Source organism: Rutidosis leptorrhynchoides, chromosome 5 (genome assembly GCF_046630445.1).
Source record: "Rutidosis leptorrhynchoides isolate AG116_Rl617_1_P2 chromosome 5, CSIRO_AGI_Rlap_v1, whole genome shotgun sequence".
In the NCBI taxonomy this organism is placed as follows: domain Eukaryota; kingdom Viridiplantae; phylum Streptophyta; class Magnoliopsida; order Asterales; family Asteraceae; genus Rutidosis; species Rutidosis leptorrhynchoides.
The window spans coordinates 217,299,679-217,371,767 of record NC_092337.1 but is presented as its reverse complement, the minus strand read 5'-3'; the positions used below and the strand labels follow the sequence as shown (position 1 = coordinate 217,371,767).

Below are 72,089 nucleotides of genomic sequence, written 5' to 3'. Positions count from 1 at the left end.
AACCTTATGTTAAACTATACCAATCACCACTTCCTTACCCGAGTAAAATGAGAAAAGAGAGACTTGAAGCCGAGCAATCCAAATTCTTGGATATGTTTAAACAAATAAATGTCAATCTTCCTTTCATTGATGTGATTTCAGGAATGCCTAGATATGCTAAATTTTTGAAAGATCTAATCACAAATAGAAAGAAAATGGAAGAACTCTCGGCTGTTACTATGAATGCAAACTGTTCAGCAGTGCTGTTGAATAAGATACCAGAAAAACTATCAGATCCAGGAAGTTTCACAATTCCATGTTTTCTGGGAAGTCTTAGTTCAATAGAAGCATTGGCAGATTTAGGTGCTAGTATAAATTTAATGCCGTATTCACTATACGCTAAACTAGACCTTGGAGAATTGAAACCAACACGAATAAGAATACAACTAGCTGATCGATCAGTAAAATATCCTAGAGGGATAATGGAGAACATGCTAGTTAAAGTTGGTACTTTAGTATTTCCAGTAGATTTTTTTATTCTGGACATGGAAGAAGATTCTCGAGTTCCTCTCATATTAGGAAGACCATTCTTAAACACGGCTAAAGCAATAATAGACGTGTTTGGTAAGAAACTGACCCTAAGTATAGAGGACGAGAGTGTTACCTTTTCAGTTAATAGAGATATGCAACAACCGCAATCTGCAGATGATACATGTTATTATATTCAAACTATAGATTCACATGCAGAATTGTTAGAAGAATTTCCAGAATTACAAGGAACAGGAGAATGTTCTTTAGGAGAAGGAACTGAACCAACTGATGAAACTGAAATGTTAGCTACACTTATGGCTAATGGATATGAACCAACAACAGAAGAAATTCAAATGCTAAAAGAGGAAGACAGATATCGATATAAATCATCGATAGAAGAACCACCGACATTAGAATTAAAGCCACTTCCAAACCATTTGGAATACGCTTATTTACATGGTGAATCTGAATTACCTGTAATAATATCGTCTTCTCTTACTGAAAATGAAAAATCTCAACTCATTTCTGTGTTGAAAGCTCATAAACCAGCTATTGCATGGAAGATTCATGATATTAAAGGAATAAGTCCTTCGTATTGCACACATAAAATCCTTATAGAAGAAGGTCATAAAACGTATGTGCAACGCCAACGAAGACTAAATCCTAATATGCAAGATGTTATTAAGAAAGAAATTATTAAACTGCTTGATGCAGGTTTAATTTATCCAATTTCTGATAGTCCATGGGTAAGCCCAGTTCAATGCGTACCTAAGAAAGGTGGCATGACTGTCATCACAAATGAGAAAAATGAGCTTATTCCAACTAGGCCTGTAACAGGATGGCGTGTTTGTATTGATTATACAAAATTAAATGACGCCACCAGAAAAGATCACTTTCCCTTACCTTTCATTGATCAAATGTTGGAAAGATTAGCCAGAAATAGTTACTATTGTTTTCTTGATGGTTTTTCCGGATATTTTCAAATTCCAATAGCACCCGAGGACCAAGAGAAAAACACGTTCACGTACCCTTACGGTACTTTTGCTTACAAACGCATGCCATTTGGACTTTGCAACGCCCCTGCAACCTTTCAAAGGTGCATGATGGCGATTTTTCACGACATGATAGAAGAATGCATGGAAGTTTTCATGGATGACTTTTCAGTCTTCGGTGATACTTTTGAAATCATGTCTAGTTAATCTTGAATGAATGCTTATTAGATGCGAACAATCAAATCTAGTTCTTAATTGGGAGAAATGCCATTTCATGGTTAAAGAAGGCATCGTTCTTGGACATAAAATCTCAAAGGAAGGAATTGAAGTGGATAGAGCTAAAGTAGATGTAATTGCTAAACTTCCACATCCCACCAATGTTAGAGGAGTTAGGAGTTTTCTAGGGCATGCCGGTTTTTACCGACATTTCATAAAAGATTTTTCTAAAATTGGCACTCCTATGAATAAACTCCTAGAAAAGGATGCTCCATTCATCTTTTCAGATGAATGCATCAAATCTTTTAATATTCTTAAAGAAAAACTCACTAATGCACCGATTATGATAACTCCAAATTGGAATCTACCATTTGAACTAATGTGCGATGCAAGTAATTTTACAATGTGAGCCGTTTTAGGACAAAGGATTGAAAAACGATTTCAACCTATTTATTATGCTAGTAAGACGTTACAAGGAGCACAAACGAATTATACAACTACTGAAAAATAACTCCTTGCTATTGTCTTTGCTTTTGACAAATTTCGTTCATATCTCGTTCTAGCAAAAACGGTGGTCTATACCGACCATTCTGCTCTTAGATACCTATTTTCGAAACAAGATGCTAAACCACAATTAATCCGTTGGATCCTACTCTTACAAGAGTTTGATATTGAAATTCGAGATAAAAAGGGAGCAGAAAATCTCGCAGCTGATCATCTTTCTCGTCTTGAAAATCCTGAATTAGAAGTTCTAAATGAATCGGCCATACAAGACAACTTTCCTGATGAATATCTATTGAAAATAGATTATAATGAAATTCCATGGTTTGCAGACTATGCAAACTACTTAGTATGTGGATTCCTTGAAAAAGGATTGTCGTACCAAAAACAAAAGAAATTCTTTAGTGATATAAAACACTATTTCTGGGAAGATCCACATTTGTTTAAAAGTTGTCCCGATGGAATAATACACCGATGTGTATTCGGAGATGAAGCTAGTCAAATCTTAAACCATTGTCACACAGGACCAACAGGAGGGCATTATGGGCCTCAAATTACAGCAAGAAAAGTTTATGATGCTGGATTCTATTGGCCTACAATTTTCAAAGACGCACACCTTCTTTGCAAATCCTGTGATGCTTGTCAAAGGGCCGGAAAAATAAGTCAACGTGATGAAATGCCACAAAATGTCATTCAAGTATGTGAAGTATTTGACATTTGGGGTATTGACTTTATGGGTCCATTTCCAAAATCTCATAATAATCTCTACATTTTCGTAGCCATTGATTATGTATCTAAATGGGCGGAAGCACAAGCTCTCCCAACTAACGATGCACGAGTTGTAGTCAACTTCTTAAAATGTCTTTTTGCAAGGTTCGGAACACCGAAAGCTTAAATAAGTGATCGGGGTACTCATTTTTGTAATAATCAACTTGAGAAAGTTCTCAAAAGATATGGAGTAACTCATAAAATCTCCACTGCTTATCATCCACAGACAAGTGGACAAGTTGAAAATACCAACCGAGCTTTAAAACGTATTCTAGAGAAAACCGTAGGATCAAATTCGAAGGAATGGTCCATTAAATTGGAGGATACACTCTGGGCTTTTAGAACAGCCTACAAAACTCCAATTGGAACCACACCTTTTAAACTCGTTTACGGAAAAGCATGTCATCTTCCAGTAGAAATTGAATACAAAGCATTTTGGGCTTTGAAGACATGTAATCTTGATTTACATGAAGCCGGACGTCTACGGTTAAGTCAATTAAATGAATTAGAAGAATTAAGACATGAAGCATACGAAAATTCGTTAATCTATAAGAAAAGAACGAAGAAATGGCATGATAAAAGAATCAAAAGTTCAAAAGAATTTAAGGAAGGAGACCGAGTTCTTCTTTTCAATTCACGATTCAAGCTATTTCCTGGAAAATTGAAATCAAGATGGTCTGGACCATTTATAGTCAAAAGAGTTTTCCCGTACGGAACAGTAGAATTAATAAATTCAAATGGGATTGAATTTAAGGTTAATGGTCACAGAGTTAAACATTACATACATGGTCCAATGGAAGTTGACAATGAAGTCAATCATAATTTCACCACCCAAGAAAACCCTCAAAATGAAAACATAAATATGTTATCAACAACATATGAAAAATCAAAATTGGAAAATAGGGAGGATTCAAATTGGAGTGATGAAGAAGAATTCTTATACAAACCTCCCATTCCAAGAAACGAAGAAAAATGTGAACAAGAAGTTCAAATAGAAGTGAAAGAACCAAGAAAAGAACACCCGAAAAAGGTTTACAAACCAACTCGACTTACTAAAGAAGGAGACCCGGGTGAATTTATCATTTCTTGCTTGCTTAATGATGGTGCTGTATATAATGGACTCGCAGATTTAGGAGCAAGGGCAAATATTATGCCTCTTTCGTTATACAAAAGATTAGGTATGGGTAAATTAAAACCAACCAAAATAGGTGTTCAATCATTTGACCTAACCATTAAACACCTGGTTAGAATAGCAAATAATTTACTTGTTAACGTGGGAAGTTTGACCTTTATTACAAACTTCATAGTGATTAATATGGAGGAAAACCTTGATATTCCTCTAATTTTAGGTCGCCCATTTTTAGTAACCATCGAGGCATTCATTGATGTAAGAGAAGGTAGAATGACACTTAGGGATGGTGATACATCGATCACCTTTGTGAACCGAAAGTTTATATCTCCACCAACCAAAACTATTAAACCAATAAAAATGCATAAGTGTGGGGAAGATGAAGAAACACTTAATGATGATCCGATCACAAAGAACCCCGTTGATGATAAGAAATTAGACGAACCCGTTTTTAACAGTTCAACGAAGAAACTTTATAAACGGATTCACGATGCTAAGATTAAGGGAAACTTTAAGTTATGTAACCGATTAATATCCAATTTATCGCCAAAAGAAAAGGTGATGTTAGTTGAATTTGTGAAAGTTACGGAGGAAATCAACAAATGGATTGAAGTAAAAGTCAAAGATATACAAGTTGTTGATGATCCAATTGAAAATAACATTAATCACAATTTCAACTAAGTGTGGGGAGGTTCGAATCTTTTTAGGGTAATATGTATTTCTGTTAGAGTTAGATATTCCGTTTTCGTGTAGTTCTCGAGAATGGAATCCGAATGGTATTTCCCTAGCAGACCCTAAAGAACTAGTCTTCTCCCCCCATTCTGAATTTTTATTTTTATTTAGGTTTTACGAGATGAAGACTTCCTGTGAACTAAACAATGGTCTAATGCTACACGCTTTGATCACTAAACTTAATAATGACACCCTTCCAAGTGAAATAGTATCATTAATCAGAGGTAAATTGGACGGAGTAAGAAAAGAATCCAGGAACGAAAATTATAAGTTACATTTTGGTAAAGGAAAATCAAAATCTGCAGCGAAAAGGAGAGCTCGACACCTTGAAAGATGTCACAAATGCGGAAAATGGTCACACGAAGGAAAATGTTCGACGAATCAGACATATTCCAATACCGAATTCGTTACTTTATGCAGAGATGGACCGTTCATATGTTTCGAAGAAAAAACATTGAATGCTCGAGGTTACGCCTATGTAGCTATGGAAAACCAATTAATCCGACTATCTTATGAGTGGGCTAAAGCAGGTCACTAAGAATTCTATTTCACTGGTAAGTTTGTACAGTTTTCAGTTTTTATTTTTATTTTTATTTTTAACCTTTTGATAATAAACGCTAAATTGTTCGCTATAAAGTATTAAATTGGTATTCAATAAAATTAGGTTTTGCGACCGAAATTATTGATATCATACAAAAATTTATTACATCACTGCGAAATTTACCGTTTATTCTTAAGGTATAAATATTTTTAATCAATCAACTCAAAATATTTCAAAAATTCGTCATGAGTTAAACTAGGTTATGAAACTGAAATTACTGTACCGAAAAGAGGGGCGTATGTTTTTGATAATATTTGTTTGATTAAAGTGAGATAAAAGACCAAAAAGATTTTTAATTTTATTTTTACTTTGTTTTTAAAATTAATATTAAATTATTCATATAAACTTTTTAAAATCAATATATAATTAAGTTTGTAAATATTTGTTATTTAAAAAAATTAATACTTTTAATATAAGTTTGTATGTATAAAAACAAAAATATAATAAAAGTTTGGTATGAATTTTTAAATTTTTAATATGAATTTTTTTAATTTTATGCATTTTAAATTTAAGTTTGGTGTGAATTTAAAAACAAAAATTTACTTTATTTCGTTAAGTTAGAAATATGATTTTTAAAATTTGTCGTAAGTTGAAGACTAGGTCATTGAACCGAAATTGTTTTACCTAAGGGAGGGACGAGAACTTTTATGATCATTATTTTTAATCTTATTGAATTAAAGTATGCCAAAAACATTTAAAAAAACCCAAAAATCTTTGCTTTTAAAACCGCGCTTAAAAATGACAAATTTTAAAGTTTTGTCGAGGGACGGACTAGGACAATGATCTGAAACGCCCTCATCCTAAAAAGAAACAAATTTTTAAAATTTTATGTTTTATTAAGTATAAGGTTTTTATATAAAAAAAAAAAAAGAGGAAAAAGTCACTGTACCCCGGACTCCATGCGATCGCATGGAGTTTGGCCTTTGCAGCCATGCGATCGCATGGCCCTGGAATTTTGGCCAGGATCAAAAGGCATCGAGCAGTCTGTCTTTCTCACTTCAAACACACACATACACGAAGCTCACTCAAAACCCTCTCAAAAATTCGCCAAATTTTATCGTAATTTGTCAAATTTCTTGCTCTAATCATGCCTAGGTTCGGATTCTTCAACAAATAGGTAAAAATTACACCCCTAAACTCATAAATTTTCTAGTTTTTGTGATATTTACCAATATTTTACCTAATGCAATTTTGTTAATTTCTAGTGTAATTAGAGTTAAATTGTTAGTATTTTATGCATGTATAACCTAGATTGATGCTATTTAACATGATTTGAAGCCAAAAACTTCAAAAATTTTTGGAATCTAGGGTTTGTGTTCTTGAGCAATTTGGGACTTTTTGATATAAACAGGTTATGGCCGATTTTTGTCATGAATTATTGCTAAATTAAGTAGTGTAACATGTTTAGGTAGCTAAATGATCCAAACATTGATCCTAAACATGATTTTTGGAGATTAAAGTAGACTTTTTAGGTACAAAATTCATGAACTTGATTAATTTGATATAATTGCCATGTGAGACTTGTTTAATTGCTAGTTATGACTATTTTGACATGTTATTTGAGTTAAATGCTTAAGAACTTTGTATACATTTTCATATAGGCTTATTTGAAAAAGTGTAAAATTAATAAAATTGTGAAAATGTGTATAAGTTTAATTTTGATTTAACATGTTATTGTGGTTAATTTAAGTTGTTATTTTGCTAACACTAATGAATATTTGGATGCACAAATTTTGTGTTTAATGTGTTTTGCAGAAAACCGATACTGCTGGTGCTTCATCATCATCTAGACAACCACAACAAGAACCTGAACCAGAATATGAGCCGCAATACGAGCCAGAACCCGAACAAGAACCACAACAGGAACAACAACATGAGCCTGATCAACATGTACCTTATTATGATCCGCTACAGTTTGATAATGAATTCATAGTAGTACCGATGCATCCGCCACTAGAATACCCAACGATTCCTGAACATACATTGCATCCTAATCTGAGATTTGACAGAAGCTGGAGAGATTACCTGGCATATCAAAGTAATAAATTCAAATTAGTAACGAAAGATGTAGAGGTGCCTAGGGTAATTGATTGGAATCCTTTGGAAAGGGTCCAACTTGCTGACCGTGTTAGGGAGCATTTGATACAAAGGTATGGCAGTTCTTCTTTTACCGATTGGGAACGTTTATTCACCATTCGTAGGCCTGTATATAAGGAATGGTGTGTTGAGCTGATGAGTACTATAGCATTAAATGTAGATGTAGATAGGTTAGATGATAGAAGTTTTCTTAGGTTTATACTTGGCCGTAGGATGTACAGGATGTCCATGCTGGACATGGCCAGGGCTTTGCAGATAAATACGCCCGCTGAATTACTATTACTCGATTGTATGAATTTGATTTATCGTGGTGAAAGGGTAGATAGGAATTTTGACGCGAACGCCGTCTGGAAACGTATGTCAGATTATAATGTTTTTGGGCGGGCAGGAACACATACCTACTTACATATTAACAGAGCCGAGCTTCGTATAATTCAAAGATTTTTGGCTAACTCGATTACAGAGAGGTCACAACAAGGAAAAATTGACCTTACATGATTTATTTTACCTAAAGTGTATTCGAGACCCAAGAGGCTTTGTTAATATCCCTTACTGTATTGGTTTTTATTTGTCTAAGATGGTGGAAGGAATACAGGAAGGGGGGATTATAGGAGGAGGTATTTTTGTTACTCTCATTGGAGAGTATTTAGGTGTAGATAAGGAATAAGGGGGTCCACTTTTGGAATGTAGGGAACAGGTTGAGCTATTAGGATTGAGGGTTTATGCGGGTGCTAAGGTATTAAAGAGTAGACGCAACCAGGCAATACCCTATGAAGGTAGTCATCCTCAGGTAGAGAGAGGCTCAGATGAGGAGATGGAGGAAGCGAATGACATTAGGGATGTCATTCGGGAGGCTATGACTGATGTCTACCAGCATGTAGATGAGGTAGATATGACAAACGCGGAGAGATTTCATCGGATGGAGCAGTGGCAAGCCCAGAATGATTACGAGCATTCCAGGCAACGACAGCTTGATAGATGGGACTATCATCAGCGTCAGATTATGAGCCGACTGTCACCTCAGGATCACTACATTCCGACCCGACCCGCTTACTATCCTCAACACCAGCCCGAGATGAGACCACCTTATACTCTCTACGACCCTAACCAGGCATACCAGTACACCTATCACCAACCATGGAACCCAGATGACGACATGAACTAGAACCCCTATCCAGATTGATTTAGTTCCTGTTGGTAATTTTTATGATTTTTATTTTTATTATTTCTGTTTGTTTATGTTTAAACACATTATATTATGATACTTTTAATGTTTAATATTTTTATTTTGTACTAATATTTCATATTTGATTTGAAAGTGGGATTTTAAGTCCCATTTCAAATTACCATGCATGTTTATATTTGTATTGTATGTATTTTATTTCATGTACACAACAGGGTAAAACAGTGAAATTTTCAAAGACTGGCATTAAGTTCAGCAAAAGCTAGTACTTTTGACGATAAAATGAAAAACAAATATGATGTAACAATAAGACGGAATGAACAAATGATGTGCACCATTTATCATTCAGCAAACAAACGCCAATATGTTTGGAAACTTTGGTAAAATTTAATCATTTTTCTACGCAAATCACCCTCAATAATTTAAATTGTTACTGATTTCTTGCAAATGAGGGCATTGCAAGATCTTAAGTGTGGGAAGGGGTTAAATTCTTTCGAATTTTTAAAATTTTTAACTTAAAACACTTGGTTACCATTAAAAATACTAGTAAAGCAGTAGTTGTATTAGAATCTAGTGCTCTCTGATAATAAAGAACAGCCCTAGTCTTATATACTGACTACCCAATTCTAGTAAAATTTTTCAAAATTTTCAATTAAATGAATTCAAAATCATGTTTACACATATTTATGAACGATAAAACTAGGTGTTAACCCCGAAATTATTGTTACCTCGGAAAGTACATAAATTGAGAAACAGCTTAAAATGTTAGAATTCATTTAAAATGGAATAGAGGACAATAAAAAGGAAAATAAAAGCTAAGTGTGAGAAAAATTTACCAAGTTATTTTGAACATATATCACATATTTTTGTACAAATAACTGAAGATACTTTTGCTTTGGACTAATCTAAATAGTTCTACCCAATTTACTGTAATATATTTGAAAGAAAGATGGATCTACATGATGAATCAATTCCATCATTAAAAGGAAGTAAAGTCTTCCGCAAAAGAAACGCGCTTCTTGATTTAGGTCATGAAGTTGTCGTCCAGACCAGCTGTAGGTTGACGAAAAATCTAGAAAAGTCATCTCTAAAATCAGCAAGAAATCCACGGACCTCAGCATCAAACAGGGTTGCCAAGTGGTCAGACTTATCCTAACCATGAGAGGATCTGTCTTGTAAAATGGGGAGGACGCCGTGCAAATTAGCTTGATAAACCTAATGAATCAGACCTCCAGAAAAGGATAATCTCCTTAAAAGATCAAAAATCAGCTTTTAAGACTGATATTACTCAATCCTTGAGATTGACTTTTAAAGATTGAGAATTACAAACTCATGGAATTCGATGATATCTAAACTCGAGCTTGAACGAGAAAATATTTTGATCAAAATTACAAACCGATTTGTTTTCTAAAAACCTATTTTTAATGCGTTCATTACCATTGAACGTAAAATCCTAGGAATTCACCTGGAATTCATTAGGTCACCTGAACCAAATCGGGTGTCAATCGTAAAAACGGTGGTTGCATAGCATGGTCGAAGAAAGGACCTTGTGCCAGACCGGAAAATTATAAGGGTGAGCTTTACTATTGCTCCTACCAAGGATAGTAATTGCATCCGACACGTTATAGACCATAATTAAAAGCATGTCAGGGGACATTGCCTTAACAGTTGCTTGTTCAACGCTTTCCTTTACAACCGGACGGTAGTTTACCGAAAGGTAATATACGGAACAAGTATACTGGACGTGTTGCTTTTCCAATACAAGGTTAGCAAGTGGGTGACACAAAATCGCAAGTTTTGAGCTAAAATTTTCAAATCTGAAACCCACCAAACCCACAAAAACAATTTCGTAAACACCGGTGAAGGGTTATTCCGGAAAACTTATCTAGGGTAAAAACTAGATTTAATTTTCAAAAGATCAAATGTTTTCATAAAGATCCAATTTCCTTAAAAGATCTAAATTTTTATAGTCATGTGGGACTGTAAACCACATAGTTACTACCATTGTTTATACCGCCGTATAGAAATCACTGATGTACAAAGTGTGAAGAATAAAGAAGTGATTCTAGTATTTTTATTTCACGACTATATTGCTTGAGGACAAGCAACGCTCAAGTGTGGGAATATTTGATAATGCTAAAAACGAACATATATTTCATAGCATTATCCCTCAAGAAAGACAAGCTTTTAGTTGCAATTGTTCTATTTACAAGTGATATTCATTTAAATAATAAAAGGTGAAGACAAAAGACAGATTCGACGAATTGAAGACGCAAACGACCAAAAAGCTCAAAAGTACAAAGTACAATCAAAGAGGTTCCAATTATTGATAAGAAACGTCTCAAAATTACAAGAGTACAAGACGCGAAACGCAAAGTACAAGATATTAAATTATACGCAAGGACGTTCAAAAAACCGAAACCGGGACCAAAGTCAACTCTCAACGCTCGACGCAACGGACTAAAAATTATGAGTCAACTATGCACAAGAATAAAATATAATATTTAAATAATTATATAAATTATTTATATATTATATATTATAATATAAACCGTCGGCAAGCTAGGAACCAAAGTCTTGTGAGCTGGAAAAAGGGGCCATGCGATCGCATGGCCTGGAAGGCAAAAATCCATGCGATCGCATGGCAGTAGGTGACAGCCCACACTGCTATAAATTCGCGTGTTTTGGTTCAATATCCATCATCTTTTTCTCTTCTCATTCATCAACGTATATATATATTTATATTTATATTATAATTTTAATTTTAATTTTAATTTCTAATAATAAGGGTATGTTAGCAAATGTTGTAAGGGTGTAAGTCAAAATTCTGTCCGTGTAACGCTACTCTATTTTTAATCACTGTAAGTTATGGTTAATGTTATTTTTAAATTAATGTCTCATAGCTAAGTTATTATTATGCTTATTTAAGACGAAGTAATCATGATGTTGGGCTAAAATATTAAAATTGGGTAATTGGGCTTTCTACCATAATTGGGGTTTGGATAAAAGAACGACACTTGTGGTTAGACAATGGGCTATTAATGGGTTTTATATTAACTAAATGATACCTAGTTAAATTAATATATAGACTTATAATTTAACGTATTTATATATAACCACATACGCTTGACTGGGTACGGTGGGCGGGATATCTATAAATACCAATAATTGTTCATTTTACCGGACACGGAACTGGATTAATAGTTAATAGACTTGTTGAAACAGGGGTGGATTACATTCAAGGGTAATTGTTGTAATTGTTAACAAAGTAGTAAAACCTTAGTTTACACACAGTCGATAACCTGGTGTATTCATTAAACAAAGTATTAAAACCTTGTTACAATTCGAATCCCCAATTAGTTGGAATATTTGACTTCGGGAGTAAGAATAATTTGACGAAGACTTTCGCACTTTATATTTATGACTGATGGACTATTATGGACAAATCCGTATGGACATATCGAATAATCTAGGACAAAGGACAATTAACCCATGGGAATAAACTAAAAATAACACGTCAAACATCATGATTATGGAAGTTTAAATAAGCATAATTCCTTTATTTCATATTTAATTTCTTTATTTTATATTTAATTGCACTTTTAATTATCGCACTTTTATTTATTATCATTGTATTTAATTGCACTTTTAATTATCGTACTCTTTAATTGTCATACTTTTTATTTATCGCATTTTTATTTACGCAATTTCATTATCGTTATTTACTTTACGCTTTAAATTAAGTTGTATTTATTTTTAGTATTTTACATTAGGTTTTAATTGCAACTAAAGTTTTAAAATCGACAAACCAGTCATTAAACGGTAAAAACCCCCTTTTATAATAATAATACTACTTATATATATTTTTGTATTTTTACAATTATAAGTTAAAAATATAGCGTTAAGCTTGTTTAATTTTTCCTGTGGAACGAACCGGACTTACTAAAAACTACACTACTGTACGATTAGGTACACTGCCTATAAGTGTTGTAGCAAGGTTTAGGTATATCCATTCTATATATAAATAAATCACTTGTGTAAAATTGTATCGTATTTAATAGTATTTCCTTGTAAAAATAATACTATTTCCTAGTACACCTCGCACACATCATTATTATTAAATTAATTATGTAAAATAAAATAAAATATGATATTATAATAACTACTATTTAAAATAGATCAATATATAAAATTAAAGTAGATTAAATATATATATATATATATATATATATATATATATATATATATATATATATATATATATATATATATATATATATGGAATGTATATGGCTTCGAAGTTAGTAAACCTTAAATTGTCAGTCATTCAATATTAAACAAAGTTAAACACAAATACTTATAAATATACAATAGTAAGTTATTAAATAATATATTTACATAAATTTTATCCATAACTATTATAGGTATACTATAGATATGTATGTATATATATAAAATTTATAAAGAAATTAGGATATTTCAGTCTATGTAAATATTAGAATGATAATATCAAGCTTATAAGTATTATTTTTTAATATCATTATTATCATCATTATTAATAACAATATTATCAATAATGATTATCATTAATAATTAGCATTATCAGTGTTATTAGTATTATTATTATTATCATTAAAATATTAATATCATTAATATAATTATTAATATAATTATTTATATTATTAGTATTATAGTTATTACTAAAATTACAAAAATTGTGTAATTATGGATATTATCAAAGCAACTGGTTATTACTAACATTAATTTTGTTATTATCAATATCATTATTAACATTATCATTAATAACTATTATTACTACTAGATATTAATATTATTATTTTTTGTAATATTAATAATGTTAAATGTATAATTATTATTAATGTATTTTTATTTAATAATTATTAATATTTAGTATATATAAGTAAAATCAGATTCAGGAACCGAATTTTGCTAACATCCCTATCCCAGCTTTTTCGGTTTTTGTATTTGTCTCCAAATTATTCGATAGCAATTCCAATAAATCGTAAAATCTGTTACTAGTAGCTATCAAGCTGTAGATTAATTTGTTTATGACTCTAATCTGAATTAAGAATCTAATATCAAGTTATAATACAACCGAAGTCTATTAGATGTTGATTTCTCCTTTTTATATTTTCTAATATTTCTGTACTGGAAGAAGGATTCTTGTCGACCATTCAGTTTTTATAAATCAATTTATTCTTCTCACATTATGAAAGAATTCAACCAACTTTTCCTCAATCAAAATCATCTATCAATTTTATCTGCAAAATAACCAGAAATAATTTTTTTTTTATTTCGTATAACTCTGTTCTTAACCCATTCAACCAAAAACTTGATTTCAAACTCCATTTGAAAATCCATAAATGCAGAGATGTTAGGAATCCTTCATTTAATCTTTCTGCAAAGTTTGAATCTTCAATTTTACATATCGAATTCGAATTTCTAAGTCAAAGTTATTAAATTAAAAAGTCAAATATTTGTTCATGATTAAATTCGAGTTTTATGTAAGGATTTAAGTTCAATTGATGGAATGGAAAGTTTCTATGAATCATTTAAAACCTTTTTCAATTTGAAAGTATCATCTTAACAAGTCCGGATTTCAAAATCAAGATTGAGTCTGTGGTGTTCATCGTATGACTACAGCAGGCATTTTCTATATATATTTTTTTATTTATTTCGTTTGCTATTGATTCAACACTCACCTGGAACGTTTCTATCTTAAAAACAAATTTAAATCGAACATATAATATAGTTGCTAGGTTGAATTGGGTCACGGTTTGTTTAATTCAAAGAAGAAGAAGAAGAAGATATAGAAAACGGGTATAAATTAATTCAGAATAGAAAGATTTCAGATAAACAAGCACAGTCGAGTGGTGATGGGTGTTTACGGGTAAGCGGGAGGTCGCGGGTTCGAGTCTTACTGGTGACAACTATTTTTTTTAGGCATTTTGAAGTAGTTTTACAAAAACCAAATATATTTATTTTTGTTATTATTGTTATTATTATTGTTGTTATAATTATTATCATTAGTATCATCATTAACTTGATTATTGTTATTATTATTAGTATTATAATTATTTGTATTATTATTATTAAGATCACCATTATTATAATTATCAATATTGTTATTATTAGTATTATATCTATTATTATCATTATTATTATAAGTATTAATTATGATATTACAATTAAATTCAAACTTTAATATTATTATCATGAACATGTTTAGTATTATTATTATGAAAGTAATATAAATTATTATCATTTTCGTAAATATTAGTATTAATATCTTTTTATAAATAATAGAAGTGTTAATATGGACATAAGTAATATTATTATCACGAGTATTATTATTATGTAGGTACTAAAATCAGTATCATGACTATCATTAACTGTAAAATCAATATTGTTACAAGTATTATTATTAATATCATTATTATTAGGATCATAGTTACAAACATGATTATTATTATTATTATTATCATTATGAAAATAATAAAATTATTATTTTCATTAATATTAGTATTAGTATTGCTTTTGTAACTACTAGTATTATTAGTATTATTATTAAACAAAAGTATCATTATTAACAATATCATTATTATTATTAACATTATCATTTTTAATAAAGTTATTATTATTATTATTAGTAAATCATTAATATCAAAACTATCATCTTTAAACAAATAAATATTTTTGTACATAAAACATACTTAATACATATACTACAACTATATTAATATTCCATATAACTATATATAAATCATATTAACATTACTTACATACAACAAATTAGGTATATTTTTTTTATATAATCCTAAATATATATAGATATTAATATGACTATATTAATCACTTTAAATACATATATAAGTTAAATACATAAAACATATAATTTAAGATATAACATAAAGTATATATTTTTAAATGAAATCTAGTATAAATCTTATATAACTATAATATATATATATATATATATATATATATATATATATATATATATATATATATATATATATATATATATATATATATATATATATATATATAATATACATTAATAAATGAAATTATGATATTTCTATCATATGTTTTAATAGAAATGCAATTAATATAGGTTCGTGAATCCGAGGCCAACCCTGCATTGTTCAATATCGTCATGTGTATTTTTACTACAAAATACAGTATTGTGAGTTTCATTTGCTCCCTTTTTAAATGCTTTTGCAATATATATTTTTGGGACTGAGAATACATGCGCTGCTTTTATAAATGTTTGTAGAAATAGACACAAGTACTCGAAAATTACATTCTATGGTTGGATTATCGAAATCGAATATCACCCCTTTTAGCTTGGTAGCCTAAGAATTAGGGAACAGACACCATAATTGACGCGAATCCTAAAGGTAGATCTACGGGCCCTAACTCCCCCCATACTGGAAAATGATATGCTTTAGTACTTTGAGTTATTAATACAGATGGATTTCTGTTTTGGGGATATTCTATATGCATTATGTTAACGTCGGTTACCAGGTGTTCAATCCATATGAATGATTTTTTAAACACTTGCGAGTGTATGATTATTGAATAAAGGAAATCTTGTGGTCTATTAAAATTATGGAAATGATTGATTACGATAAACTAATGAACTCACCAACCTTTTGGTTGACACTTTAAAGCATGTTTATTCTCAGGTATGAAAGAAATCTTCCGCTGTGCATTTGCTCATTTTAGAGATACTACTTGGAGTCATTTATGACAAATTTCAAAAGACGTTGCATTCGAGTCGTTGAGTTCATCAAGATTATTATTAAGTCAATTATAATTGGATATATTATGAAATGGTATGCATGCTGTCAACTTTCGATGTAATGAATGTTTGTCTTTCGAAAACGAATGCAATGTTTGTAAAATGTATCATATAGAGGTCAAGTACCTCGCAATGTAACCAAATGTAATGTATTCGTCTAGATGGATTAGGACGGGTCGTTAGAGAAACGCTTTTGGTAATGGTCCTGAAGGTCATGATCTATCTTTTGGGTCGTTTTGGTATAACGAGATGTGTTAAACTTTTGTCAAACCATGGGACTTGAGTTCCTGATGTTATAAACTCTTACTTACTGTATTTTACATTCGAACTTCACTTTTGGGCTCTAAACAACTCATGGAAAACATTTACATTTGGTATTTCCTCTACGGCATTACAGTACATTTCCTGGAGGATGAACTTGAATAAGACCTATTCTAGTAATGGGTAAGAATTTTTTGAAGAAAGGAAGAAAGAGGAATACGGAGATTTCCTACAGTTAATTGAAGCTTATAGAGGGTAATCATCTTCTCAGGAGGATTATTGGTCCTATCACTAGAGGAAGGAACCATCGGATTTAGTAATCTAAGATTTCTACGCTCTCTGCATAACTGGTATATTTCGGCTTCAATGATGGTAGAAGGAATAGTACTCACATCGCGATTATCTTTCTGGGAAGAAGTGCTGCTGGATTCGGCCATGGTAGTGCACAAAATAAAATAATACAAACAGAGAAGAAGAATAAGTGAGAACTGACCTTGCACAAATTAATCGCTATACGAGTAATTGCATATATCTTCAAAGGCAAATGATCAGCTTTCTGAAAAGGAAAAATGAAAGGGGAACGGATTCTTTATAATCAAATTGATAGACGATGAAAGGGTGTGATCGTGCCACGTGTATGAACCAGATTAATAGGGTAACAATTTAAATTTCGAAAATAAATCAAAAAGTTTTGGGGGCAAAGAAACATGACATCAGCACAGAGAAACAAACAGTCACAGCAGTTTTGTGTCTTCGAGGAAAAAGGCATCTTTTATTTTTAGTTTAATGACTTTATTTTTTGCAAAAATAAAGACATTAAACTGGGGGGACTTAATGGTGTATCCTAGGGAATACACGCATAAAAACACCATTTTTATACAGAAAAATGGATCAACGAGCATAAAAAATAACAATATTTGGCGGTTTTTAACATTTGCCGCCAAGCGTACAGCAGGCCGCCCAGTATCATGCGTATGCCCTGCAGGCAGCTTCAATGCTTAGGCCCTTTTTCTAGGCACGTGAACGGCACGCAGCCACGTCAGCACACGCCACCGACCTCCCGGATACTTCGCGTAACAGAATTAATCAGCGATTGACACGTGCATTCCGAGAATTTCCGACATTCTACGCCTATAAATAGACCCCGTGGGTCACCACATTTCACATATGAACTTCAGTCAGAGAGAAGTACACTTTCTCTCTCACACAGTTCTTTCTCTCTCTAAACGCACATTAGTCGCTTAGCAACAATACGCTAGACGGATCAATTACAGATTGATCCCCAGACTGATTGAGGCCACCCTACGGATCTCTCATCCGTGTTCCGGGTCTGCAGAGATTATTTCTCGAGGGCAAACATCAGTCGGCATCATACCCTCCACGCTAAGTAGCTATTGTCTTGTACTGGTACCTTACAACCGCTACACGGAAAATCGTATCAACAGTACACATAAGCAGAATTCAAGACTCGATATCTCTGAAAGATTGGAATTCCAGGAAGACCAACCTAATGTATATTCTAAAACATCGACTACAACTGTTCAAACCAATATTACTATCAAAAGCCTGCAACCATCTATAACTATAATTAGAAGACCGAATCTGAAAGGAATGAAGACCTGAAGTTGATATGCCTGTGAATTGGAAAATCATGGACGCTTCACCAAACTTTCAGAATTTTAGACCGGTTTGGGATGATACAATTGGCTTGATCATAATACTAGTCGATCATGTTTTCGACTCGCTTTTTCGACTCGCGTTTTCGACTCGCTTTTTCGACTCGCGCTTTCGACGTGCGTTTTCGACTCGCTTTTTCGACTCGCATTTTCGACTCGTGTTTTCGACGCTCTTTTCCGACTCTCTTATTCGACTCGCTTTTTCGACGCGTGTTTTCGACTCGCGAATTTGAAAACTGAAACTGAAAGTGTGAAAATGAAAATGAAAATTGGTAACGTAAAATTTTTTGTATAACTTTTTAGTTATTTTATAAAATGAAATTCTATTTCATTTTATTTCAACAAAAAAAAAAACCCATTTTTCAAATTCCGTGGAATTTATGAATTCCAATTCATTCAGATTTCAATTCCCTTAACACATTTCATTCCTTGAAAAAATATTCTTCCAACTGAACGGGACCTTAGGTTTTCCATAAACAAAGTTTTAAATCCATTAGCATGAGTTACTGGTGTTAAAGGCTACATGATTACTTTATGTTAGTAAATCCAATCTGGCAATCTACTACCGTTACTACAAATCCCATAAGAGAAATGATTTTCCCTGACTTTTTTGTGATATGAACCTAGTCCCAAAACACGGATATACAATTGATTCCAATGCGAACGAGCAACAATGCATTAAACTGAAGGAACTCTAACTTTATTTTGTTATACATCAAAACTCATAAGAACTATGCATAATCGACAGTTAAATTGACCAGTGGCGAATCTAGGATCGTAATTCAGTGGGGTCCTAATTTTTTTCAATAACTTATATAAATATAAAATTGAACGTGTCGGGTCGGGTCGAAGCGAATCGGGTCATTACATCTTAAGTGCCACAATCAAAGTATAAGCAATAACTATGTTATATAAATCAACAATTTTGTCAAGTTTGTAAGTAAATAAAAAAAAAAAAAAGTAACTAGTAACTATTCATACAACACATTTCAAAAGAATACGTTATAGATTGGGTATTTTTTAACCGGCGGTATTAACGTCACTGACGGGGGCCATTAGCCACCCACCCTATCATATTCAGGAAGTCACAGATCATGTTTACTTCATACACCCGTTAACAAAGACTCAAGATATTGCACCCAAACAAAACCCCCGAAGGAACTTTGCTATATATGGGCATATCCCATCATTTGCAAAAAAAAAAAAAAAAAAAAAAAAAAAAACCAAAAACCCTGAGAACTCTATAATCAATTGCAAGGTAAATTGCATTATGAAATCCCTACTCGAAGCTCGAACTCGAGACATCTCAAACACTAAAGATAGGGCGGTAACCACTTACCTAAATGGAGATGGTTAGTTATAGATTGGAATTGGGAGTTGAAATTTGAATAAAAGTAAGGAGAATAAAAACGGTTCACTTTTCTTTATATATTTATATTTATTAATGGCTCATACTATAAAATCATAAGTGTACTAATTTCTAAATATTTTTTTAGTGGCTCATACGATAAAATTTAAACTTGAAAATAATATGAGGTCCTACAATTATATTTAGTGGTGTCATGTAAATTTTTTAATAATTGTTTGTAAAAAAAAATTTCGTAACTAGTAGTGTCACGAGACCCCACAGGTAAAGAGCTAGGTTCGCCCTGAAATTGACCTATTAGTAAAATTAATGTAGCCATGTTCCTTAATGGTGTAATTAAAAAAATTCCTAAACTTAATTTAATATTCAAAAAAGACATAACTGTGTAATTCGTCCCTGCATTTTTTTTTCATCCTCGTCCCTAATGTAATTTTATCTCATCCTCACCCTTAAAGTTACAACTCAGTTTCAAATTGGTCCCCGCTGTTACCAGCCGTTAACTGCAAACTAGAAAGGTATACTCACGTGACAAACACGTGAGGGTAATAATGTCATTTGCGTGTATTTATATTATGCATTCGTACAATAAATACTTTGGGGAAGAGAATGAAACCACCACATACTCTAAGGACCAAATGCGTAATTAAATTATATATTTATGTTGCCATCGTATGAATCTGCTTCCATTAGTTTCAGTTCATTAAACCCTAATTCCCAAATTACCCTACTAGCTATTAGACAAAACTTATGCATAGTACACGGGTATAATCGTCATTTCACAAAAAGGGTACAATGGTCTTTTCACTCCTCCTTCTACACTCTTCCTCCTACATGAAACAGACCAGTCTCTTTCACTCTCACTACCCTTCCACTCCCTTCCATTCATACTCAGGGTTTCTTTCCCCCCAATTTCTCAACTGCCACTCTCTCCATTCTTCCTTTCACCCCAATTGCTTTTAAAAAAATCACACACACACATCGACGTACCTTAGCCGCCCAAGCTTGGTTCCGTGATCGACGACTACGAAATTTTATGCTTTCATCTCATTTTCCCATCCAAATGGAACGATTCAGGGCCGATGGGTTTCGTTTCTTCTTTTGGTCGGAATGGAACAACATCGAATCGACACTCTTCATGATATCATCCGAATGACTGCCAGCATCTTACTTTGCTTTGATTTTTAGGTAAATGATGTTTTTTCGCTGCTATTCTGTTTTCCTTTTTTGGTTTTCGTATTCGTATTGTTTTGGATTGAAATTGATTTGTTTGTGTGAAGCCAATTTCAATTTAGTTGGTGTGATCAATTTATTCATGTATATACTAATTTCTTATTGAAATTAGTTCGATTGACTATTTTTATCAAAGTAAATTTGATTTAATTATGTTTAATAGGATATCAAATTGATTTGCTGTTATTTAGGGTACTTTGACCAAACCTCTATGAAGAAATGACTTTCATGCAGGAGAACGACATGACCAAAGCGTTTTAGTTGCAGAAAAGAAAGAAATCACTTCAAGTGGTTGTGTGGAAGTCTCAAAAAACACTTACCATGTGATGTAATTAAATCAGTCTCAAAAGACATTATTCTGAACATTCCTATCGATAAAACCCGACGCATCGCAAGTGCCATTCACTAGTTGGATCTATTGTCACGAACCCTAATTCTAAAATTAGCAATATGGTTAATTGTTGGTGTGGTAGAAAAGCCATTCTTCGCATATCAAAGACTGTGAAAAACCCAGGAAGGAGATTCTACAGCTGCCCAATTCCGGTATTTACCATATTTTTTCTTTTTGAAATTCGTTAGTCGATTCATAGTTTATTATGAACTGTGATATGAAATAATTGTTGTATTTTTTGTATAGTGGTCCGAATGTGAGTTTGTACAGTGGTATGACCCACCCGTGAAGTCACGAGAAGAGTTATTGGAGATGAATAAAATGCTTGCATTGAAACTCAAGAACGAGGAACGAAAAAGTAGGCGTCTCCAGTTTCTATTGATTTTGTTATGATTAGCTATTTTTTATTGCAAATTTTTATAGACACTTGAACCAATTGTAGGTTTTTTGAGAATGTAAATGTACTTTTTTCGAATGTAATGCAGTTTGTGTACTTAATGGAAGTTCTCTTATTTGTGTTTAGTTTTTGTGCAACATTCATATTGTGCAGTTTTTTTTTACCAATGTAAATACCATATTGTGCAGTTTGTACAGCATATTGTGCAGTTTGTGCAGCATATTGTGCAGTTTGTGCAGTTTGTACAGCATATTGTGCAGTTTGTTTGACTAATCAAAGTAACAAAATTCAAGTAAATAGCATATTGTGCAGTTTGTACAGCATATTGTGTTGTTTGTTTGACCAATCTAAATAGCCTATTTGTTCACTCATTTTGTTCAGTTCAAAGTAACAAAATTCAAGTAAATAACATATAGTGCAGTTTAAATAGCATACTATGCATCAGATTGTGCACTGTATAGCCTGTTCAGTTTAAATGAATTCGAATTATTTAAGTAAGACAAAATTGCTGAAATGATCCCTGTGGTTTGTATCAAAATGCTGATTTAGTCCCCATGGTTTTTTTTTGACTGATTTCATCCTCATGGTATGTTAAAAGGATCTAATTTGATTGAAAGAGATGAATGGGTTTTTATTTAATTGGATTTTTATTTTAATTTTATATATTTGAGTAGTGTACAGTGGTTGAAACTTGAAAGCACCTCACGTGCTCGACTGAAAGCATGATAGGGTTTAAAAAGACAGATTTACCCATCACGTGATTCACACATGGTAGGGGTTAACGGTGATTCTTAACGTCTGTCAGAAATAGGGATTAAGTTAGCAACATTGACAAATCATGAGGATCAAATCCATCAAAAAAAAAAGCATAGGGACTAAATCAGCATTTTGATACAAATCACAGGGACCATTTCAGCAATTTTGTCTTTAAGTAATGTGTACTGTACAGCCTGTTTAGTTTAGTTTAGTGCAGTTCATCCAAGTACTACCAAAAAACATCAAAATAATAAAATTCCATGGCATGTTGCAGTCTTGCAGAGTATTATCAAAGTACAACCAAAAGAACAAAATACCAACAAAATAACATCTTGACCCAAAGTGGCAATGCCTACCCAAAGTACATATAATAAATCATGGAAAAACATTAAAATAAAAGTTCTTGATCCAAAGTTGCATAAAACACCAAAAGTAGCAATCTTGACCCATAATTGACCCATTGTTGATGCAAAGTAGCAATCTTGACCCTCATTGACCTTGACCGGTGTTGACACTGTCATTAGTACAACGCCTCTTGTTATGCCCAGGTTCCTTGCAATTACCACAACGATTAACTGTACCCTTCTTTGACAATTTGGTCTTTCCTTTCAAGTCAACTTTTTCATCCACCCCTTTCTTTCTATTCTTCTTAGGTCGTCCAGTTGTAGCTTCCTTTATTGGAGGTAACAATTTGGTTGGTACATCACTCTTACGCCACAAATCTATTCCGTTGACTGGATTAATTTTGTATTTGTAAGTATTCTTCCAAGTATCCAACCAGTGTACTCGACGCACCCAAGACTCAAGTGGACCAACAGTCTCATCATTAACCCTAGACATATTCCAAAGTACAACCACTACATGTTTACAAGGTATACCCGTGAGCTCCCATCTTCGACAATCACACACTTTATTCACAATATCAACCACAACTTGTTCACCATGGGGTCCATTAACTTGGTACTTTCCATCACCATTCCATAAAACAGTCAACTTATGTGCATCTTTCTGATTTCCTTCAAATATTTTGGTTGCAGCTGGTGTTAATGGACCTTGACAGTTGGACATCCGATTAATAACATTTACAATTCTCTTCATTAGATACTCTCTGACAAATTCCAGACAAGTAATGATCGGTTTATCTCTAGCATCAACTAACCATCTATTTAACACCTCACACATATTACTAAGCAAGACATCAGAATGTGCTCTACCTGCAATTATAATGCAATTATAATAAGCAGTATTTATTAATAATAAAAAATTTTATTTACTTAATTACTTAAACACTAAACATACCAGTAAAGTGGCTTTTTGACCAATGTTTAGGCGCAATCTTATTCAACCAAATCCAGCATGGTTCACTAAAACCCTTCAATGCTAACATGTTCTTTTCAAATTCAGGCACAGTTGTGGATGTAGCACACTTCCACAGGTGATTCTTGTATGCATCTCCACTCCATTTAGCTTTCATATTACCATGAAGATGCTTTACACAATATCTGTGTTCTGCACATGGGTATAGTCTATCCACTGCTTGCAAAAGTCCCTGGAAAACAACAAGTAGTTATAAAAAAAAAATATAAAATGTCAAGAAAGTATAAAAAAACTAGTACCTTTTGTCTATCACTTATGAAAGTAAAGTTGGAACGTGTATGTAGACCCAAATCTTTCCCTAAACAATCTAAAAACCACAACCAAGAATCATACTTCTCCTTTTCCACCAATGCATAAGCTACTGGGTATATACCATTATTTGAATCTACTCCAACAGCCGTTAATAATTCTCCCGATGCTGGTTCTTTCATGAAAGCTCCATCTAATCCAAGCAAATCCCTACCCAAAGCCTTGAAACCCTCCTTTAAAGGTCCTAAACATACATAGACCCTCCTAAAAATCCGAATATCAGAGCTAGAATCAGCTTGTTGAACATCCACTATTGTAGTTGTACCAGGGTTAGCTCTTCTTAATTCTTCCAAATAATCCCTTAAATGTGCATACTGTAACTCATAATCTCCTTGAACAATTTTAATTGCACACTTCAAAGCTCTATATGTCTTGCTTTTAGTAACCTCAACCTCATGCTCAGATTCAAGTTGATACTTCACTGCCTTTATAGGCATGTTAGGATTTGAAGGTATTTTGTCCGTCAACTTTGATGCAAGAAAGTCATAAGTGCACATTTTAATCTTTCTAGAAGTTAGACATCCGTGCTCATTTTTAAATGTTTTCACAACCCAAGTTTCTTTGTTTGGTTGTTTTGAGAGATACACAACCCATTTACATTTCCAGTTTTTATCTTCACCTTCGTTACTACCAGCCTTCGAGAAGCATCCTTGTTTTAACCCATTACAAACATCTCTTATTCTTATGTTGTCATTCTTCTTTAACCAAAGTTGTCTTCTTGTCTCGATAGCATGCAACCTTATATAACTTATTGCTTCTTCCTTAGTACCAAATTGTTGACCAAGATAGAAATAGGTGCTAACCACACTTGAACTTTCCTCCTGTTGCTGTAACAGGATGTTGTAAATTACTGAAACAAGAAAATTATTCTGAACGAATGAAACGATATAAATGTGATGAATACTTACAATATAATTGTTCTAAATGTAAAACATCCAAGTTTGCATACTCCGTTCGTATTGTGTACGTAGGAACATCCATTGGTAGATCGATAATGGAAAGAATTTTTTAGGGTTTGCTTGATGAATGAAGGTTTACGTGATGATGAATATGAAACGTCGACTGGTACATCAGATAAACCAGAAGTCGTCTGTCATATACACTTATACATAGCCGGCTTATTTTAATAGGGTTTATATAAGTTAAATAGCTAAAATACTAATATGCCCTTGGTGTTTATACACGTGACTAGTCATAAACTGCTAAGATTTAACGGCAGTTACCATTAAGGACCAATTTGAAACTGAGTTGTAACTTTAAGGGTGAGGATGAGATAAAATTACATTAGGGACGAGGATGAAAAAAAATGCAAATTTTAGGGACGAATTACACAGTTATGTCTTCAAAAAAAGTTAGTTGTCATTATTTGAAGAAATGTGTGATGATCATTCTATTGATGCGTATAATAGGCGTACATATTTATGGGATTTGTTTTATTATAATATTAAGTCAACTACAATTCTTAACGAATAACGATACATTATTAGAAAGGTATCTCCGTATAATTGGCCGTAAATTATTCAATATAATCAAATAGCATACCCATTTGTAATTAATAACAAAATTCCTTATCTAATGTGACCTGCACACCCTTTTATTTTATTATATAAACAGATAACGTGGTACTTATTGTGGTATTGGGTTTTGTTGTTGTTGTATAACGTGCTACTTATATATTTATAAAATACTTCAATAAAAGGGTTATAAATCTGCTCGCCCTTTAATCACTCATCATCCAATTTTTTGCATTGTATCTCTTCATTCTGATATGATCGCCATCTGATACAGTCAAATAATGGACAAACTTGCCAAGTGTGCGGTAAACTATGTTCCGCTTACTCCTCTCACATTTATCAAAAGAGCATCCAAGATTTATTCGAACCGCACTTCGTTAATATACAATGAAGTTCGGTTCACTTGGGGCCAAACTTACGAACGATCATGTCGCCTTGCCCACTCACTGCATTCTCTTAACGTTGCCAAGAATGATGTTGTAAGATTCTTGTTACAATTCAACTATATAAGTTTTGTGTGCTGTGTGAATATATATGATAAAAGCAGTTTTTAACTAATTATTTGTTGATTATCTTGATTTTGATAGGTGTCCGTATTAGCACCAAATATACCTGCATTATATGAGATGCATTTTGCAGTCCCTATGGCTGGAGCAGTGCTTAATGCAATCAACACAAGGCTGAATGCTAAAAACATAGCCACCATTCTACGTCATTCGGAAGCCAAAGTCTTCTTCGTAGATTATGAGTACGTACCCATTGCATCTGATGCGATACGGTTGTTGGTGGCCCGTTTGGAAGATAGCACTGTAGGACAATACACTATACCTTTAGTCGTTGTTATCGATGACATTGAAAAGCCAACCGGGGTCCGTCTTGGCAAGTTGGAGTATGAGCAACTTATCTATCGTGGTAACCCTGAGTATCTAGGTGAAGATTTGGACGATGAGTGGGATGCTATCGCTTTGAACTACACGTCTGGAACCACTTCTGAGCCTAAGGGAGTGGTCTATAGTCATCGTGGTGCGTTTCTGAGCACCATGAGCTTGATTCAAAGTTGGGAAATGGGTACCGAGACGGTATATTTGTGGTCACTTCCAATGTTTCATTGCAACGGTTGGACATTCACTTGGGGTGTAGCGGCTAGAGGTGGCACAAATGTGTGCATACGCAACACCACAGCAAAGGAAATTTTTAAAAATATTTCTCAACATAAGGTGACTCACATGTGTTGTGCACCCGTCATCTTCAACATGCTTTTAGAGGCTAAATCAGACGAGCGGTGTGATATAACCTCTAAAGTTAACATACTAACAGGAGGGGCACCTCCACCAGCTCCCCTTCTTATAAAAATGGAAGACACTGGATTCCACATAACGCATGCCTATGGCCTTACTGAGGCCACGGGGCCGGCGCTAATATGTGAGTGGCAAAGCAAGTGGAATCAGTTACCTAGAGAAGATCAAGCTAGATTGAAGGCTCGTCAAGGTGTAAGTATTCTTACACTCGCCGATGTTGATGTTAAGGATAAGAAAACAATGGAGAGCGTTCCACATGACGGTAAGACAATGGGAGAGATCGTACTACGAGGAAGTAGTGTAATGAAAGGATACTTAAAAGACGAGAAGGAGACTGCTAAGGCCTTTCATAAGGGATGGTTCTTAACCGGCGATGTTGGAGTCATACACCCCGATGGGTACATGGAAATTAAAGATAGGTCAAAAGACGTTATCATCTCCGGTGGAGAAAATATTAGTAGCGTGGAGCTCGAGTCTGTTCTATTTAACCACCCGGCCATACTTGAAGCCGCGGTGGTTGCAATGCCTCATCCACGGTGGGGAGAGAGCCCTTGTGCTTTTGTTGTCTTGAAAAATGCAGGAGAAACATCAGAAACTGAAATCTTAGCATATTGCAAGAAAAATATGTCAAAATTTATGGTTCCAAAGAAGGTGGAGTTTGTAAAAGAACTGCCAAAAACTAGTACTGGTAAAATACAAAAAGTGGAGCTAAGAAAAATGGCAAAAACTCTTCAAATTTCTATCGACACAGCCACAAACAACAATGGATCTGAAATGGAAGTTCAATTAGATCAAACGACTCAGTTACAACAAGGTCAACCTCTTAATCGGGAAAAAGTTGTTACAATGTCTCGACTTTAAGTTTCTTGTCACTTTCAAACGGTGTGTCAATTGGATAATATTCAATGTATTTTTTTACTAATAATCTAATTTTTACGGTATTTATCCATCATGCTTATCACATTCATGTATATTTTATGTTCGTAGTTTGTTAAGATATTGTTTATGAGATTAGATCTTGATTTTGAGTTTGACCATAATGGAAAAATATTGTTTTAGTCATAGGCATATAAGATATATATTACTAGGTTTTAGAGCCCGTGCAACTTGCACGGGTGAGTAAAAAACCGTGCAAAAACTGTTACGTATATTATTCAAGTGTGTAAATAGCAATACTAAAAAAATTAGAAAAATGTAAGAATTAGAGGTGCACAAACTGGATAAAAGACGGGATCCGGACAAAAATAACTGAATTTTTCTGTCCGGTTTTTCCGAATTCGGATCCGGTTCACAGCGTCGATTTTCCTGATGCATAAATTACAATCACACACGCTAATGTGTTACAAATATTCACAAAACAAATATTCACAAAATTAAGCATCGTAAAATAAATGGGAAATTGTCAATCAAGAACTGAGTTTTTTACAATGGGAAATTATGCATTAGGAATTGATTTTTTTTATCACAATCAGTTCAAACGTCTAAAACTAAAAGAATTCATACAGGTAAACACACAAATTCGCTTAACATGAAAATACCCAATTTGACCAGGCATGCCCATTTGCCACATTCAAAATAAGATTCTAATCTTAGAAAGCTCGTTGTTTTTTGCCTTCATGTAGAGTCGACATCATGATCAGGCTTAATGTTTGCATCTTTCTCCCTTCTTGATAACTCTCCTAACATCTCTGTAATTCATAACACAAACATTACTAACACTATCATCAAAATGCTTGCTTTTTACATGTGCCATTTTCGACTAACCAACTTTTTTATGAAGACCCGTTATGACATGTTCAGGATTAGATACTCAACTTTTTACTAACCTGTTTTCGACTATTCATTTTTTTATGAAGACCCGTATTGACATGTTCAGAATTAGATACTCAACTTTTTACTAACCCGTTTTCGACTAATCAACTTTTTATGGAGACCTGTTTTGACATGTTCATGATTGCATACTCAACTTTTTACTAACCCGATTTTACCAGTCTTCGACTAATCAACTTTTTACCCGTTTTCGACTAATCAACTTTTTACCCGTTTTTGACAAATTCAGGTTTAGATACTCAACTTAATAAGTTTACGGGTCAAGTCGGCCCAGACCATGTTAACCCATATTAAAATGTAACATGTGTAAATCAAGACCCATTTTGACATGTTAACCAACCTGCATGACCCGTGTAATTTGCCACATTTAACTTTTTTTTTAAAAGAAGAATAACAAACTTTTCAATGCTAGATCAAGAATCTAAACATATACTTAAAAGTCTTGGTTTCAACCAAAACTGAACTTTGATAATAATTAGTAGTTACAAACCAACAAAGTAGTAATCAACCTGAAAAAAAAAAAACTGATAATCCATTCAAACGCTCTACTTCACGGACCCAGAGTGAACTTGTAGCGATCAGAAAGTCATAACTTGTTCGTTCTAAAATGTGAACGGGATGGTGTTGTCTCTGTCATGTGAAAGAAGTTATTCGGTTATGATATTATTGTGTTCTGATAAATAATCATATGGTATATTGTGTTGTATCAATTTTATGGAAATTAAATTTTTTACCTCAGGTTGACAACAATGTCCTTCGATACAGCTGATTTTGGTGTATGGTTCCAGAGACTTCATCTTCTCCGATTATCCCACAATAGCTGCAAATGCAACTGCATTCACCGACATCCTTATGGGAATAAGAAACACCTACATAGTGAGCATCACAACATAACATGAGTACATGTCAACTACAAAGAGGGACAAGATTACAGCAAAGTGTATAATTAGAAAGGCACAACAAATTAGACATAAGGAGATGCTGACTTAACTCTTTGCAACAAAAGATGACAGAGGAAACACGAAAGTTTCACCATCAAAATCAAATCATCCTCCTATGTTTGTACACCATGACCTCTTCAATTTAGCCTGAATACAACTCTAACCCCTTGATAAAAATCGATACATCTAACATCTCGATTCGATTAGGGTTTGATGATGATATATTAAATTAAATAAAAACTTTTACATCATAAACAGAAAGAAAAAATTACGCGGTTGATCACTATGTTTGTCAAATATTTCACATTAGCCACTAACGTTTATTTTGGACATGGTTGGTCACCCAACTATGCATATGGTTTCATGGTTGGTCACTTGGCCTAATGGCTGTTAAATTTTATCGTTGGTTCAGTCATATGTGTAGCATGCGAGTGAAATGGAGGGTAAAATTGTCTTTTAGTCCTCTTTTTACTTTCTCTTATCCTGACTTCATCTCCATCAGCTATCCATGTCATTGTTCCCAGTTAAAAAATAAAAAATAAAATAAAATAAAATAAAATAAAAAACTGAACCTAAAACTAAAATCAAACTAAACACAAATTTAAATCAACATCACTGAAACAATCAAACCCTCTTTCTCAAACCCATTATAAAAATTAAAAGCTAATGATTTATAGATAAACGTTAAACAAGTATGAAACAATTATGGTGGCAAAAAATCAACTCACGTGACTCCCTCTTACCTGCGCAATATATCACTTTTCCCTAAATTTTGTAACGTTGATTCTCGCTCAGACGAAGCCATCGTTCAGATCTGGGTTTTGAGGTTTAAAGCCACCATCGTTCAGATCTGGGTTTTGAGGTATGAAGACACCATTGTTTAGATTTCACCAGTGTTCATTATCGATTGAGTTTGGTGATGATCTGATTTTATCGATGGCAGTAGCTAACCCATTTATCAGTTCATGGACCTTTAAGGTTAATAGTAAATAGTAAATAGTAGCCATATAGATTAATTTGCTTGTTTAGTATTTCATTTAATTTATATAGATTGGTTGATTTTATGTACCGAACAATAATATAGAATGTAAATATTGGTTTTTTGTTGATTTATTAGTTATGGAAGTGTTTTTATGTTTCGGTAGTGATTTGATTATTAGATTATTAAGATTTATGAATGTTGTTGAGATGGAGAAGAGATGAAGACGAAGGTGTTAGAGGAAAGAAGTGAAAATGGTAAATTTATGAAATTACCCTCACATGTTACTCATGTGAACCAATTAACGGACTGACACAAACATCCGTCAGACCGAGTGACCAATCACAAAACATGTGCATAGTTGAGTGACTAATCACGTTCAAAATAAACTTTAGTGGTTAATGTGAAATATTTGACAAACATGAGTGACCAACGACGTAATTTTTTCTAAACAGAAATTTAAATACTTGTGTAGATCAAAATGTCGATTGTATTCTTGTAGGAAGGAAGATTTAAGAATATCAATTGACATTAGGTTTAAGAATTTGGGAGAAAAGTTGCTGCAGTGCGTTTGTGGGTTATTGAATTTTTTACGTAAGTTTCGTATTGCGAGTCTTTTTCGTTTATATACCTAAAAAAATCTATACATACATCTATACGTATATAATTACTATTACTATTACTATTAAATTATAATTAAAAATGAGATTAAATATAATAATGACACCTAAGTAAATACTTTTTTGTTTTATATATATGTATAGATGCATAGATATAAAAATATAGCGTTTCATGTAAGAACGCTCTAAATTAATTAATATTAATATTAAAGAAATAATTTTGATAACATACACAATAGTAAAAACTGTACTTCGTACGTTTTACACACCTAGCTTGATTCACGTAAAGAAGTCGATAATCAGAGATAATCTTTTCATTATGCAAGGATGATTACATATACAGGGGGAAATCAACCGAAAATGAATCAAATAAAAATGACAGATCGGTGATTAACTATGTGAATGATCTGTTTCCTATATTGACTAATATTCCTAAATAGAAAAATCTAAAATAGGAAGTGAATATGGCTCGAACGTAAATTATGCACTTTTCTATACTCCCCCTCAAGTTGGCGCAGGTAAGTTTTGAATGCTTAACTTTTCAAGTAATGTTCGCAAGCGATTGGATCCAAGAGGTTTGGTAAGAAGTGAAATGTCCCGTTCTTATTGATTAAAAACGTTCCATATTAATTGATTTCGTTGCGAGGTTTTGACCTCTATATGAGACGTTTTTAAAAGACTGCATTCATTTTAAAACAAACCATAACCTTTATTTCATCAATAAAGGTTTAAAAAGCTTTACGTAGATTATCAAATAATGATAATCTAAAATATCCTGTTTACACACGACCATTACATAATGGTTTACAATACAAATATGTTACATCGAAATCAGTTTCTTGAATGCAGTTTTTACACAATATCATACAAACATGGACTCCAAATCTTGTCCTTATTTTAGTATGCAACAGCGGAAGCTCTTAATATTCACCTGAGAATAAACATGCTTTAAACGTCAACAAAAATGTTGGTGAGTTATAGGTTTAACCTATATATATCAAATCGTAACAATAGACCACAAGATTTCATATTTCATTACACATCCCATACATAGAGATAAAAATCATTCATATGGTGAACACCTGGTAACCGACATTAACAAGATGCATATATAAGAATATCCCCATCATTCCGGGACACCCTTCGGATATGATATAAATTTCGAAGTACTAAAGCATCTGGTACTTTGGATGGGGTTTGTTAGGCCCAATAGATCTATCTTTAGGATTCACGTCAATTAGGGTGTCTGTTCCCTAATTCTTAGATTACCAGACTTAATAAAAAGGGGCATATTCGATTTCGATAATTCAACCATAGAATGTAGTTTCACGTACTTGTGTCTATTTTGTAAATCATTTATAAAACCTGCATGTATTATCATCCCAAAAATATTAGATTTTAAAAGTGGGACTATAACTCACTTTCACAGATTTTTACTTCGTCGAGAAGTAAGACTTGGCCACTGTTGATTCACAAACCTATAACAATATATACATATATATTAAAGTATGTTCAAAATATATTTACAACACTTTTAATATATTTTGATGTTTTAAGTTTATTAAGTTAGCTGTTCTCGTTAGTAACCTACAACTAGTTGTCCACAGTTAGATGTACAGAAATAAATCGATAAATATTATCTTGAATCAATCCACGACCCAGTGTATACGTATCTCAGTATTGATCACAACTCAAACTATATATATTTTGGAATCAACCTCAACCCTGTATAGCTAACTCCAACATTCACATATAGAGTGTCTATGGTTGTTCCGAAATATATATAGATGTGTCGACATGATAGGTCGAAACATTGTATACGTGTCTATGGTATCTCAAGATTACATAATATACAATACAAGTTGATTAAGTTATGGTTGGAATAGATTTGTTATCAATTTTCACGTAGCTAAAATGAGAAAAATTATCCAATCTTGTTTTACCCATAACTTCTTCATTTTAAATCCGTTTTGAGTGAATCAAATTGCTATGGTTTCATATTGAACTCTATTTTATGAATCTAAACAGAAAAAGTATAGGTTTATAGTTGGAAAAATAAGTTACAAGCCATTTTTTTAAAGGTAGTCATTTCAGTCGAAAGAACGACGTCTAGATGACCATTTTAGAAAACATACTTCCACTTTGAGTTTAACCATAATTTTTGGATATAGTTTCATGTTCATAATAAAAATCATTTTCTCAGAATAACAACTTTTAAATCAAAGTTTATCATAGTTTTTAATTAATTAACCCAAAACAGCCCGCGGTGTTACTACGACGGCGTAAATCCGATTTTACGGTGTTTTTTGTGTTTCCAGGTTTTAAATCATTAAGTTAGCATATCATATAGATATAGAACATGTGTTTAGTTAATTTTAAAAGTCAAGTTAGAAGGATTAACTTTTGTTTGCGAACAATTTTAGAATTAACTAAACTATGTTCTAGTGATTACGAGTTTAAACCTTCGAATAAGATAATTTTATATATATGAATCGAATGATGTTATGAACATCATTACTACCTCAAGTTTAGTAGGTAAACCTACTGGAAGTGACAAGAAATGATCTAGCTTCAAAAGATCTTGGATGGCTTGAAAGTTCTTGAAGTAGGATCATGACACAAAAACAAGTTCAAGTAAGATTTTTACACGAATTAAGATAGTTTATAGTTATAGAAATTGAATCAAAGTTTGAATATGAATATTACCTTGAATAAGAAAGATAACCTACTGTATATAACAAAGGTTTCTTGATCTTAGATGATTACTTGGAATGGATTAGAAAGCTTGGAAGTAAATTAGTAAACTTGAAGGCATTTTTGAAGTGTTGTTGAAGTGTTCTTCCTATGATGATTATAGCTTGATTCTTGAAGTGATTTTTGATGAAGATGATGATTAAGTACTGGAAAAATACTTTCATAATAGTGTGTGTGTGTGTGTGTGTTGAGAGAGAATTAGAAAGAGAATTGGAAGTGAAATGGAGTGAATGATGAGTGGTAATTGGTGAGTGGTGAGTGGGGTTAAAAGGAGTTCTAGTTAGTTGACTAGCTCATGGTAGAAGTTAAAATTGATTAGTCATACATGAAATAATCAAGAGTGGAATCCCATGCTAGTTCCTATTGGTATATACCCATAGTAAGTACGTTTTGAAGCTGTGTATAATACGGGTAAGAATACGACTAGAATTCTTGATGAAAGAAAAGAATGGGAAAGTAACTGTAACCATTTTCGTTAAGTATGAGTGTTTTGATATATGTCTTGAAGTCTTCCAAAAGTATTTTAATACATCTAAATACACTACATGTATATACATTTTAACTGAGTCGTTAAGTCATCGTTAGTCGTTACATGTAAGTGTTGTTTTGAAACCTTTAAGTTAACGATCTCAATTAATGTTGTTAACCCATTGTTTATTATATCTAATGAGATGTTAAATTATTATATTATCATGATATTATGATATATTAATATATCTTAATATGATATATATACATTTAAATATCGTTACAACGATAATCGTTACATATATGTCTCGTTTCGAAATCCTTAAGTTAGTAGTCTTATTTATATGTATATAACTCATTGTTAATATACTTATGGAGATACTTACTTATCATAATCTCATGTTAACCATATGTATATCCATATATATATCGTCATGTCGTTTTTACAAGTTTTAACGTTCGTGAATCGCCGGTCAACTTGGGTGGTCAATTGTCTATATGAAACATATTTCAATTAATCAAGTCTTAACAAGTTTGATTGCTTAACATGTTGGAAACATTTAATCATGTAAATATCAATCTCAATTAATATATATAAACATGGAAAAGTTCGGGTCACTACAGTACCTACCCGTTAAATAAATTTCGTCCCGAAATTTTAAGCTGTTGAAGGTGTTGACGAATCTTCTGGAAATAGATGTGGGTATTTCTTCTTCATCTGATCTTCCGCTCCCAGGTGAACTCGGGTCCTCTACGAGCATTCCATCGAACCTTAACAATTGGTATCTTGTTTTGCTTAAGTCTTTTAACCTCACGATCCATTATTTCGACGGGTTCTTCGATGAATTGGAGTTTTTCGTTGATTTGGATTTCATCTAACGGAATAGTGAGATCTTCTTTAGCAAAACATTTCTTCAAATTCGAGACGTGGAAAGTGCTATGTACAGCCGCGAGTTATTGAGGTAACTCAAGTCGGTAAGCTACTGGTCCGACACGATCAATAATCTTGAATGGTCCAATATACCTTGGATTTAATTTCCCTCGTTTACCAAATCGAACAACGCCTTTCCAAGGTGCAACTTTAAGCATGACCATCTCTCCAATTTCAAATTCTATATCTTTTCTTTTAATGTCAGCGTAGCTCTTTTGTCGACTTTGGGCGGTTTTCAACCGTTGTTGAATTTGGATGATCTTCTTGGTAGTTTCTTGTATAATCTCCGGACCCGTAATTTGTCTATCCCCCACTTCACTCCAACAAATCGGAGACCTGCACTTTCTACCATAAAGTGCTTCAAACGGCGCCATCTCAATGCTTGAATGGTAGCTGTTGTTGTAGGAAAATTCTGCTAACGGTAGATGTCGATCCCAACTGTTTCCGAAATCAATAACACATGCTCGTAGCATGTCTTCAAGCGTTTGTATCATCCTTTCGCTCTGCCCATCAGTTTGTGGATGATAGGCAGTACTCATGTCTAGACGAGTTCCTAATGCTTGCTGTAATGTCTGCCAGAATCTTGAAATAAATCTGCCATCCCTATCAGAGATAATAGAGATTGGTATTCCATGTCTGGAGACGACTTCCTTCAAATACAGTCGTGCTAACTTCTCCATCTTGTCATCTTCTCTTATTGGCAGGAAGTGTGCTGATTTGGTGAGACGATCAACTATTACCCAAATAGTATCAAAACCACTTGCAGTCCTTGGCAATTTAGTGATGAAATCCATGGTAATGTTTTCCCATTTCCATTCTGGGATTTTGGGTTGTTGAAGTAGACCTGATGGTTTCTGATGCTCAGCTTTGACCTTAGAACACGTCAAACATTCTCCTACGTATTTAGCAACATCGGCTTTCATACCCGGCCACCAAAAATGTTTCTTGAGATCCTTGTACATCTTCCCCGTTCCAGGATGTATTGAGTATCTGGTTTTATGAGCTTCTCTAAGTACCATTTCTCTCATATCTCCAAATTTTGGTACCCAAATTCTTTCAGCCCTATACCGGGTTCCGTCTTCCCGAATATTAAGATGCTTCTCCGATCCTTTGGGTATTTCATCCTTTAAATTTCCCTCTTTTAAAACTCCTTGTTGCGCCTCCTTTATTTGAGTAGTAAGGTTAGTGTGAATCATTATATTCATAGATTTTACTCGAATGGGTTCTCTGTCCTTCCTGCTCAAGGCATCGGCTACCACATTTGCCTTCCCCGGGTGGTAACGAATCTCAAAGTCGTAATCATTCAACAATTCAATCCACCTACGCTGCCTCATATTCAGTTGTTTCTGATTAAATATGTGTTGAAGACTTTTGTGGTCGGTATATATAATACTTTTGACCCCATATAAGTAGTTCCTCCAAGTCTTTAATGCAAAAACAACCGCGCCTAATTCCAAATCATGCGTCGTATAATTTTGTTCGTGAATCTTCAATTGTCTAGACGCATAAGCAATCACCTTCGTTCGTTGCATTAATACACAACCGAGACCTTGCTTTGATGCGTCACAATAAATCACAAAATCATCATTCCCTTCAGGCAATGACAATATAGGTGCCGTAGTTAGCTTTTTCTTCAATAACTGAAACGCTTTCTCTTGTTCATCATTCCATTCAAATTTCTTCCCTTTATGCGTTAATGCAGTCAAGGGTTTTGCTATTCTGGAAAAGTCTTGGATGAACCTTCTGTAGTAACCAGCTAGTCCTAAAAACTGGCGTATGTGTTTAGGAGTTTTCGGGGTTTCCCACTTTTCAACAGTTTCTATCTTTGCCGGATCCACCTTAATACCTTCTTTGCTCACTATGTGACCGAGGAATTGAACTTCTTCCAACCAAAATGCACACTTTGAAAACTTAGCGTACAATTCTTCCTTCCTCAATACTTCTAACACCTTTCTCAAATGTTCACCGTGTTCTTGGTCCTTCTTTGAGTAAATAAGTATGTCATCAATGAAAACAATGACAAACTTGTCAAGGTATGGTCCACACACTCGGTTCTTAAGGTCCATGAACACAGCTGGTGCATTAGTTAAACCAAATGGCATGACCATAAACTCGTAATGACCGTAACGTGTTCTAAAAGCAGTCTTTGGAATATCATCTTCTTTCACCCGCATTTGATGATACCCGGAACGTAAGTCAATCTTTGAATAAACAGATGAGCCTTGTAGTTGATCAAATAAGTCGTCGATTCTCGGTAGTGGGTAGCGGTTCTTGATGGTAAGTTTGTTCAACTCTCGGTAGTCGATACACAACCTGAATGTACCATCTTTCTTCTTGACAAACAAAACAGGAGCTCCCCACGGTGATGTGCTTGGTCGAATGAAACCATGCTCTAAAAGTTCTTGTAATTGGCTTTGCAGTTCTTTCATCTCGCTGGGTGCGAGTCTGTAAGGAGCACGAGCTATTGGTGCAGCTCCTGGTACAAGATCTATTTGAAATTCAACGGATCGATGTGGGGGTAATCCCGGTATTTCTTTCGGAAATACATCGGGAAATTCTTTTGCAATGGGAACATCATTGATGCTCTTTTCTTCTGTTTGTACTTTCTCGACGTGTGCTAGAACAGCATAGCAACCTTTTCTTATTAGTTTTTGTGCCTTCAAATTACTAATAAGATGTAGCTTCGTGTTGCCCTTTTCTCCGTACACCATTAAGGGTTTTCCTTTTTCTTGTATAATGCGAATTGCATTTTTGTAACAAACGATCTCTGCTTTCACTTCTTTCAACCAGTCCATACCGATTATCACATCAAAACTCCCTAACTCTACTGGTATCAAGTCAATCTTAAATGTTTCACTAACTAGTTTAATTTCTCGATTCCGACATATATTATCTGCTGAAATTAATTTACCATTTGCTAATTCGAGTAAAAATTTACTATCCAAAGGCGTCAATGGACAACTTAATTTAGCACAAAAATCTCTACTCATATAGCTTCTATCCGCACCCGAATCAAATAAAACGTAAGCAGATTTATTGTCAATAAGAAACGTACCCGTAACAAGCTCCGGGTCTTCCTGTGCCTCTGCCGCATTAATATTGAAAACTCTTCCGCGGCCTTGTCCATTCGTGTTCTCCTGGTTCGGGCAATTTCTAATAATGTGGCCCAGTTTTCCAAATTTATAACAAACTACATTGGCATAACTTGCTCCGACACTACTTGCTCCGCCATTACTCGTTCCGACACCATTTGTTCCTTTCGTTCTATTAACCCCTGGTCCGTAGACCTCACACTTCGCCGTGCTATGACCATTTCTTTTACACTTGTTGCAAAATTTGGTGCAGAACCCCGAGTGATACTTTTCACACCTTTGGCATAGCTGCTTCTGATTGTTGTTGTTGTTGCGGTTATTATTGTTGTTGGGATGATTATTGTAGTTGCTGTTGTTGTTGTTGTTGTTGTTGTTGTTGTTGTTGTTGTTGTTGTTGTTGTTGTTGTTGTTGTTGTTGTTGTTGTTGTTGTTGTTGTTGTTGGGCTGTTTTTTTTAGTTGCGATTGATGTTGCGATTGTTGGGATAATTGTTGCGATTATTGTTGTAATTGCTGTTGTTGTATTGGTGATTCTTATCACCGTTTTCCTCCCACTTTCTTTTGACTTGCTTCACATTGGCCTCTTCAGCAGTTTGTTCTTTAATTCTTTCTTCAATCTGGTTCACTAGTTTGTGAGCCATTCTACATGCCTGTTGTATGGAGGCGGGCTCGTGTGAACTTATATCTTCTTGGATTCTTTCCGGTAATCCTTTCACAAACGCGTCGATCTTCTCTTCCTCATCTTCGAATGCTCCCGGACACAATAGGCACGATTCTGTGAATCGTCTTTCGTACGTGGTAATATCAAATCCTTGGGTTCGTAACCCTCTAAGTTCTGTCTTGAGCTTATTGACCTCGGTTCTGGGACGGTACTTCTCGTTCATCAAGTGCTTGAATGCTGACCACGGTAGTGCGTACGCATCGTCTTGTCCCACTTGCTCTAGATAGGTATTCCACCATGTTAACGCAGAACCTGTGAAGGTATGCGTAGCGTACTTTACTTTGTCCTCTTCAGTACACTTACTTATGGCAAACACCGATTCGACCTTCTCGGTCCACCGTTTCAATCCGATCGATCCTTCGGTTCCATCAAATTCCAAAGGTTTGCAGGCAGTGAATTCTTTGTAGGTGCATCCTACACGATTTCCTGTACTGCTAGATCCAAGGTTATTGTTGGTATGTAGCGCAGCCTGTACTGCGGCTATGTTTGAAGCTAGAAAAGTACGGAATTCCTCTTCATTCATATTCACGGTGTGTCGAGTAGTCGGTGCCATTTCCTTCAAAATAGTCAAATGGAACAAGTTAATCATACAGAATATTAAGAGTAGTTAATAGTATTTCGTAGCATAATATGAACTCATTTATAAAAGCTTTTTCTTCATATTAGCATTTTATAAGTTTAAATTCGGGTAGTACCTACCCGTTAAGTTCATACTTAGTAGCTAATATACAATTCAACTACTACAATTCTATATGAAAAACTGATTATAATAATATTTCGCGTTCAAACTTTTATACAATATTTTACAAACTTACAATATCGCTTATTTTACATAAAGCATGAGATATAGCACACAAAAACTTTGATACAAAATAGTTGTGAAGATAATTCTAGCTAGTACACAAGTCGTTCAGCAAAGGCAATAAAGACACGTAATTCATACGTCCAGAAACAAGTCATGCATTCTGGTTTTACTAGGACTACTTCCCATCCTTGGTCTTGTGGAACATAACCGTTATGGCCGTTGATAAGACAGCGTGTTGTAACGTCGTCAAAGGGACGAGGGTTACGTAATGACCAACAGTCCTGTAACAATCTAAAAACCTCATTTCTTACCCCAATTACCGACTCCGTCACTTGTGGGAACGTTTTGTTTAATAGTTGTAGGCCGATGTTCTTGTTCTCACTTTGGTGAGAAGCGAACATTACTAATCCGTAAGTATAACATGCTTCTTTATGTTGCATGTTAGCCGCTTTTTCTAAATCACGAAGTCCAATATTCGGATATATTGAGTCAAAATAATTTCTTAACCCATTGCGTAAAATAGCATTTGGGTTCCCCGCAATATATGCGTCAAAGTAAACACATCGTAACTTATGGATTTTCCAATGTGATATCCCCCATATTTCGAACGAAAGCCTTTTATAAACCAAGGCATTCTTGGAACGTTCTTCGAATGTCTTACAAACTGATCTCGCCTTAAATAGTTGTGCCGAAGAAATCTGACCGACTCTAGACAAGATTTCATCAATCATGTCTCCGGGTAGGTCTCTTAAAATATTGGGTTGTCTATCCATTTTGTGTTTTTATACTGTAAAATAGACAAGAGTTAGATTCATAAAAAAAATACTTATTAACACAAGCAATTTTTACATATATCATAAAGCATAAGCATACTATATTACATATATTACACCACACGAATACAACTATCTTATTCCGACTCGCTTGTTTCTTCTTCTTCGGTTTTGGTTCGTTTTGCCAAGTTTCTAGGGATATATGATGTTCCCCTAATACGAGCCGTCGTTTTCCACATTGGTTTAGAAAAACCTGGTGGTTTAGAGGTTCTCGGGTCATTGTTACAATTTAAGGACTTCAGAGGTTGACGATACATATAAAGTTCATCGGGGTTGGAATTAGATTTCTCTATTTTTATGCCCTTTCCCTTATTATTTTCTTTTGCCTTTTTAAATTCAGTTGGGGTAATTTCTATAACATCGTCGGAATTCTCGTCAGAATCCGATTCATCGGAGAATTGGTAATCCTCCCAATATTTTGCTTCCTTAGCGGAAACACCATTGACCATAATTAACCTTGGTCGGTTGGTTGAGGATTTTCTTTTACTTAACTGTTTTATTATTTCCCCCACCGGTTCTATTTCTTCATCCGGTTCCGATTCTTCTTCCGGTTCCGATTCTTCTTCTGGTTCCGACTCTTCTTCCGGTTCCTCTTCGGGAACTTGTGAATCAGTCCACGAATCATTCCAATTTACATTTGACTCTTCATTATTATTAGGTGAGTCAATGGGACTTGTTCTAAAGGTAGACATCTATCACATAATATCAAACGCGTTAAGAGATTAATATATCACATAATATTCACATGTTAAAAATATATAGTTTCCAACAAAATTTGTTAAGCAATCATTTTTCAAGTAAACACGGTCGAAGTCCAGAATCACTAATGCATCCTAACAAACTCGATAAGACACACTAATGCAAAATTCTGGTTCTCTAAGACCAACGCTCGGATACCAACTGAAATGTCCCGTTCTTATTGATTAAAAACGTTCCATATTAATTGATTTCGTTGCGAGGTTTTGACCTCTATATGAGACGTTTTTCAAAGACTACATTCATTTTAAAACAAACCATAACCTTTATTTCATCAATAAAGGTTTAAAAAGCTTTACGTAGATCATCAAATAATGATAATCTAAAATATCATGTTTACACACGACCATTACATAATGGTTTACAATACAAATATGTTACATCGAAATCAGTTTCTTGAATGCAATTTTTACACAATATCATACAAACATGGACTCCAAATCTTGTCCTTATTTTAGTATGCAACAGCGGAAGCTCTTAATATTCACCTGAGAATAAACATGCTTTAAACGTCAACAAAAATGTTGGTGAGTTATAGGTTTAACCTATATATATCAAATCGTAACAATAGACCACAAGATTTCATATTTCATTACACATCCCATACATAGAGATAAAAATCATTCATATGGTGAACACCTGGTAACCGACATTAACAAGATGCATATATAAGAATATCCCCATCATTCCGGGACACCCTTCGGATATGATATAAATTTTGAAGTACTAAAGCATCCGGTACTTTGGATGGGGTTTGTTAGGCCCAATAGATCTATCTTTAGGATTCGCGTCAATTAGGGTGTCTGTTCCCTAATTCTTAGATTACCAGACTTAATAAAAAGGGGCATATTCGTATTCGATAATTCAACCATAGAATGTAGTTTCACGTACTTGTGTCTATTTTGTAAATCATTTATAAAACCTGCATGTATTCTCATCCCAAAAATATTAGATTTTAAAAGTTAGACTATAACTCACTTTCACAGATTTTTACTTCGTCGAGAAGTAAGACTTGGCCACTGTTGATTCACGAACCTATAACAATATATACATATATATTAAAGTATGTTCAAAATATATTTACAACACTTTTAATATATTTTGATGTTTTAAGTTTATTAAGTCAGCTGTCCTCGTTAGTAACCTACAACTAGTTGTCCACAGTTAGATGTACAGAAATAAATTGATAAATATTATCTTGAATCAATCCATGACCCAGTGTATACGTATCTCAGTATTGATCACAACTCAAACTATATATATTTTGGAATCAACCTCAACCCTGTATAGCTAACTCCAACATTCACATATAGAGTGTCTATGGTTGTTCCGAAATATATATAGATGTGTCGACATGATAGGTCGAAACATTGTATACGTGTCTATGGTATCTCAAGATTACATAATATACAATACAAGTTGATTAAGTTATGGTTGGAATAGATTTGTTATCAATTTTCACGTAGCTAAAATGAGAAAAATTATCCAATCTTGTTTTACCCATAACTTCTTCATTTTAAATCCGTTTTGAGTGAATCAAATTGCTATGGTTTCATATTGAACTCTATTTTATGAATATAAACAGAAAAATTATAGGTTTATAGTCAGAAAAATAAGTTACAAGTCATTTTTGTAAAGGTAGTCATTTCAGTCGAAAGAACGACGTCTAGATGACCATTTTAGAAAACATACTTCCACTTTGAGTTTAACCATAATTTTTGGATATAGTTTCATGTTCATAATAAAAATCATTTTCTCAGAATAACAACTTTTAAATCAAAGTTTATCATAGTTTTTAATTAATTAACCCAAAACAGCCCGCGGTGTTACTACGACGGCGTAAATCCGGTTTTACGGTGTTTTTCGTGTTTCCAGGTTTTAAATCATTAAGTTAGCATATCATATAGATATAGAACATGTGTTTAGTTAATTTTAAAAGTCAAGTTAGAAGGATTAACTTTTGTTTGCGAACAATTTTAAAATTAACTAAACTAAGTTCTAGTGATTAAGAGTTTAAACCTTCGAATAAGATAGTTTTATATATATGAATCGAATGATGTTATGAACATCATTACTACCTCAAGTTTAGTAGGTAAACCTACTGAAAGTGACAAGAAATGATCTAGCTTCAAAGGATCTTGGATGGCTTGAAAGTTCTTGAAGTAGGATCATGACACAAAAACAAGTTCAAGTAAGATTTTTACTCGAATTAAGATAGTTTATGTCATAACTCGTCCTTAACCATAAGAACGTGTTAGATAACGTATGATTTCATTGCGAGGTATTGACCTCTATATGCGACATTTTTAAAAAGGAAAACTGCATATATTATACATTACAAACCAAACCATTATTTTTGTTACAAGCTTTAGACAATAAAAAGATGATTATCGTTTAACGATAATCTTCGACTTACAAACTTTACAAATGATAATAACAACACGATTTCTAGCATATTTTACAACACACGTCCTCGGATATGCAGTTTTATTTTTGACACAAATATGAGTACGCATGATCCTGCTTAGATTCAACATAATGCAGCGGAAGCTTTAATTATCACCTGAGAATAAACATGTTTAAAAACGTCAACATAAAGTTGGTGAGATATAGGTTTAGTGCGCAGCAATATATATATAGACCACAAGATTTCGTATATAAACATTTCAATAAAAATATTCTAAGTGGTTGAGCACTTGGTAACCATACTTAACATTTTCACGTCGCATATTCCCTTTAATATGAAATCTTACTACACCGTACCAAGTGTAGTCACAAAACGAAGTACTGTGCAACCGTTGAATACTGGTCGTCCAGTCCGATTGGGGTTGTCAGGCCCGATAGATCTATCAACAGGATTCGCGTTTACATTACCGCTGTAAATATTAGTTACCAAGCTACAGGGAAGTATGCCAGTGGTACAACTCAACGTAGAATATATTTTTCAGTTACTTGTGTCCATAATGTAAAACATAAAATACATGTATTCTCATCCCGAAATATTTAGAGTTTAAAAGTGGGACTATATACTCACTCTTGTCTTGATGATATATATATTTTGACTCGGTCTTCCGGTTGATATCACGAACCTATCCATATATAATATATTAATATGTTTTCATTTTAAAACAAACGTTATATATATATATACTTGTTATACTTTTAATATTTTGAATATTTCCTTAGTCCGTAGTTAGCAGTTCGTTGTTAGTAATTCAATTTTAATGGTTCATTTTTAGATGTTTAATATACCCGCAATGAAATAAATAAAACCCCCAACGAAATAAATAAAACCCCATCGTATATGTATTGGTCGAGATTAATCTTGACCCATGGTACCGGTGTTGTCAAATGACGTGTTGCGTACATAAAGTACCGGTGTTGTCAAATGACGTGTTGCGTACAATCATGGGATCTTATGATTAATCTTCTCGTGTTGTTTACGGGTGATCCTGAACCATATAAAATTGAATTATAAGTACATATATATCAAATATCATGTTATCTTAGAAATATGTGATTTATATCATTTTTTTCCAATTGATCCCGTAGTTGAAATGATCTAGGATAACCAATTTTGTTTCGGTCATAGTTTCTTCGTTACAAATCCGTTTTCGTTGATTCAAATTGCCATCTTCTTGGATCGAGTTCTTCTTTAAGACTATGAACTGTAAATACCTTGGTTTGTATTCAAAATCATACGACATAAGTGAAACATTAGTGAAACATATGAAGTTAAACATTTTTGTTACAACAAAATCATTTAATGACCATTTTTCTAAAAATGCTTATACTTTGAAAAACCAAGTTTTACCTTGTTAAATTAGCATATACATAAGTTATATTACAGGTCTTGAAGTATTTTAAAAGTCAAGTTAGAAGGATCTATTTAGTTTGCAAACAAGTTTGAAAACATTCAAACTATGTTCTTGTTGTTAAACTTTTGTACCACAAAATAAGATAGCTATATATATATATATGAATCGAATAAGGTTATGAACATAGATTCTACCTCAAGTTCCTTGGATGAAGTTGCTGTAAAAGAGAAGTAAGAAGCTAGAATCAAAAGGGTACTAGAGGTGGATGAAAGATTGGAAGTAAGTTGGTGTTCTTGGAAGGTTTTCTTGAAGTGTTTTTGTATGGTTTTCTTATGGTGTTTTAGTATGGTTTTTGAAGCTAGATCTTTATAGAACTTTTGCTGGATTGTTATGGAGTTTAGAGAGTAAGAAAGAGTGTGTGTTTTTAGTTAAGAGATTGAAGTAAAAATGAATCAAAAATGATGATACATATATACTCCTAAAAATGTGATCTTTAAGGATAACATGACAAAATTTTAGTTTGTATTTTTGTAATTAGTCTTGCAATGATTCAAAAGTAATTACCTTATACATAAGGCATGAATAAGGGCTGGTTAGGTGGTGATTTGATGTGTATATACCAATAGTAAATACGTATAGAAGCTTGGTATGATACGAGTATAAATACTCTAGGTATACGTATAGAAATTTTGTGAAAAATGGAATGAGGATTCAAATATAGCTATCTTTTGTGAATACACTTATATGATTTTATGTATTTAAGTTCTTAAAAGTGATTAAATACATTACTTATACAATATATGTATAAACATTATATGTCTTAAGTATTTATGTCAAATAACGTTACGTATAGTTATCGTTTTGAAAACTTAAGTTAGTAGTTTCAAAATACACATATAACTTGTTGTTATTAATATAAAATGAGGTATTAAAACATTCCTTAATCATGTTAAATATGTATAATTATCATATATTGTATGGTTCGTGATATCATCGGTCAAACTAGACGGTCAAACGTTGTGTAAAACTCTTTTCGGAAATATCAGTCTCGACAATTTGGATTGCTTATCATGTTGGCAAGGTTTAATTTATGTAAATATTAATCTTATAAGTATAGAATGATCGAAAAAGTGCGGGTCGTTACATTACCTCCCCGTTAAATAAATTTCGTCCCGAAATTTTAAAGTTGTACCTATTTTGCGTTATCGAGAAACAAGTGCGGATACTTTCGTTTCATCTGATCCTCTCGTTCCCAAGTAAACTCAGGACCTCTTCTAGCATTCCAACGAACCTTAACAATCGGTATATTACTCTGTTTGAGCTGTTTAACTTCACGGTCCATGATTTCGATTGGTTCTTCGACGAATTGTAGTTTCTCGTCGACATGGATTTCTTCAAGAGGAATGGTGAGGTCTTCCTTTGCAAAACACTTCTTCAGGTTTGAGACGTGAAAGGTATTATGTACTCCAGCGAGTTGTTGCGGTAACTCGAGCCGATAAGCTACCGGTCCAATGCGTTCGATGATCTTAAACGGGCCTACGTACCTTGGGTTCAATTTACCCCTTTTTCCAAAACGTATCACACCTTTCCAAGGTGACACCTTTAGCATAACCATGTCCCCGACCTGAAACTCTAATGGTTTCCTTCGGACATCGGCGTAGCTCTTTTGGCGACTGCGGGCTGTTTTTAATCTCTCCTTGATTTGCACTATCTTCTCAGTCGTTTCATGTATGATCTCGGGACCAGTTAATTGTCGATCTCCTACTTCATTCCAACAGATAGGAGATCTACACTTCCTTCCATACAATGCTTCGAATGGCGCAGCTCCAATGCTCGCATGATAACTATTATTATACGAGAATTCTGCTAACGGTAGATATTTATCCCATCCGTTTCCAAAATCGATCACACATGCCCTGAGCATGTCTTCAAGAGTCTGAATTGTTCTTTCACTCTGCCCGTCGGTCTGCGGATGATATGCGGTACTCATATCCAAACGAGTTCCTAGTGCCTCCTGTAGTGATTGCCAAAACTTTGAGGTAAATCTACTATCACGATCGGATATAATGGAAATAGGTATTCCATGCCTTGAAACAACTTCCTTTATATACAATCGTAATAGTTTCTCCATTCTATCTGTTTCCTTTATAGGCAAGAAATGTGCAGACTTGGTGAGACGATCAACAATCACCCAAATGGTGTCGTATCCCCAGGCAGTCTTTGGTAACTTCGTGATGAAATCCATGGTAATACCGTCCCATTTCCATTCTGGAATTTCTGGTTGTTGAAGTAACCCTGACGGCTTCTGGTGTTCTGCTTTGACTTTGGAACAAGTTAAACATTCCCCAACATATGTTGCAACGTCTGTCTTCAAATTAGGCCACCAATAATGCGTCTTAAGATCTTGGTACATCTTTCCAACTCCAGGATGTATCGAATATCTTGTCTTATGTGCCTCGTTCAATATCAACTTCCTTAATCCTCCCAACTTCGGTACCCAAATACGATTTGCAAAATATCGAATTCCATCTTCCCGCATAACGAGTTGCTTCTCATACTTCTTCATTATTTCATTTCCTAAATTTTCTTTAGTAAGTGCTTCTCGTTGAACTTCTTTGATTTGTGAGTTGAGATTCATGCGAATTTTTATGTTCATTGCTCGAACTCGAATTGGTTCTCGTTCTTTTCTGCTTAAAGCGTCAGCCACCACGTTCGCTTTCCCGGGATGATAACGAATTTCACAATCATAGTCATTTATTAACTCAACCCACCTACGTTGCCTCATGTTCAGCTGTTTTTGATCGAAAATATGTTGAAGGCTTTTATGATCAGTAAACACAGTGAATTTAACCCCATACAAGTAATGTCTCCACATCTTCAATGCAAACACGACTGCTCCCAGTTCTAGATCATGCGTCGTATAATTCCGCTCGTGAATCTTCAATTGTCGGGATGCAAATGCAATTACTTTCTTTCGTTGCATAAGAACACAACCAAAACCTTGTCGCGAAGCGTCACAATATATTTCAAAATCATCGTTCCCTTCAGGTAACGATAAAATAGGCGCCGTAGTTAACTTCTTCTTCAATAATTGAAATGCGTTCTCCTGCTCCGAGGTCCATTCGTATTTCTTCCCTTTTTGCGTTAATGCTGTCAACGGCTTAGCTATTCGAGAAAAATCTTGAATAAACCTTCTATAATAACCGGCTAAACCCAAAAATTGGCGTATCTGCATTGGTGTCTTAGGAGTCTCCCATTTTTCAATAGCTTCAGTTTTTGCTGGATCAACCTGAATTCCTTCGCTATTAACAACGTGACCAAGAAATTGCACTTCTTTCAACCAGAAAGCACACTTAGAAAATTTAGCATAAAGTTGTTCTTTTCTCAACAATTCCAGTATCAACCTTAAATGCTCTTCATGCTCTTGCTCACTCTTGGAATAGATAAGAATATCATCAATGAAAACGATAACAAACTTATCTAAATACGGACTACAAACTCGATTCATGAGGTCCATGAATACAGCTGGCGCATTCGTCAATCCAAACGGCATAACCAAAAATTCGTAATGACCATAACGTGTCCGAAAAGCAGTTTTCGGAATGTCCTCTTCTTTGACGCGTAGTTGATGATAGCCCGATCTTAAGTCGATTTTTGAATAAACACATGATCCTTGCAATTGATCAAATAAATCATCAATTCTCGGTAGTGGATACCGATTCTTGATAGTTAACTTATTTAATTCACGATAGTCTATACACATCCTAAAAGATCCATCTTTCTTCTTAACAAACAAAATTGGAGCTCCCCACGGTGAAGTACTTGGTCGTATGAATCCACGGTCCAGTAATTCTTTTAACTGACTTTGAAGTTCTTTTAGTTCGGACGGTGCAAGTCTATATGGAGCACGAGCCACTGGTGCAGCTCCTGGTACTAAATCTATTTGAAATTCTACCGATCTAAATGGAGGTAATCCCGGCAATTCTTCCGGAAAAACTTCAGGAAAATCTCTTGCCACAGGCACGTCGTTGATACACTTTTCTTTCTTTTCGACCTTATTAACATGTGCTAAAATAGCGTAACATCCCTTTTCTAAACACTTCTTGGCTTTCAAACAGCTAATGAGTTTTAGCTTTGAATTACCCTTCTCTCCATAGATCATCACCGGTATTTTATCCTTACTAGGAATACGAATTGCCTTCTTGGCACAAACAACTTCCGCTCCTACTTTGGACATCCAGTCCATGCCGACTATTACATCAAAACCTCCTAATTCTACGGGTATTAAGTCGATTTTAAACGTTTCTCCGGCTAGATTTATTTCACAATCACAACAAATCTTATCGGCTTTAATTAGTTTACCATTAGCTAACTCAATCATGTACTTAGCATCTAGAGGTAATGATGAACAATTCAATTTAGTGTAAAAATTTCTACACACGTAACTTCTATCGGCGCCAGTGTCAAATAAAATAGATGCTGATAAGTTATTAATGGTAAACGTACCCGTAACAAGCTCCGGGTCTTCTCGTGCCTCTCTAGCATTAATAACAAATGCTCTTCCACGTGCAGGTCCGCCATTCTGATTCGGGCACTGGCTCTTATAATGACCTTGTTTTCCACACCCAAAACAAGTAATGTTAGCCAAAGCAGTTCTATTTGCGTTGGTGGCAGGAGTCTTGTTACCATTTGCATTTGTAACGAGAGCCTTACAATCTTCAGCAAGATGTCCCTGTCTATTGCATTTAGTGCACAACACACTACAGTAACCAAAATGATGTTTGTGACAACGGTTGCATAAAGGACTTTGTCCTTTGTAAGCAAAGCCTGAACCACTACCCGCACCTTTCGTGGTTTCTTGTTTCTTATAAGGTTGTTGTTGGTTACCTTGATCATAACCTCCATTCCACTTTTTCTTGTTCCCCAATACCTTCACCTCAGTATTGAATGCTTTCTTGTCCAAAATGACCTGATCCATTAGCTCGTTTGCCATGGTTATAGCTTCATGAATTGTCTTAGGTTTCGATGCTGTAACGTTTGCCTTGACCTTTTTGGGCAAACCACCTTTGTACATTTCAATCTTCCGTGCTTCAGTTGGAACCAATTCAGGACATAGTAAAACCAATTCCATGAATCGCTGATTGTAGTTGGTGATTTCAGTACCAACCACCTTCAAACTTCGTAACTCATCTTCTAACTTAATAACCTCATTCCTTGGACAATACTCGGTGATTATCATTGCTTTGAATTCTTCCCATGGAGTATCATAAGCTACATCTCCTCCTACCGCCTTCACATAATTCTTCCACCATGTGAGTGCACTATCTTGTAAAGTGCACGATGCAAACTTGGTCATGTCTTTTTCATCACAACCACTGATTTTAAACACCGTCTCCATCTTTTCTATCCATCGGGTTAAACCGATCGGTCCTTCCGTTCCACTGAATGATGATGGCTTGCAAGCTTGGAACGTCTTGTAGGAGCATCCTACACGAGGATTTGGATTAACTGCAGCAGCTCTTGCAGCCTCAACCCATAACATTCTGTCGTTCACTCGCTGGTTGATGAAGTCCTCGACTTCTTGTTCCGTCATTCGATTCAATCGCGCCATTTCCTAATGAAAGAAAATAATTATTCACATGGATTATTATAGATGTAGTGTGTATTTATAGTACATTATAGCTTATTAATAATATGAACTAGGTATTATTATAAAAGCCTTTTCTTCTTATTAGCGTTTTATAATTATATCTTGGGTAGTACCTACCCGTTAATGTTCATACTTAATAGCTTAGTACAGAATCAATTACTACAATCTAAATAATACTTAACCATGGAAAATTATTGCATTTCATACTTCAATATTTTACATATGCTTATCTTACATCGAACATTAAGCAAACCACACTATTAATATTATACAAAACATTATTCGGTTCCATGGTTTGACACAGCAGCGCATCGTTTGATCTATTTTCTAGGACGTTTAGACACAAAGATTTGCTTAACGCTTATCCTAACTGTCTGCCTATATTTTGGCTGTGGGACTGAAGAACGGGATGCCGGGACAGAACGAATAGGAATAGCGGGGATAGGGGTGGTAGTGTTGAGTGGAATTGGTGCCACATCATTCTCATTAAACTCGGGATTTGGATTTTCTAATTCATTAGCCTTTCGTTTCTTTCCTAGTTCGAACTCGTCTTTTGTAATTTCCTGTATTTCTTCCTCGGGTTCACTTTCCTCCTCGGGTTCACTTTCCTCCTCGGGTTCACTTTCCGATATTTCTATAGTTGGTTCATCCGGAAATTGTGAGTCTTCCCCAAGGATATCATTTTCGTCATCGGACAGGTTAATGACTGGAACGCCATCTGAAGATTCTGATTCGGAGTCGTTGATTGTGATAACAATTTTTGAGCTCGACATCTATCACACAACAACTAACCCATTAGTACTTATATAATATTTACATATAAATTTTAACCAACAGTGATAAGCAATGGTTTTTTTTTTTTTTTTTTTTTTTTTAAATCAGACCCGGTCAAAGTCCAGACTTACTAATGTATCCTAACGGCTTCTCGGTTAGACACACTAATGCAGACCTGGTTCGCTAAGACCAACGCTCTGATACCACATGTCATAACCCGTCCTTAACCATAAGAACGTGTTAGATAACGTATGATTTCATTGCGAGGTATTGACCTCTATATGCGACATTTTTAAAAAGGAAAACTGCATATATTATACATTACAAACCAAACCATTATTTTTGTTACAAGCTTTAGACAATAAAAAGATGATTATCGTTTAACGATAATCTTCGACTTACAAACTTTACAAATGATAATAACAACACGATTTCTAGCATATTTTACAACACACGTCCTCGGATATGCAGTTTTATTTTTGACACAAATATGAGTACGCATGATCCTGCTTAGATTCAACATAATGCAGCGGAAGCTTTAATTATCACCTGAGAATAAACATGTTTAAAAACGTCAACATAAAGTTGGTGAGATATAGGTTTAGTGCGCAACAATATATATATAGACCACAAGATTTCGTATATAAACATTTCAATAAAAATATTCTAAGTGGTTGAGCACTTGGTAACCATACTTAACATTTTCACGTCGCATATTCCCTTTAATATGAAATCTTACTACACCGTACCAAGTGTAGTCACAAAACGAAGTACTGTGCAACCGTTGAATACTGGTCGTCCAGTCCGATTGGGGTTGTCAGGCCCGATAGATCTATCAACAGGATTCGCGTTTACATTACCGCTGTAAATATTAGTTACCAAGCTACAGGGAAGTATGCCAGTGGTACAACTCAACGTAGAATATATTTTTCAGTTACTTGTGTCCATAATGTAAAACATAAAATACATGTATTCTCATCCCGAAATATTTAGAGTTTAAAAGTGGGACTATATACTCACTCTTGTCTTGATGATATATATATTTTGACTCGGTCTTCCGGTTGATATCACGAACCTATCCATATATAATATATTAATATGTTTTCATTTTAAAACAAACGTTATATATATATATACTTGTTATACTTTTAATATTTTGAATATTTCCTTAGTCCGTAGTTAGCAGTTCGTTGTTAGTAATTCAATTTTAATGGTTCATTTTTAGATGTTTAATATACCCGCAATGAAATAAATAAAACCCCCAACGAAATAAATAAAACCCCATCGTATATGTATTGGTCGAGATTAATCTTGACCCATGGTACCGGTGTTGTCAAATGACGTGTTGCGTACATAAAGTACCGGTGTTGTCAAATGACGTGTTGCGTACAATCATGGGATCTTATGATTAATCTTCTCGTGTTGTTTACGGGTGATCCTGAACCATATAAAATTGAATTATAAGTACATATATATCAAATATCATGTTATCTTAGAAATATGTGATTTATATCATTTTTTTCCAATTGATCCCGTAGTTGAAATGATCTAGGATAACCAATTTTGTTTCGGTCATAGTTTCTTCGTTACAAATCCGTTTTCGTTGATTCAAATTGCCATCTTCTTGGATCGAGTTCTTCTTTAAGACTATGAACTGTAAATACCTTGGTTTGTATTCAAAATCATACGACATAAGTGAAACATTAGTGAAACATATGAAGTTAAACATTTTTGTTACAACAAAATCATTTAATGACCATTTTTCTAAAAATGCTTATACTTTGAAAAACCAAGTTTTACCTTGTTAAATTAGCATATACATAAGTTATATTACAGGTCTTGAAGTATTTTAAAAGTCAAGTTAGAAGGATCTATTTAGTTTGCAAACAAGTTTGAAAACATTCAAACTATGTTCTTGTTGTTAAACTTTTGTACCACAAAATAAGATAGCTATATATATATATGAATCGAATAAGGTTATGAACATAGATTCTACCTCAAGTTCCTTGGATGAAGTTGCTGTAAAAGAGAAGTAAGAAGCTAGAATCAAAAGGGTACTAGAGGTGGATGAAAGATTGGAAGTAAGTTGGTGTTCTTGGAAGGTTTTCTTGAAGTGTTTTTGTATGGTTTTCTTATGGTGTTTTAGTATGGTTTTTGAAGCTAGATCTTTATAGAACTTTTGCTGGATTATTATGGAGTTTAGAGAGTAAGAAAGAGTGTGTGTTTTTAGTTAAGAGATTGAAGTAAAAATGAATCAAAAATGATGATACATATATACTCCTAAAAATGTGATCTTTAAGGATAACATGACAAAATTTTAGTTTGTATTTTTGTAATTAGTCTTGCAATGATTCAAAAGTAATTACCTTATACATAAGGCATGAATAAGGGCTGGTTAGGTGGTGATTTGATGTGTATATACCAATAGTAAATACGTATAGAAGCTTGGTATGATACGAGTATAAATACTCTAGGTATACGTATAGAAATTTTGTGAAAAATGGAATGAGGATTCAAATATAGCTATCTTTTGTGAATACACTTATATGATTTTATGTATTTAAGTTCTTAAAAGTGATTAAATACATTACTTATACAATATATGTATAAACATTATATGTCTTAAGTATTTATGTCAAATAACGTTACGTATAGTTATCGTTTTGAAAACTTAAGTTAGTAGTTTCAAAATACACATATAACTTGTTGTTATTAATATAAAATGAGGTATTAAAACATTCCTTAATCATGTTAAATATGTATAATTATCATATATTGTATGGTTCGTGATATCATCGGTCAAACTAGACGGTCAAACGTTGTGTAAAACTCTTTTCGGAAATATCAGTCTCGACAATTTGGATTGCTTATCATGTTGGCAAGGTTTAATTTATGTAAATATTAATCTTATAAGTATAGAATGATCGAAAAAGTGCGGGTCGTTACAGTTTATAGTTATAGAAATTGAATCAAAGTTTGAATATGAATATTACCTTGAATAATAAAGATAACCTACTGTATATAACAAAGGTTTCTTGATCTTAGATGATTACTTGGAATGGATTAGAAAGCTTGGAAGTAAATTAGTAAACTTGAAGGGATTTTTGAAGTGTTCTTGAAGTGTTCTTCCTATGATGATTATAGCTTGATTCTTGAAGTGATTTTTGATGAAGATGATGATTAACTACTGCAAAAATACTTTCATAATAGTGTGTGTGTGTTGAGAGAGAATTAGAAAGAGAATTGGAAGTGAAATGGAGTGAATGATGAGTGGTAATTGGTGAGTGGTGAGTGGGGTTAAAAGGAGTTCTAGTTAGTTGACTAGCTCATGGTAGAAGTTAAAATTGATTAGTCATACATGAAATAATCAAGAGTGGAATCCCATGCTAGTTCCTATTGGTATATACCCATAGTAAGTACGTTTTGAAGCTGTGTATAATACGGGTAAGAATACGACTAGAATTCTTGATGAAAGAAAAGAATGGGAAAGTAACTGTAACCATTTTCGTTAAGTATGAGTGTTTTGATATATGTCTTGAAGTCTTCCAAAAGTATTTTAATACATCTAAATACACTACATGTATATACATTTTAACTGAGTCGTTAAGTCATCGTTAGTCGTTACATGTAAGTGTTGTTTTGAAACCTTTAAGTTAACGATCTCAATTAATGTTGTTAACCCATTGTTTATTATATCTAATGAGATGTTAAATTATTATATTATCATGATATTATGATATATTAATATATCTTAATATGATATATATACATTTAAATGTCGTTACAACGATAATCGTTACATATATGTCTCGTTTCGAAATCCTTAAGTTAGTAGTCTTGTTTATATGTATATAACTCATTGTTAATATACTTATGGAGATACTTACTTATCATAATCTCATGTTAAGCATATGTATATCCATATATATATAGTCATGTCATTTTTACAAGTTTTAACGTTCGTGAATCGCCGGTCAACTTGGGTGGTCAATTGTCTATATGAAACATATTTCAATTAATCAAGTCTTAACAAGTTTGATTGCTTAACATGTTGGAAACATTTAATCATGTAAATATCAATCTCAGTTAATATATATAAACATGGAAAAGTTCGGGTCACTACAAGAAGGTCCGCAATTTGCTTTCTGGAATCAACGGGCAGTGGCTTGATTTCCTCGTCTCTACACGTTCCCGAACAAAATAACAGTCCATCTCGACGTGTTTCGTTCGTTCATGAAAAACTGGATTACTTACGATGTGTCTTGTTTCTTGGTTGTCACAATATAGTGACATCGGCCCATTAATAGGAACATCTAATACCTTAAGTAACCACTGAACCCACAATATGAAAGGACTCGTCTTAATCCATCCGGACGAAGTCCATATCGATTATAAACGATTCACAACAGTTGATTACATCGCGAGGTACTTGACCTCTATATGATACATTTTACAAACATTTCATTCGTTTTGAAAAGACAATCTTTCATTACATCTAAAATTGACGACATGCATACCATTTCATAACATATCTTACTATAATTGACTTAATAATAATCTTGATGAACTCAACGACTCGAATGCAACGTCCTTCGAAATATGTCATGAATGACTCCAATTAATATCTCTAAGATGAGCAAAAACACAGCGGAAGATTTCTTTCGTACCTGAGAATAAACATGCTTTCAAGTGTCAACCAAAAGGTTGGTGAGTTCATTAGTTTAACATAAGTAATCATTTCCATCATTTTAATAGACCACAAGATTTTCATTTCTCATAAATATACGTCCCATGCATAGAGATAAAAATAATCATTCATATGGATTGAACACCTGGTAACCGAAATTCACAATATGCATATAAGAATATCCCCATCATTCCGGGATCCTCCTTCGGACATGATATAAAGTTTGAAGTACTAAAGCATCCGGTACTTTGGATGGGGCTTGTTGGGCCCGATAGATCTATCTTTAGAGTTCGCGTCAATTAGGGTGTCTGTTCCCTAATTCTTAGATTACCAGACTTAATAAAAAAGGGCATATTCGATTTCGATAATTCAACCATAGAATGTAGTTTCGATTACTTGTGTCTATTTCATCAAACATTTATAAAAGCAGCGCATGTATTCTCAGTCCCAAAAATATATATTGCAAAAGCATTTAAAAAGAGAGCAAATGAAACTCACATTACTGTATTTTGTAGTAAAAATACATATGACGACATTGGACAATGCAGGGTTGGCCTCGGATTCCCGAACCTATATCATTTGTATATTTATTAATACATATAATTGTAATAAAACAAGCCTTTATATATTATTATTATTATTATTATTATTATTATTATTATTATTATTATTATTATTATTATTATTATTATTATTATTATTATTGATATTATTTTTATATCAATAACTTAGATATTTTATTATTTAACTAAATAACTCCATTTTATATATAAAAATATTAATATAGTTAAGTTATATATATTAAATATCTTTTTATATGAAGATCATTTGTTTGTGAAGTTAATAATTTTTGGTATTACTAATATTAATAATAATAATGATACTATATAATAATAATGGTAAAAGTAGTAATAATAATATTGTTAATAAGGATAATGATATTCATAATGATAATAATACTTAGTTGATTTATAATATCTATAATAACAATAATTATAATAATTTTAACGATTCCTCTTAACTTACAATTTTATTCATTTTCATAATAATATCACAATTCCTATATTTGTAATCTTAATCGTATCCCTAAAAGTCTTTATTTTCATATTCATAGCAATCATAATCTCCGCGTTAAATTTCTAGACTAGTAACTAAAGTTTCTATAACGTCAATTTGTGATCCTAATTATAATAATAATAATAGTCATACTTAAATGGTAAAAGTATCAATAATAAGTGTGTTAATAATACTTATAAGAATGATAATAATCATAATGGTTATAATACATACATATAATTATGATAATAATAATAATAATAATAAAGAAATTAAAAATAAGAAAGGCTACCTTATAGTATCAAGCCTAAAAAAAAATATAGATGCTCATGCCAAGGTTTGAACACACGACCTCTCGATACCTGACCAAGCACCCAGCCATCCCTCCATTGTAACCTTTCTGTTTTTAATTCCCTTATCAATCTATTTAAACCCGTATTTTAACTTGGTTTTTTCTTCTTCATAACCCAGATCATCCACAGAATCATATAACACAACAATTAGTTTAAGAGTTTAAGTAATTCGTATTTGAGACATCAGTACCTGATTTTTTTATTGTTAGTATATGGAAAAATGAAAATTAAAATAGAAAAAAATGAAGAACACTCGTTGTTCATACAGCGGTTTTTTTTAAAAAAAAAAATTGCTTTTCGATTTTTAAGAACTTTTAGCCAAAGTTTACAATACACAATAAGTTTCAAATTACTCGTATAATCTTTATCCATACTCAATTGAAACAGAAACATAAGAATCTAGTTTGAATTTCATGAAGAACAAGAGTGTTGACTTTTAAAAATAAAAGTTTGACCTCCAAATTCGAATTCGATAATAAGAATTGGGACTTCAACTTTTGCAGAAAGATTAAATAAAGGATTCCTAACATAATGGCGTTTTTACATTTTGACAAAAGATTCAAATTCGAGTTTTGGCTAAAAAGTAACTACGTACAGGGTACCTGACTTGTTTCCATTTTATAAATCTGATTTTTGAGTAACAGCAGAAATTATAAATCGTTTTTCTGATGATAAAAGACGTATTCTTGTGATTGAGGTAGTTAGTAAAGATTAATTGTTGTTTTATAAACCAAAAAAAAAATAGTCAGAGATGGAAGCGAGAGAAAACGAACAAGAAGAAAGAAAAAAATAAAAAAATAAAAAGCAGATTGAGACCTTTAACAGTTTCTGATTGCATAAGGATTTGGATTCGATTTTTCAAAGACAAGAAACAAAAAAAATGAATAGTTTTGATGGATACATACAACTGAATTGGAATATAACTCGTACGCTTGATTTTTATATTTATTATTAATATTTAATAATTATAATTATAATTATATTAATAATTAAAATACTAATAATAATAATAATAATATTAATAAGAATAAATAAGTAATAATAATAATAATAACAATGATAATGATTTTAACAAGTTTCATGATAATTGATGATAATATTAATAAAAATGATAATATTAATATTATTAGTGATCATAATAATAACTTGTATTATTTTCTATCTATAATAAAATAATGGCCTTAAAATAATAATAATAACATTATGAATAATAGGGATAATAGTATCAATAATATTACTAATACTTGTACATATCAACTTTTATATGTTCATATATATATATATATATATATATATATATATATATATATATATATATATATATATATATATATATATATATATATATATATATTATTAAATCAATTAATATCAGTAATACAAATATTAATTTTATCATTTACAATGAAAGCATTGTTAATAATAATAGTATAACAACTATATTCATAAAAATATTACATTATAATATTATATATCATTGTTTAGGTAATACATCTATATACATTACATAATAAGTCATCGTAAGTATTAAGTTTTTTTTTTATATATATTTTCACATATATTAAAATATACATATAATTATTCTTATATATATAGAAATCATATATTTATATATAGATCCATTTTTAATTACAACTTAATTATTTATATCTTATTTTACCTATTAAATTTTAATGTTTAAATTATATTTTATTATTTTCTAATTATTATATATATATACTTACATTTATATATTTACATATAGTTATTCGTGAATCGTCGGAAACAGTCAAAGGTCAAATGCATTCATGAAAAAAAAAATTAAACATTTTAAGATTAGATTTACTAGACTTTGTTTAACGTGTCGAAATCAAATAAGAATTTAGTTTAAATTTGGTCGAAAATCTCCGGGTCATCACAGTACCTACCCGTTAAAGAAATTTCGTCCCGAAATTTTAGTGAGGTTGTCATGGCTAACCATAAAAATGTTTTAATGATGAATATGAGTTGATATATAGAGTTTTACCATCATAGATTAAATGATTCGGTTACTTGAAGTGTATGAGTGAAGCTATCGTAAAAGATTGAAATAGGAAAAGTAAAGATTCGTCTTGACTTTTGACAGAGTCAGGATTGAATTTCCGGAATTCAAGGGATTTAAAGAAAATCTTCGAAATCTAAAAGATTTGATTCTTCGGAGAGTAAGGAAATTAAGATCTCTATAATTAAATGCGATCATCTGTCTTGATTGTTACGTCTGATTTTTCCTTTATAAATTAAACTCTTCCGTTCCATTATTCTCAGCATTCCTATACTTTCTTTCTTAGTTCATACATCTAAAAGATTATGAAAATGCTTAATCCAGTTCTAATCCTTGATATTTTCCCAATTATCAATTCTGTCATCCTTCTTTTAAATCTTCCACCAGAAAAATCTATTTACTTCTACTATCGCCTTGGGGTGATACTATTCTTAATTATACCGTGTCTTTATGTTGCTATTCGTACTGATATCCACGATTTGTAATTTCGGTGTTGTCATTGGGCTTTATATTTTCTCTTATATTTTGGATCTCTTTGCCTTTTTATTATTCTCCCGACCTCTAGTAAAGCGAGTAATGGTCCCGAATTCGTAAATATGGAATTTCGGATAAACATCATGTTCTAAATAAGAAAGAAGGTGTTAGCACGATTTGATTTGTCAAATTATCAGAATCACTGAGTATAGAACTATCAAGAATATATATTTTTGATATGTTCAGAAGTTACACAGAATGAAAGAGTTATGTAACATGGCACGTGATGACGTTATGATCTGTGAATCATCACGTCTCATTAAAAACTCAGCATGACTTACTGTAATATAATCACGTTGATCAAGTGTCATTATATTATACTAACTCATGCATCAGTTCTCAACATTACTTCAATAACATTCATATTTTAAACTCGAAAGTTTACAAAATATAGAAACTAACAGTTTCTATATGATGTAACACTGATAGCACGAAGAGATTAATGTTTTCAGATAAGAATAATTATAAAAATATCTTCAGAAATATGGAGGATATTTATAATGAAAGATACGATAATATCTTTGAATATCTAAGATCAGAGAATAATGGAGACTATCGTCTGCAAGGGTTTAGAGTAACGAGCAAGATATTCGCTAAAGACTTCAGCAGACATTGAATCATTTAGATTCTTTGAAGTCAAACTTATTCTTTGTGATTTGTCCACGGCTTTCTTCATAGTTTCGCATAATCTGCTTTTCGGTACTAAATTTTCTCTTGAATGTTTCCAATATAATGATACACAGGAAGCACGAAGAGGTATATAATTTCGAACGAGAATATTTATGAAAATATTCTCAGAAATATCGAAGATATTGATGATGATATTTTGGAATTTCTAAGTTCGATGGTTGATGAGGAAGATTTTTCACAAGATTTTAACATGAGTACGGAGAAAGATATTCGTTGAAGGTTTCATCGGATCCAGAATTACCTGGATTCTTTGAATATATGGTATGGTCCTTGTATTTTTTCTTGGTCTCCTTCGTGGTTAGCTCAATCCGTTTTCCAGTTCCAACTTTTCTGAGCTTTTCCAACATACTATTCTTTATCATCAAACTTTCGATAATTAAGGTCGTTTACGGTTGTTTATGGTTTCTGCTGCTTCATTCAGCTTTTTCAACATTCAGAGTATTGATTTGTGACTGAGTGCTTCTCAGAATTTCAGAATGAGAGATTATAATTCTAAGAGATAAATGTCATACATATAACTGTTGATGTAGATATGCTGTGAGTTTTCAAAGTACTGATTGCTAATTCCTGGTAATTGTTATGGCAGTTCTTGTTACAAGATGCGGATGAGTATATGATAGAGTTTTAATGAATAAATATAATGATTTATCGGAGAGATTTAAACCAAGAAGCAACGAGGTTGCTGGTACGTCTGCTGGTAATATGGTAGAATATGAAAGGTTCCCTGGTAACAATAAAAGATCACGCGTATATATCAAGGTTATAATAAGGTTGTTTTGAATGAGAAGTCGAAGTTGACTTGCTGGAGCTGTGACAAAATTTGCTACTTTGGAAAGGGATTGCAAAGTTATTTTCAATAATAACAATGCCAAAGGAGCTAGCACAAATACGTGTTATATGTTTACTCAGGTTCCGAATGTTTTCAAGTGCATAACTATATGCATAAATCTTTTCTTCTGTAGATGAAGTGTCGTTGGTTCATCCTCTCGATTGAGGTTTTTTCAAGAATCATGAAAGGTTTGTACACAGAATGTGATTGTCGAGATACAAATGAAGTTTAAGATGAATTCAAGTGGCAAACTTGAAGAATTGTTTAGTTTCATATTTTATAATCAATATTTTAATTCATTTTAATTGTTCAATGTTGGTCCTCAGTCGATAGTCCAAAAGTTGACAGTCTAATAATTAATATATAATTTAATATTTAATAATCAACTTAATTATTACGTATCGTGACCCGTATATGTCTCAGGCTCGATCACAACTCAAATTATATATATTATTTGAGAATCAACCTCAACCCTGTATAGCTAACTCCCGCATTACTGCATATAGAGTGTCTATGGTTATTCCAAATAATATATATAGATGCGTCGATATGATATGTCAAAACCTTGTATACGTGTCCCGACATTTAAAGTGAGTAAAATAAATAACAGACATTAAATGACGATAATAAAATTGCGAGAATTAAAATTGCGATAAATAAAATGCGATAAATAAAATACGATAAATAAAAGGTAATACGGAATTAACAATTAGCTAGGAACAGTTAGCGTTGATTCTTAACAATTTTTTTTTTTCATAGTTAATTTGTTTGTTTCTAACAAATTTTATGTTGTCCAATGTTTTCTTCATTATGCCATTTGCTGGATTCTGATAGATCAAAATCCAAATATGAAATTGAATGAAAAGGGTTATTCTGTGGTGAACGAATACGTATATCGGTGGATGTAAATAGGATAGTAAATGACCATTGAATCAGATTCGAAGAATGTACAGTGTAACTTATTAATGTGAAATCTAAATATTCTTCGGGTATTACCTACCCGTTAAAATATTTTCACCATTAGCAGTTTGTACAAAAGAATTTTTAATTACAATCTTTATGAAAATATACTTACATATATATTTTCTTCAGATGTAATATAGATTTAATGAGTTAATATGATATTAATCTCATTTGGTTTACTGTCAAAATTAGAATACATAATCTCTATAACATTAAAGATTACATAATCGCCATGAAGAACGAAGATAATTGATGTAGAACGATGCGTAGAACGATGATTATACTCGAGGTACAGAATGAGATGTTGAGGCGTGTGATGTTGAAACTTGGGTTGTTGGTGGTACTGGTGCCGTTGGTGCTGAGTCTGGTGATGTTACTAGCGTTGGTGATACTGCTGGTGCTTGCAAATTGTGTACCGTGCTCTCTAAAGTTAACACTCGAGCTCGGAGTTCTTTAACTTCTTCTACTAACCCTGGTTGGTTATCAATGTGAGGTAGAGATCGGATATCTTCTCTAGTTCCGTTAATGGTAGTCTCAAGATGAAAAATTCTGGCAAAAAGGGTATAAACGGTGTTGCGAACAGGTTCGCCGATAAGCGGGTCAAGTACTCCAAGGTTAGGTGGTAGATTCGGTTCATGATATGGAGTACCTTCTTCCTTTCTCCATAGGGTGAGTATGTCGCTAACCCACCCCCATTTTCTCCAGTAATCATGATAGTTAATTGGTTGGTGTGCTCCTGTCACGCTGTCTTCGGAGTCAGAGGAACGTGGTCGATTCGTAGAGGCCATCTTACGCGATCACAGAAAAGATTTTTTTGGTATGAAGAGTTTAGTGACAATAATTGATAGTTGGATGTATTCCCAATGCATAATATACATAGATATATATAGTACCAGGATCCCTTAAATTACGGAGAGGTTTACGTGGGATATCAAGCAAGGTCTTCAGTAATAGATACGAGAGCGAAAGAATTGTCAGATACGCTAAGATATGAATTTTGTCTATACACTATTTATGCAGTCAATGCAGTAAAACGTGTCTAGACTAAGAATAATGAGCAGGTAATTTCCTAAGGATGATAAGCAGATGATTTACGACAAAAATGATAAGCAAAACTTTTGACATGCAGACACGGTCGAAGTCCAGACTCACTAATGCATCCTAACGACTTATCAGTTATACACACTAATGCAGACCTGGTTCGCTAAGACCACTGCTCTGATACCAACTGAAAGGACCCGTCCTAATCCATCCGGACGAAGTCCATATCGATTATACACGATTCACAACAGTTGATTACATCGCGAGGTACTTGACCTCTATATGATACATTTTACAAACATTGCATTCGTTTTGAAAAGACAATCTTTCATTACATCTAAAATTGACGACATGCATACCATTTCATAATATATCTTACTATAATTGACTTAATAATAATCTTGATGAACTCAACGACACGAATGCAACGTCCTTTGAAATATGTCATGAATGACTCCAATTAATATCTCTAAGATGAGCAAAAACACAGCGGAAGATTTCTTTCGTACCTGAGAATAAACATGCTTTCAAGTGTCAACCAAAAGGTTGGTGAGTTCATTAGTTTAACATAAGTAATCATTTCCATCATTTTAATAGACCACAAGATTTTCATTTCTCATAAATATACGTCCCATGCATAGAGACAAAAATAATCATTCATATGGATTGAACACCTGGTAACCGATATTCACAATATGCATATAAGAATATCCCCATCATTCCGGAATCCTCCTTCGGACATGATATAAATTTTGAAGTACTAAAGCATCCGGTACTTTGGATGGGGCTTGTTGGGCCCGATAGATCTATCTTTAGAGTTCGCGTCAATTAGGGTGTATGTTCCCTAATTCTTAGATTACCAGACTTAATAAAAAGGGGCATATTCGATTTCAATAATTCAACCATAGAATGTAGTTTCGATTACTTGTGTCTATTTCGTCAAACATTTATAAAAGCAGCGCATGTATTCTCAGTCCCAAAAATATATATTACAAAAGCATTTAAAAAGGGAGCAAATGAAACTCATATTACTGTATTTTGTAGTAAAAATACATATGAAGACATTGGACAATGCAGGGTTGGCCTCGGATTCCCGAACCTATATCATTTGTATATTTATTAATACATATAATTGTAAACAAACAAGCCTTTATATATTATTATTATTATTATTATTATTATTATTGATATTGATATTATTTTTATATCAATAACTTAGATATTTTATTATTTAACTAAATAACTCCATTTTATATATAAAAATATTAATATAGTTAAGTTATATATATTAAATATCTTTTTATATGAAGATCATTTGTTTGTGAAGTTAATAATTTTTGGTATTACTAATATTAATAATAATAACGATACTATATAATAATAATGGTAAAAGTAGTACTAATAATATTGTTAATAAGGATAATGATATTCATAATGATAATAATACTTAGTTGATTTATAATATCTATAATAACAATAATTATAATAATTTTAACGATTCCTCTTAACTTACAATTTTATTCATTTTCATAATAATATCACAATTCCTATATTTGTAATCTTAATCGTATCCCTAAAAGTCTTTATTTTCATATTCATAGCAATCATAATCTCCGCGTTAAATTTCTAGACTAGTAACTAAAGTTTCTATAACGTCAATTTGTGATCCTAATTATAATAATAATAATAGTCATACTTAAATGGTAAAAGTATCAATAATAAGTGTGTTAATAATACTTATAAGAATGATAATAATCATAATGGTTATAATACATAATAATAATAATAAAGAAATTAAAAATAAGAAAGGCTACCTTATAGTATCAAGCCTAAAAAAAAAATATAGATGCTCATGCCAAGGTTTGAACACACGACCTCTCGATACCCGACCAAGCACCCAGCCATCCCTCCATTGTAACCTTTCTGTTTTTAATTCCCTTATCAATCTATTTAAACCCGTATTTTAACTTGGTTCTTTCTTCTTCATAACCCAGATCGTCCACAGAATCATATAACACAACAATTAGTTTAAGAGTTTAAGTAATTCGTATTTGAGACATCAGTACCTGATTTTTTTATTGTTAGTATATGGAAAAACGAAAAAAAAAAATAAAAAAAAAATGAAGAACACTCGTTGTTCATACAGCGGTTTTAAAAAAAAAATTGCTTTTCGATTTTTAAGAATTTTTAGCCAAAGTTTACAATACACAATAAGTTTCAAATTACTCGTATAATCTTTATCCATACTCAATTGAAACAGAAACATAAGAATCTAGTTTGAATTTCATGAAGAACAAGAGTGTTGACTTTTAAAAATAAAAGTTTGACCTCCAAATTCGAATTCGATAATAAGAATTGGGACTTCAACTTTTGCAGAAAGATTAAATAAAGGATTCCTAACATAATGGCGTTTTTACATTTTGACAAAAGATTCAAATTCGAGTTTTGGCTAAAAAGTAACTACGTACAGGGTACCTGACTTGTTTCCATTTTATAAATCTGATTTTTGAGTAACAGCAAAAATTATAAATCATTTTTCTGATGATAAAAGACGTATTCTTGTGATTGAGGTAGTTAGTAAAGATTAATTGTTGTTTTATAAACCAAAAAAAAAATAGTCAGAGATGGAAGCCAGAGAAAACGAACAAGAAGAAAGAAAACAAAAAAAAAAGCAGATTGAGACCTTTAACAGTTTCTGATTGCGTAAGGATTTGGATTCGATTTTTCAAAGACAAGAAATAAAAAAAATGAATAGTTTTGATGGATACATACAACTGAATTGGAATATAACTCGTACGCTTGATTTTTATATTTATTATTAATATTTAATAATTATAATTATATTAATAATTAAAATACTAATAATAATAATAATATTAATAAGAATAAATGAGTAATAATAATAATAATAATAACAATGATAATGATTTTAACAAGTTTCATGATAATTGATGATAATATTAATAAAAATGATAATATTAATATTATTAGTGATCATAATAATAACTTGTATTATTTTCTATCTATAATAAAATAATGGTCTTAAAATAATAATAATAATAACATTATGAATAATAGGGACAATAGTATCAATAATATTACTAATACTTGTACATATCAACTTTTATATATTCATATATATATATATATATATATATATATATATATATATATATATATATATATATATATATATATATATATATATATATATATATATATATATATATATATATATATATATATATATATATTATTAAATCAATTAATATCAGTAACACAAATATTAATTTTATCATTTACAATGAAAGCATTGTTAATAATAATAGTATAACAACTATATTCATAAAAATATTACATTATAATATTATATATCATTGTTTAGGTAATACATATATATACATTACATAATAAGTCATCGTAAGTATTAAGTTTTTTTTTTATATATATTTTCACATATAGTAAAATATACATATAATTATTCTTATATATATAGAAATCATATATTTATATATAGATCCATTTTTAATTACAACTTAATTATTTATATCTTATTTTACCTATTAAATTTTAATGTTTAAATTATATTTTATTATTTTCTAATTATTATATATATATATATACTTACATTTATATATTTACATATAATTATTCGTGAATCGTCGGAAACAGTCAAAGGTCAAATGCATTCATGAAAAAAAAATTAAACATTTTAAGATTAGATTTACTAGACTTTGTTTAACGTGTCGAAATCAAATAAGAATTTAGTTTAAATTTGGTCGGAAATCTCCGGGTCATCACACAATACTTCACTAACTGATAAAGACATGGCTCGATATTCGGCTTCGGCGTATGAGCGTGAAACAACCGATTGTTTCTTGGACTTCCAAGAAATTGGAGCTCCTCTAAATAAGAGTAAATAACCAGTTCGTGACCGTATGCTAAATGGGCACCTGAGCCAATCTGAGTCACAATATGCTTCTAGGTTAATGTTGCTTCCTTTGGGTAAAAGAATGCCTTGTACTGTTGTGGCCTTGAGATAGCGAAGAACTCGAGTCACTGCTTCCATATGATTATGTCTAGGGTCAGCAATGAACTGACTTAGAACATTAACTGAATATGCTATGTCAGGACGGGTTGCTTGCGAATACAAAAGGTGACCCACGAGCCTTCGATTTTGGTTTGCATCAATCTTTTCTTCTTCCTCACCCTTGTCAAGTTTTAGGTTCGGTTCCATCAGAAATACGCTTGGACGACACCCTTGCAAACTACTATCTTCTAGTATATCTAAAGTATACTTTCGTTGGCTAAGAACCAAGCCTTTCGATGTTCTTGTTACTTCTATACCCAAGAAGTATCGTAAAGTGCCAAGATCTTTTATGCTGAATTCCTCGTGAAGGTGCAACTTTATCTTCTTAATTTGATGTTTGTCATTCCCCATAAGAATCACATCATTAACATATATAAGTGCGGCCACAAACACACCATCCTTTTTGTATATAAACAAAGAATGGTCAACCTTTGATTGTTCGTAACCAATGTCAGCAAGTGTTCTTGTGAACTTATGATACCAATTGCGTGAAGCTTGTTTCAAACCATATATCGCTTTCTTGAGCTTACAAACTCTTGTCTCGTTTTTGTTCTCAAAACCTTGCGGCACTTTCATATATACTTCCTCCTATAAGTCACCGTGTAGGAATTATTATTCACGTCAAGCTATTGAATCTCTCATCGCCTATTGACGGCCACATCAAGCAGAGTTCGTATTGTCACTAATTTAGCAACGTGTGCGAAAGTGTCGTGATAATCAACACCTTCCATTTGTTTGAACCATTTTGCCATGAGTCTTGCCTTGTATCTTTCCACCTCTCCGTGAATTTAACCTTGTACAGCCACTTCGAATTGATGGCTTTCTTTTCTTGTGGTAGCGTTTCGAGTGTCCATGTTCCATTTGTTCAAGAGCCTTTATCTCTGTTTTTTTGCCTCTTTCCATTGTTCACTTTTAGTTTTTTCGAAAAAGGTTTTAGGCTCATCATGTGAATCGATGGCCGACAAGAAAGCTTTGTGATCATTAGAAAAATTATCATAGGAAACGTAATTTGATAAAGGATGTGCCGTGGAACTTGAATTAGTGACGGGGTGCGTGCGGTCGATCGAAGGGGGAAGCTCGACTTGGTAGTCCTTCATATGTTTTATTTGTGACCACTTCTTTTCTAGTCACCCTCCTTCAAGTTCATGTTTTCTTCGGAGTGGTTACCAATCTAATATTCATTAGTTTGTTCTTCATTTCCTTGCACGTGAACCTCAGGTTACATCTTCCATTTCATTGTCGGAAGGACTAATTGTTTCTAGGACGATCCCTTGTTTGGCATAAAATTGGTTCATATAAGAGTCAAATTCCCCACCATTGTCACATCTAATCCTTTTGATAGTCTTACCAAATTTCATAGTGACCATGTTATGAAAATTTATTAAGCATTAGCTAGGCTCATGCTTGTTTTTAAGCAAATAAATCCACACGGCACGACTATAATCGTCAACTATTGTCAAAAATTAATTGGCTCTGGTGAGAAATGGTCTCCACATTCATTTGTTTTAATAGAACTTATCGGGAAAGGTAAACGAGTAAAAGTTCCGCCTTATTACAAGAATCACAAAATTGTCCTTAAAACTTAAAGAAACACCCTTTAAAAAAATTAACATGAGAGATTTTGCTATGTGATGCATGTGACGACCCGGAAATTTTTGACCAAATTTAAACTTAATCTTTATATTATTCCAACAATATAAGCAAAGTATGTAATGTTGAGTCTCAAAATTTTGAACTGTTTCATATATGCAATTACTCTTCAACTATTTCCGACGATTCACGAACAACTATTTGTAAATAGATATGTATATATAAATATATGCATATGTGTAATAACTTGAAACACGTTAATAAATATTATATGATTTAGTTATATGTAAATAATTTACGAAGTAATTATATATAAGAATATGCCTTGGAAACGTTAACAAACTATTAAACGTATTATATATAGAAAATTTAAAATAAGTATACTATAATAATTTATTTTTATATCACCCAACGCGCATCACACATTGAGCATCACGCGTTGTGCATGTTGGTTCGTGTGTGGTGTGTGTTGGACATGATATAATGATATTGATGATAAGTGTAGCGACCCGACCAAATCATGTTTGACGGCGCCGTCTACGTAGGTCCCATTACATGGTCATAAGTCCTTAAGATAAAGTTTGACCGAAAATATGTCGCATTCATTTCATAAGTGTGGATGTTTCAAAGTTTACAAAAGTAGTTTCCATAACTAGTACATAACGATGTTTAAAGTACAAATGAAACACGTGCGACACAGTTTAAAGTAGTCAAAAGACGCTCCACATATGCAAGTATACTCGACATCCAAAGCAAGTATCAAAAAGAAAGTGCGGAAGCATGTATCACCTAATGATCAAGGACCTGAGAAAAAAATAGAAATCTGTCAATGAAAACGTTGGTGAAATCATAGGTTTAAGTAAGTAAATGAGTAAAAGTACGTCGAACCACAAGATTTGCATCATTGATAAATAGTAATACATTCTAAAAGTTAATATTCACGAGCACCCAATTATCAAGGCTTAACGTTTTCTTCAATAGTACCCCATCACAATAGTGTTAGAACATACACTGTTTCCCAAAAATATATTTCATCCGAATAACGGTAGCGAACTGTCCGAATGAGGGTTTGTCAAACCCATATGGCCATATAACATAAGTTCTCGCTTACACGGTCAAGTGTAACTAATGATAATCGAATTGAGGATTTTTGTTCTAAACTCGTATGTAGAATGTTTGTTTTTATGTACTTGTGTTCACTTAGTTAAAAGAAGCGTTTATGTTTTCTCATCCCAAGAGTAAGTTCAAAAGAGTAAAAAGTGGGACTATGATCTCACCTTAAGTGCAAGGGTAAATAAGTACTTCGACAAGTGACATGTGCAAAGAACAATGCTAGTCTTGACCTAAACAAATAGGTTGTATCAATATTGATAATCATGTTTGATCAAAGAAGTTCAATTAGTCCTATGGCTCGTTATGACTCGATTATGTAGCATGTGAATCAAATTGTCAAGTTTCATGCAAGATACAAGTATAGAAACAAGTTAGGAAGGTTGCATAATCATTTGGTTAAGTTTGACAAAAAGTCGAACTTCGATCGGTCAAAGTCAACGAAAAAGTCAACACGTTCGGGTCGGGTCTCGAACTATTTTTCTATGCTAGTTATTCATATATAAGCATGTTAGAACAAGTCTCATGTGAATCGGAGGTCCATAGTATGCCAAACATTTTTCATATAATTGACATGTAGGTCAGAACCTGAACACGTTATATGTCGCGCCGTGACCCAGGATTGCCGCGCCGCGGCGATCAACGGGTGCTGGTACCTGGTCAGTCTCAATTATCCAAGTCTCAAATCAAACTTCATTTTCACATAAATCACAAACCGTAAACTCTTACGACACGCATTTTACATCGTTGGAAAGCTAATTTGACAAAGAACACAACTAAATACATGTCACCAACCAAAAACATTATTTGCAATAACCGACTTTTCAAATCAATTGATCAATCAATGCACACATTTAATGCTTCAAATCTTACAAGTGCACATTTATGATTCGGGCATTTAATGCACACATAAAACACGCTGTTTTGTAGATAATCAAGCATACAAGACAACTAACTACTTACTAACAATAATTCATGGTATTCAATGCATCAAATATCCATTTCAAGCTCATCAAACCCTAAC

At 32.9% G+C, this 72,089-nt stretch overlaps 3 protein-coding genes and 1 long non-coding RNA gene across 4 annotated transcripts; 2 read left to right on the top strand and 2 right to left on the bottom strand.

Moving 5' to 3' along the window:
* The first annotated feature begins 20,746 nt into the window (after positions 1-20,746).
* LOC139850526 (uncharacterized) lies at positions 20,747-21,979 on the top strand. The gene is made up of 3 exons (XR_011760057.1): positions 20,747-21,045; positions 21,325-21,633; positions 21,728-21,979. It is a non-coding gene; the product is annotated as an uncharacterized lncRNA (long non-coding RNA).
* A 1,144-nt stretch (positions 21,980-23,123) lies between these two features.
* Positions 23,124-25,301, bottom strand: LOC139849276 (uncharacterized). Its single transcript, XM_071838934.1, has 4 exons — positions 25,229-25,301; positions 24,251-25,170; positions 23,934-24,183; positions 23,124-23,848 (listed from the first exon to the last, which is right to left on the bottom strand). The coding sequence occupies exons 1-4, from the start codon at positions 25,299-25,301 to the stop codon at positions 23,124-23,126; spliced, it is 1,968 nt and encodes a 655-aa protein (XP_071695035.1).
* An 814-nt stretch (positions 25,302-26,115) lies between these two features.
* LOC139850508 (trans-cinnamate:CoA ligase, peroxisomal-like) lies at positions 26,116-27,993 on the top strand. The gene is made up of 2 exons (XM_071840080.1): positions 26,116-26,313; positions 26,422-27,993. The coding sequence occupies exons 1-2, from the start codon at positions 26,116-26,118 to the stop codon at positions 27,991-27,993; spliced, it is 1,770 nt and encodes a 589-aa protein (XP_071696181.1).
* A 2,797-nt stretch (positions 27,994-30,790) lies between these two features.
* On the bottom strand, positions 30,791-69,268 carry LOC139849275 (uncharacterized mitochondrial protein AtMg00810-like). The gene is made up of 3 exons (XM_071838933.1): positions 69,107-69,268; positions 68,093-68,953; positions 30,791-30,874 (listed from the first exon to the last, which is right to left on the bottom strand). The coding sequence occupies exons 1-3, from the start codon at positions 69,266-69,268 to the stop codon at positions 30,791-30,793; spliced, it is 1,107 nt and encodes a 368-aa protein (XP_071695034.1).
* Positions 69,269-72,089: the final 2,821 nt, after the last annotated feature.

Bases quoted from the DNA above. Each gene is read 5' to 3' on its own strand.
- LOC139850508 (XM_071840080.1), top strand. From the start codon at position 26,116: ATGGACAAACTTGCCAAGTGTGCGGTAAACTATGTTCCGCTTACTCCT. The intron at 26,314-26,421 runs GTAAGATTCTTG...TGATTTTGATAG, and splicing joins ACGTTGCCAAGAATGATGTT to GTGTCCGTATTAGCACCAAA.
- LOC139849275 (XM_071838933.1), bottom strand. From the start codon at position 69,268: ATGGAAAGAGGCAAAAAAACAGAGATAAAGGCTCTTGAACAAATGGAA. The intron at 68,954-69,106 runs GTTCAAACAAAT...GGTGACTTATAG, and splicing joins GCAAGACTCATGGCAAAATG to GAGGAAGTATATATGAAAGT. The intron at 30,875-68,092 runs GTTAGTGAAGTA...TTAACCTTAAAG, and splicing joins ATCGAGCCATGTCTTTATCA to GTCCATGAACTGATAAATGG.
- LOC139849276 (XM_071838934.1), bottom strand. From the start codon at position 25,301: ATGGATGTTCCTACGTACACAATACGAACGGAGTATGCAAACTTGGAT. The intron at 25,171-25,228 runs GTAAGTATTCAT...TTCTTGTTTCAG, and splicing joins ACATTTAGAACAATTATATT to TAATTTACAACATCCTGTTA. The intron at 23,849-23,933 runs GTATGTTTAGTG...TTATAATTGCAG, and splicing joins GTCAAAAAGCCACTTTACTG to GTAGAGCACATTCTGATGTC.